Raw genomic sequence first — 72089 nt, 5'->3', positions numbered from 1 at the left:
TGTATTGTGATCTTTTTCATCTACAAAATCAAGTGAATGTTTTATTTTTATTATTTATTTATTCTTTTTTATGTAGACAAGGTACAATTATAAATCAATTCAAGTATAATTAAGCTTTATCTTGTTTTTTTATTACTGAGTATAAATATCAAGAAACATAACATTTAAAGCATTAGTGTTAAAATATCTATTTTACATTTAAAGAAGGTCTTAATTAAAACAGCTATTCAAACATTTATCAAATTTGCATTATATGTATTACATTTCTAAGGATTGTGTTAAATAGTTGAATTTATTCTTTAACATTGTTTCCAGAATTAATATATTTTAACATAGCAAAATTATATATATATATATTATATATATATATATATATATATATATATATACACACACATCATCATCAAATAAATAAAACAAATATTACTTAAAATATTAATTTATTTATGGGTTCAGCTCAAAGGTTATTGCCTAATTCACCTAAAGGTGCCGAGAAGACTGAAACAGAGGTGACAGAGCATTTGAGGTAGCTGGTCCCCATCTTTGGAATATCTTACCACAACAGATTAGATCCACACCCACTTTGACCATTTTTAAGCATGAAATTAAAGACTACTGATTCTCTCTTGCTTTCGAATAATATGTACATATGTGGTCTTTTTTGTTTTCGTTCTTTTTCTTAATTGTGTTTTATGGTTATATTGTTTTTTGTTTGCTGGTATTTAGTTTTATTTTTGAATTCTAAAGCACCTTGGACAATGAACATTGTAATTATATGGTGCTATATAAATAAATAAAACAAACAAAACAAAATGTCTTTTGTGAATGTATATATTTTTCTGTATTGTTATGGCTACTATTTGTGTGTAAATTATTTTGTTTTATTCTATTTGCATTTCCAATTTATAAAATTCAATACCCAAAAATAAAAAAAAACTTTAAAAAAAAAAAAAAAAAAAAAAAAACTAAATAAAAAGAGAAATTAGTATTAAAATCGAAAAAATGGAAATACACCTAGAAAACTGTAGCTTAAACTATTAAACGCATGAATATAGGTATATGTCCTGCTTCGTTAAATGTAGCACAGCAAGTTCAAATATTTATTAACGTTTCAAATATTGATCTCAACATTTCACGCGACATGTGCTAACAGCACTCAGATCAAAAGAAAAAGATCACTGTTTCTGGAATACTTGAATATTTCTAAAATCCATGTCAATCTTTCACCCAGAACTTGATGCTTTCTCACAGGTATTTACATGACTTTTTGATTCCACACAACTGCAGCGTCGTCCTTGCTGAATATTTGATTCCATCATCACAGATTAGACCAGAAAGTAGGTCAGATCTCTGAGTGATCCTTCTGCCGTTGATATGAAACGTCAGGGGGAACGGCGCTATTCATTACAGCACGGCCAGAAGACCACTTATTTTCAAATTTAATCATTTTTTATTATAAATTTTATTATAAACACAACAATATGAATGAGAACTTAAAGGGGAGAGAAAAAAAAACTAAATACTGAAGAATAATAAGTATATCTAATTCAAGTTCAATATTTAATTTAAAAAGTGTTTCACTTTGGTGGTTTTTTTAACTAGATTGAGTGCAGGATCTACCGTGGTAAACGCATGTAATCCAGCTCCGGAGCACTGAGCCGATTAAAGCACCTCTGCTAATTGGATTTAATGAATGATTTAACATGGCACAGCCTGATCAAATCTAACTGCCTCTGTCCCGGCCGTTTACTCACGGGTCAGCGCTTTGTAATGGGAAACATCTCGGGAACACGGCCAAAGCTCTTTAACAGCACTAAACTTCTGCTTACTTTGCCTCTCCAAGCTGATCAGATATATCCCGCTTTCATTTTTAGATGTCTTTTCATCTGTATGTTTTCATTGTTGTTCACGTCTTGCTACCAGTTAATTCATGGAGATAAATTCATGGAGTTTATATAACTTTGTTCGAAATTTATTAGTAATGAACAATTAAATTCTACAAACCGAAATTTTGTAGAATTACCACTTATTATTATTTAGCACAATAATAGTAATGCTACTGATGAACTATTTTAGTATCACTGATATATTTTGCATTAGTTTATAATTTTTATATTTTCTGTTTAGTATTTTAGTTTTTTTTATGATTTTTATTAAAGCTGTAGTTATTTAAGTACATCAAATTAAAAGATAAATGAGAAATGTTGCCTTGGCAAATAGCTGAAATGAAATATTAAAATATAAAATTATATAATTATATCCAATATAAAATAAGTTTTTATTATCATTTTTCAAGTTTATTTCAAGTGACAATATTTATGTTTTAATACCATAATATGTTAATAATAATATGGTAATTAACAGTTGTTCAATCTAAATTCAATTAAATAAGTAAATATTTTAATTAAATATATGAAAAAATTTAAGAGTTTTAAATACCTTTTGTGATTAATAATATATTTCTATGAATTTAATGATTAAATATTTTTATTATTATTAAAAAATACAATTAATAAAATTAATTTAAGGTATTATTATTCTTCTTATTAAAATTCATATATACACACACTACCACATTTTATAATTGTATAGTTTATATTCAAAATTATTGTGAAAAAAAATATATATATTTTTTCAGAGTCCAAGTCAAAAGATAAGATGTGATGTCTTTGGCACGAAGATGACGAAGTTTCCTTGAGACTGATTAGTCTGAGAGTCTCAATCATGCAGTCTGACTCTGAGTCTGCATGTGAGAAAAAAAGCAGCTCAATCACCGAGTCAAACGAGACACGTGTCTGACTGTTGATTGTGAGGACTGTTTTTTGGGGGATTGTGAGTAGTGTAGAGCCTCACGACTGCTCTTCACTCTTCACTCTTCAGACCTCAGGTCCTTACACTGGCTTCCAGTTATATTTAGGATTGATTTTAAAGTACTTTTACTCGTTTATAAATCACTCAATGATCTAGGACCAAAATATATTGCGGATATGTTCACTGAATATAAACCTAACAGAGCACTCAGATCATCAGGATCGAGTCAGTTAGAAATACCAAGGGTTCACACAAAACAAGGGGAGTCCGCCTTTAGTTACTATGCCACCCGCAGTTGGAATCAGCTTCCAGAAGAGGATATCAGATGTGCTAAAACATGTTTAGCTGTGCACTCTAGACTCAAAACTCATCTGTTTAGCTGTGCATTTGTTGAATGAGCGCTGTGTGATGTCCGAACTGACTGCACTGTATTTTACGTATTCACTGTGTTTTATGTAAAATCATTTTCTATTTTTATCTGTTTTAAATTCATTTTAAATAACTTAATTTTTAAATCATTTCCAAAGTTATAAAATTGCTTGTTTTATTTTTGTTATTATTTTTCTTCATGATTATTTTACTTTCTTTTATGTAAAGCACTTTGAATTACCATTGTGTACAAAATGTGCTATATAAATAAACTTGCCTTGCCTTCTTTGGATTAAAATTGAAGTATTTTCCTATTAGAAGATTACTATTAATATAAGGGTGATTCAAAGAAAAAAGAAACACACACACAAAAAAAAACACTTGTTTATGATGTTGAGGAGAAGGACAATTGCCAAAAGTGATCATACCTTGATTTTCATCTAGAAGGCAATAAAAACCTCATAGCAGCACACACACACACACAGTTTTACTTAGCTAAATGGGGACATTCCATAGGTGGTAATGGTCTTTATACTGTACAAACTGCATATTCGAAACCTACCCCTTACAGAAAACAATAAAAAAAAAAAAAAAAAAAAACTTTGTTTACTTTAGGTTTTTGGGAGATTTTGTCAGGTTTAGCTCACCTTTGGGTACAAAATTTGTCCCAAAAATATGGTTTTTAAGTAGGTACACACATACACACTCACACACACACAAACACACACACACATACACACACACACTCACACACAATCCAGACCATAGATGCAACCAATTTTTTTTATTAAAACCAGTTAATTAAATTAAAATAATGAAATAACATAATAATTACTAAATAAATTAAACAACATTGGATGTTTTTAAACCTAGCAACTTGAGATCAGTTCTTCCATCATTTAAACAGTTTGATATAGTGATTTTTCATTAATTTCCTCTAGAATTGATTTTCAGGAGAGTGGTTTTCTGGTTCTCAAATCTGATTGGTTGAGAACTGTGAGATATTGTACTGGTATCGCCACAGGAACAGCCTTTCACTGTTCGTATCACTCTGCTTCCAGTATTTCTCACAGTGAGTGTCATGGTGGATGCCCAAATCCACTAAAATTTTTAAATAATACTGTTTTTGTGTCACAGCATGTAGTTTTAAGAGTTTTTTAGGTGAGAATGTACTTGTTTAGACTGGTGCTTCGATATTTTCCGAGACGTAAGCTCCAAGGCGTCAGCGGGCGTTCAGCGCATGAACCCGCCGAGAGCTGCCTCACCTCGGCCAGGTCTTCCGGAATTTGCCGCTAGCTCTGATGTCTCTATAGTGGATAAACAAGAGATATAATTAGTTTTCAATAATTCTAACGGGCAGTCTTTGGTCTCATCAATTTATTATTTGTTCCAGAGCAAATAGTTTCAGCTGAAGGCAAAATCTCATCACGTTATATTTTATGTAATTTTAATGCTGTATATTAGAGCGCTGCCTTTGTACTTTTGACTGAATTGTCTAGCAACTTTTATGATGGCTGTTGCTGTTGTTTATTATTCAAAACATTCTATTTTATATACATAGTAGTATTTATTATTGGGATACAGTGTGTGTGTTCGTGATGGTGATTTTTGTCACATTGTTACACCATTAGATGACAACAAAATACTTTTACTACTCAGCATTTAAGACTTTTATATTGAAAGACACTGAAACGGATGTTATTACTTTTTATAACAGCTTGTAAGGCGCAACCAATAAATGCAGTGAGCAGCGCTGTCATCGGAATCACCCTTAACAGATGAAAGATAGCACAACAAAGATATCGCTTTGATGCGCACGCATCATTCAAACACACCTCACCAGAAACATGGCATGTTGCAATCTGTGACAAATGCAGGCGAGAGCCAATGAGCATTCGATTATCCTGCCGTAAAACCTGTCATTTGAAGCAACGCAACATTTGAATTTGTAAAGAGCGCGTCAGTCAGTGCAGGCTTTGCTGTTTACGGTCACTGGACGGTCTCAGGATAGAGATGAAGAATGCCAAATAAAGGCTTGGATTTGGGTCTGTTCCTTGCAGTCATATGGATTTGGAAGATTTGGATTACAGCGGATGAATATAAAATGTTTTTTCATTTCATAATTATGTTTTGCGTTTTTGGTGTATTTTATAGTTCTATTGTCAGTCACAGCATGTCAGGGAAAACGCCTTGTATGGCAAACAAACTAATCATTACATGACAAGTAAAGGTTAAATGATTGAAGAAATTGTATTTATTTTAAGGTTTAAAAGTGAAGTCTTGTTTAACATTATGTCGGCCTATTCTTGGAAACGAGTTGGCAGCAGAAATCACACAACAAATGACATGTTATCATTTCATAACTCGTCAGTTTTGTATAAACAATTTAATAATGCAATTGCAAACAAGGTAACTGATATGAAAACTAATAATAAAATTTCAATATTAGCGATTTCAATATTAATATAGGATTCCTTTTAGGTCTCGTCAGTTTTGTATGTTTAAATTCCGAAAATACGCAAGTATTTGTACGTTTAGATGCTGAAAATGTGTCAGTATTGTACGTTTTAGTGCCTGTAAAAACGTAAGTAAATGTAAGTTTTATAGAACCACATTTTACGTAAAATACATACGAATCTTCATGATATCATGAGATCACGTTGACTATTATACAGATGATACCCAAATGTATCTCCCCCTAGGATCTAATAACGTGGATTTGAATTCTCTGTTGGCTTGTCTAGCAGATGTTAAGGCCTGGATGTCCCTAAATTTTCTTCACCTCATTGAAGGCAAAACTGAGATTATAGTTTTCGAATCTTCAGAAGCTGCTATCTCCCCGTTTAAATGTTGGCCATTTGTCTTCATGTGTGAAACCACTACTAAAAAATGTAGGTGTGTATTTTGTTTGTATTTTGATAGTGGCTCCTCAAATTTGACAAACAGATTATACAGTAGTCAATACCAGTTTTTTTTTTTGTTTGTTTTTTGTTTTTTGCTAAAGTACAATCATTTCTTTCTTGTAAGGACTTTGAAAGGGTTATTCATGCTTTTATTTCAATGAGGCTTGATTATAGTATTTCCCTTTATATGGGTATTAACCAATCTCTTAACCGTCTCCAAATGCTGCTGCTAGGCTCCTTACTGGTGTGCATAAATGAGAGCACATTACCCCAGTACTAATATCTTTACATTGGCTCCCAATTCGTTACAGAATTGACTTTAAAGTCCTTTTGCTGGTTTTTAAAGCTGTGAATGGGTTAGCTCCTGTATATTTTTGAGATTTATTATCTGTGCAGATTCCTGGAAGGCCTATTACGGGCATCCAACCAGAGACTATTAAATGTTCCTCAACAGAAATCGAGAGGAGATCGAGTCTTTGCAGTTGCCGCACTGAAACTCTGGAATGGTTTACCTGTTGTTATTAGAACTGCCTCTACACTGCACGAGTTTAAAGTAAAACTCAAAACCCATCTTTTTTCTCTGGCTTAATTGTAGCTGATTTGTGCTGTGTCTGGTCTATTCTGTGCTGCAGTTCATGTTGTACATGGTTTTAAATGTTGATGATTTTTGATATTCTGTACAGCACAACTGTTGACCAAGTGGTGCTATATAAATAAAACTGAGTTGAGAATAATAATACTAATAATAATAGTTATAAATAGTCATAAACAAAATGTAATAACAAATAATTGCAAGTTACTGTAATTATTAACGGAATTAAATCTAAATAAATACAATAATAAACATTATCATTGACACTTTTTAAACCACTCCTGACCATCTTGTTTGCTGGTCTCTTGTGGCTCTCTCTCTTTGTTTCTCTCTCTCTCTTTCTCTCTCTCTCTCTCGGTTCAGTGGCAGAGCAGTAGGTCATGCCATGCTTTTGATTTTCACACTGTTTCTCCACTCAATGCCACATCATGTTAATCAGGGTTAACAATCCAGGGGACTCGGCGGCTCAGCGTGGCCTGCGCGGGTTACACAGATGGGGCGATAATCCCGACGCCTGCGGGGAGGATGAGGACCTCAGTGGCCATCAGGGCGGTGCATGGGTGAACAAACACTAAACTGAAGTGAATGCACCAGAGGCAGGAGAAGTTTATTCTTCAGACAAACTGGTTTTGGTTTGGGGTTTTTTATGGAGTGGATTAAATGAACGTGATTTAGCCATCCCAACACTTTTGTTCAGAGTATCTGCTGCTGGGAAAGTGTTTGCGGAGATTTCACTGGACACCTGTTTTTTTTTTTCATCATATCAACTTTTTCCAAAAAAAAAAGAAAAAAGAAGAGAAGAACAAATGACTTATTCTCAGGACATTTTCCATAATCAAGAGAACAAAGTTTTGCTCCATTTTGAAAGATTGTAACGTCTAATTAGACATCTGCTGCAATAATGCACAGTAATGTTGTTCCAAACCCATGTGATTTTCTCTCCTCTGTAAAACACAAAAAGAAAAAGAAAAAAAATGTAGAATTAATATTTACAACAAAACAATTCCCCATTAAAAATACCATTACAGTAATTGAATTAAAACAACATAGTTTTTTTACATACATCACTCAAAACAAACATTAATTACTTTCTTTTGTGAAACACTAATATGAAAATTGAGCGATCTGTTGGTCATTTTTCATTGCAATGACTATTGAGATTTTAACAGACAATAGTTATTTATTTATGTATTTGACATCTGCAGCAATAATGCAGAGCAATGTTGCTCTAAACCCATAATTTCTCCCTTCTGTAAATCACAAAGAAAAAAATATATATACATTTATAATTTTTTCATTGCAATTACTATTGTGATATTCGACTGGCAAAAGATTTTTTTATATACATCTGGAGCACCAAAGCAAAGAGTAATGTTGTTCCAAATCATTTTGGATTTTCTCCAGTGAAACAACAAAAGAAAAAAAATAATATATATATATGAATGATGTAAAAGTCAGTTTTTCCCTTAATGACTTTTGTGGTAGTTGAATTGCGACAGAATTAATTTAAAAAATATTTTTAGACTTCTATGGCACTAATGCAGCCAGTAATGTGTTAATATTAATGATGTATTAGTTGTTCTTGTATTCTTTTCATTGCAATGACTTTTGTGATATTTGAATTGCAACAATCTCAATTGCGCCACATAAAGGAAAAACTAATGTCGTTTCTAAGCTGTATGAAAAATAAAAAAAAAATTATGATTTAGTAGTCCTTTTTTCACTGCGATGACTATTCAAATTCAAAATTCGAACAATATTTTTTTAATTGGATCTTTTCAATGATTTGATTTTTCCAGTTCACAAAAATGGTCTGATGGATTCTTTCTTGAAATGGAATCCTATTCTCATGACAAGCTGCAATAATTTAGACAAAATTGCAAGATCATATGATTTTGTACAACTTAGATTTGACAAAAAAAGAATAAAAAATAAAATAAAAATAAGTTACCAAAAAAAAAAAAATCCTATAAAAATCATGGTTAGGTTTAGAAGTTGGTTTAGGTTTGAGTTGTACATTTTTATAGGACACAACTCATACAGAACAATACCTTTTGCAATTTCACCATCTTATGGTGAATTAACTAAAAACTAAGAAAAGAACATAACAAAATACTTAAAAATGACTCAAAATGATTACAAATTAAACTAATCTGTTATTTCACTTTAGAAGACTTATATACAACATATGAGTTATGATGCATTTGGACTACTTACAACACTTTAAATACTTTTTATGAGTGCTTTTGTTGCCAGTACATCATTCAAAAATATCTCCATTTGGCCTCTAAAGAATAAACATCGTTATAAATTTGGAAGAGTAAGTGATGACAAAAACTTTGTTTAGGTGAACTAATCCATTAAGATTACAAATTAAATTGCAAATTGCATTGCACTTGTTTGTCTTTATAGGAAAATCTGGTGCTTTAGTTTTTACTTTTTAAAATATTATGAAGAATGTGAATAATTCACAAAAAATAAAGCATACTAAATTAAACATAATTATGTCCGAACTCCTTCATGACACCCATGACTTCTTGACATTCTCGCGTCTTCCTGTTCCCTTAATACGTGATTTCAAGAAGCCCTCGGCTTGACTTCAACACATCTCACACCCATTATCGAGGAGGATATTCAGCCGCAGTCCTCGATCGCACATGCCGCTGCACTTCAGTAAATGTCACGCTGGATTATTTAAAGGCTTTTTTGAGGCAGTGACACTTCCTTGATATACAACTCTTAAAAGCATCTTCCAACACCAATGTATATTCTTAATATTTAATAAAGTGCCTATAAAACGAAAAAAAAAAAAAATGCATTTTAATGGTGTCGTATAGTGCAGTGCCCTCGGCAATATATTTTTAAAATCTTAGTTGACTTTAAAGTGGATAACAAAATGCAAAATGGCATGGCGAGGTCACTTATCGGGTCGCTTACGAATCCTAGCCGAATGTTGTCGCCTCGCGCGCACGAGGTCAAACTTCGGTCAGTTCTCGGATGATCTAACAAAAATCCGATACTGCTCCAGTGCTTCTTTTCAAATGTCCAATCTCAAACAAAGTACGAACTCTTGAATTAAGCAAAGGTCGTCTGAAGTTCACGCGTCTGGTATCATAGATTTACACTGGCGGGAATGAAGGCTGATTTTTTTATTTGGGGGCTCAACACTAGCCACAGACTGTCACATCAGCTGTGACGTGACATTTTGTGAGCCTCTGACCCCAGTCTCCGGGTCATCGTGCGGTCAAATCTCTCCTGCGGGCGACGAGTCAATTCACTAAAACATAACCGAAATGCATGGCCATTGCCAACATGCCACTCTTTCATTCCTTCATAAGCAGCCCCCTCCTCTGTCTCGACTCAGAGTTCAGCGACAGGCCACCGAATCGCCCCGCCCCTCAAACCAGCGTCACTTGGTTTACAGAGAATGTTAACGAGCGCAAGTGTCTTTGCTCCGCCCATCGTTAAGCAGCTCGCGCCGCGTGACCGTTTCTTCATACGGAAACACAGTGACCCCTGGTGTCTGGAGCTGGAAAAATTTAGCAGTGTTTTCAAAGCTGTCTGATTACTTTTGTGGATGAAAAAACAAATCTTTCATGTAAAATTATAACATTTAATGTATTATTTTATTTGACAAATTTTACATTTTCTCTGATATTTGCATGCATGTTAAGAGTTCTGTGTAATTTGCTAATAACAGACTAAAATTAATCAGTAAAGTCTACTTGAAAATGAATATAAATATATGTTACTAAAATATTCTCAAAATAATATTATTTGAATTGTGGATACTATATTAAAATATTTAAAAGAACAATTTTGCAATTTGCATGCCTAATAATAAGATAAGAAATATCAATGCTATACGATTATTTTAGCTCACATTCGCACTGAAACTTTAGATTTCATCTAGATATATAGAGCAAAAATCTGGGATTCAAACTCAATTTAAACTTGGAAAAAACTGAAAGTACTAACATGAACAAACACAATACATTTATTACAGTATTTAATCATCTTTGTTAATGTTAGTCAATGAAAATACAGTTGTTCAGTGTTAATTCACAGTGTATTAACTGATGTTAACAAGCACAGCTTTTGATTTTAATAATGCATTAGTAAATGTTGAAATTAACACATTAATAAATGCTGCAGAAGTATAGTTTATTCTTAGTTCATGTTAACTAAAGTAGTTAAACTTATGAACCTTATTGTAAAGTGTTACCGAAAAATTCAGGATTAAAAAAATAAATAAAAATAAAGAAACGTTTTGACATAAAACAAAGAAGAAATGATATTTTAAGAGTCTGCTACACAAGATGCTCTAGTTGGAGAGCATGATCATCAGGTTATTTTTTGATTTAAATGATTTTGCATATAATTTATAAAGAACGTTTTTAGCATGTTTATGTACTGATATATATATATATTTTCCAAGGAAAATCTGATATTATGCAATCATAAAATGTGTATTTTTGTAACGATAAACATCCTTAAGAGAGCAGATATTTATGTAGACTTGTAACAAAAGTGAATCATCCCGATGTAGTCGGCCTGGCAACATTTTTCAGTTTATTAAGAGACACGGTTTTTAAATAGGCTTTACGAGGAGAGCAACATAAAGGAAAACACTGCACAAAAAAAAAAAAAAAAAAACATGTAAAAGAAAGTCTTTGTCGAGAAGCACCTGGATGATTCCCATCAGAACACAGATCCCAGTATTTTCAGTATGAAACAGAAAATGTTTCAATATATTACTGAAGGTTTTTTTTTTTTTTTATAATAATTTTAGATGAATGCTCTCATTTGAAAAAGTAAATGTCAAATTTGTCTAACAAATCTAACAAGCTCTAGCCTGACCATTGTAAATTAATCAGAAGCTGAAAAGTTAAATTCAGAACATTTAAAACAAAGCATAATAATAATAATAATAATAATAATAATAATAATAATAATAATAATAATATTACATATAGTTTATAAACAATAATTTTAAAACAAAGAATAATACCATATATGTTTGCACTAAGAAAAAACTAAAGTAAAAATACATACAGTTTTTAAACAAATATTGTCTGGCCACACACTAAGTGCACTTGTAGATCCATGACACAAATTATGACATATTAAATATGTTAAAACAAAAATCACTTTGTTTGTTTGTTGTTTGAATATTAAGGACAAAATATTTCTGCTAAAAAAAAAGAACAAAATCATAGTAACACAGACCATAATCTCGTTCTTATACATATTAATTGAAGAGTAATATGTCGTTGCATAGTAGTGATCGCAGTGTGCAATTTTAACAAATACAGTCATTTTAGCAGTCAGCCAGTGCAGGAGAGAAACAAGGAGTGATGAGTTTACTGTAGATTTATAAATGCCTCAATCTTCGTCAGTCATTCTCAGAGGCTGCTGGATTGTTTTATGTGAGTTAATGACGCACTCTAGTGTACAGTTTATGTATAGCTGTATTCTACAGAGATTCAATCAACATACTAATAATCTCAATCACTGGACATTTACCTTTAGTCTTTATTGGAATGCAAAAGGAATTAATAACATTGTAATATTATATTATTAAAATATTATTATTTTAATGAGGTTGTAGAATATTATTATTATTTTATTATTTTTGTTTTTTTTAAGTAGCAGTAACCAAAGCAGTAAAAAGAAAAAAAAAGGAAATGAATACATTACTCAAATATAGTAAATGTGTATGTCTCTATCATTATATTTGAATGGGTTATATAAAAAGAAAAAAAAAATAAAGGAAGTATACATTTTGTGCTTTCACGTTTTATATATATATATATATATATATATATATATATATATATTATTTTATTTTATTTTATTTTTTTTAGATCACGCAGAACTTTCTGTTTAACCCTGTCATACTGAGACAATTCACCATTTAAAAATAATAGTTTGTTCTTTATTAAATGAAATCAAATTCTTTTGTTCTGTCAAGCTCTATAGTTTAACTGTTATAGAAAAAAAGTCATCCTTTTGTTTTTGTGATTCTGCTTGTTGTGTTGGTCTTACCCCTCTCCTGTGGTCTCCGTTCACTGCTGTTTATTTGTGTTGCAGTCAGTCCAGATGTTGTCCAGTGGTCACTGATGGTTTCTCAGCTGGAGCTGCATTAACATCTGTCAGTGGTCAAATTTGAAAATTTTCCGTTGTGAACATTACATAGGACAATATTAAAATAATAATAAAAAGAAAAAATATTTAGTGTAGAACACATATAGCAAGTCGACACTTTGTATTCATGTTAGTGTCATACAGTTGAAAAAAAAAACTATTATAATTTTTAAGAAGACTAAATGACATACTAAATAATTGTAAATTAATTCAAATATGTGTGCCTGTGTGTGTGTGTGTGTGTGTGTGTGTGCATTAACAAACTTTTTTTTACTTTTACAAATTATGTATTGATGTATATATTTATGTTTATGCTTACTGATTATACCAGATGGAGAAATGGTAAATAGCAATGAATCAGTTTTTTTTTTTTTCTCTCAAGAAAACAAAATATGATTTTGCCAAAATAATTAATCGGTGATTCTCTTCAATAATTTAATTCTTTCAATATCAAAATCAAGTTTAATGAATGAATTAAAAACATGCTTGATACCTGTGTCAGTCTTCAGACAGTTACAGGCTCCACCAGCCGCTCCACCATCATGATCTGTCAATCATTCATAAAGAGTTAGACATTAACCTCAGCGTGTTGTCATACTCTCATGTGTGCACTAGCTGCTCCAGACAGGCACACGGGTCCATCTGGACTCACGGTGAGTAGGGCGAGCAGACCCATCATCAGCCCCAGCATCACGTACAGGTCAAAGGTCAGACCACCCGCCCAGAGAGGCCTGAGAATGGTGGCCAGTCCTCCAACAGAGCGCTGAATCCCCTGACTGAACCCTGAACACAAACACAGCCTGAGCCTCAGCAAACATCACTTTATATGTTGCTTCACAAAGTTTCACCTAAAAGTTGTTTGCCTCGAGGTGTGGTCACTATGGAAGCTTGTTTCCACCACTAAATAAAAAAATATAAAAATGATAAGAAAAAAAAAAGTCAAAAATCTAAGAAAAAAAATCAGAATTGCGAGAAAAAAAATCAGAAATGCGAAATATAAACTCGCAATTGTGAAAAAAAGTCAGAGTTGTGGGAGATAAATCAGAATTGTAAGAAAAATATCAGAAATGCAAGATAAAAGTCAGATTTGTGAAAAAAGAAAGAAATCCAAGATATAAACTAACAATTTCGAGGAAAAAAGTCTGATTTGTGAAAAAAGTTTGATTTGTGAAAAAAGTCAGAAATCTGAGATATAAACTCCCAATTATTAAATAAAAAGTCAGAAATGTAAGAAAAAAGTCATTTTATATATTGTGAGATATCAAAAAATAAATAAATAAATACTTTTAAATTTTTTTTTTTAAATTACAAAAATTATGCAAGTTTATAAAAAAGTAATTTTATTTTTTATTCAGTTGTGGAAACAGGCTTCCATACATTATCAAAATGTTTTGGGCAAAAAAGGTTAATTGTTTATCGTCTATTGCCAAACCGAACAGCACATCAATGTCTGCATTTACACTTCAAGTCTTAATGCACAGCTCCGAACTTTCTGTTTACATTCACTATAGACATGACTGGTATGTGATATCTGTGTTTAAATTAATTCCTGCCCAAAAGGATTGTCTGCAGTTATGGCTTTATTATGCACATGGTAGACCCGCGGGTTTTGAATGGCCCTGCTATTAAAATTATTTATATAATTCACATTGAGTGGGCATTATTAATTGCCAGCATGGACAACGACTGAATGGATAAATAACGTAAATTTCATTCGTTAGGCTTATTTATCAACAGCTTGTTAGAGGTAGAATTATTTAGTGATATGAAGTAGCACCATGATTATATTTATTGCAATGAATTTGAATGAATTAATGAGATAGAGAGGGAGAGAGAGAGAGAAAACATCTGAGCGAGTGTGAAGCTTGTGAACAAGTGATGTCTCTTTATATTTTGAATCACTCTCGTGGTACTTTAATTGGTAAATGGTAAATGTGACCGTGCCTTACTTGTTTCTAGGCACTTGCTAAGCAGTTACTCTGTTCATAGGACTAACCTTGTGTCTTCTCTAAAGTAATTTTGGAGAAGAGAGACACTTGGGCGACTGCCACAAAAGGAAGGCCAGGACCTGAAGGAAAACACCAATGATGAACTCCGCCAGCTGCCAAGCAAATCCTCCTAAACCAAAGAATCATTTGTGAGCTGTGAGGGATTTTATAGCTGATAAGCACAACATCCAGAGTTCTGCATGTTCTTCTTACCCTGCGGATTGGCCAGGAAGATCAGGCACCAGACACAGGAGATATTGCAGAGGATGAGGCAGACGGCCAGCACTACTCGCTCCGCCACACGCTTGCTTAACCAGCGCACAAACAGGAAGCCAGCGATCAGCTCGACGCCACACAGGCAGTACATGATGCTGTTTTCCAACTCGCCGAAGTTAAAGAACTTCTGTGTCAGAGGAGTCACCATAGTCTAGAGGAACAACAAGACAAAACATTACACCTAAGAAATAATTATTTGCCATATAAAGTAGTGCAAGTGATTTCCTCCAGCTATACATGTAAATACCTTTTATTTTCCAAATCAGTTATTGAATTTGAAATTAATCAACAAATTGGATGCAGAATTGTAATTCAAATTTGAATTTAAGGAAGAAGAAACAAAAATGTATATAATCAATTTATATATATATATATATATATATATATATACATATATATATAAACATATAATATACATTGTGTGTGTGTGTGTGTGTGTGTGTGTGTAATAAACCAACCTTTATTCTATAGACAAACTGAAAACAAAGTGGTAGACTTTTTGTGGTGCTATAATTCAAGATTAAAATTTGTTTTGATGGCATAATTAATGAATGATGCCATTTTTGGGGTTTGCCGCAAACCTTTTGTTTAACTGTGTTGAATGTGAATTACAATAAATTTCATTTCAATTCAAAATCCTGTTGGGAGTGGCCTATTCAAATTCTTGTTAAAAATCATGTGAGCACGTTGCGATTGCAATTCAATTGAAATTCTAATTTAAATGAATTCAAATTCCAGTACAGCGTTTTGTGGAGCTTGTGGCAAATGCCATTTAAATTCAAATTCCAATTCAGCGTTTTATAGAATGTGTGGCAAATTTAAATTCAAATTCAAATCTAAATCAATTCAAATTCCAATTCAACATTCCGTGAATTGTATGGCAAATTCAATTCAAATTCCAAATCAAATCAAATCCAATTCCGATTCATTCAAATTACAATCTAACATTCTGTGAAGTGTATGGCAAATTCAAAGGTTGATTTTCTACTCAAGAAATAAAGAGAAATGTTTGATTTGCTTTTTTTTTGTCTTTATCATTTTAAGAAACAGAAAAACAAAAATTAAAAATAACATTATTTTGTGTATTTGGTGTAATGAAATGTATTTAAGTGGTTTAAGGTTCAAAAAACATATTATTTTCCACATACTGTACATTATTGTTTCTCCTCTATGCCCTGCCTTTCTGAAATGCGTCGATTTTTACAAAGCTCATCGGTCTGAAAAGTGAGGTGTGCTCTGATTGGCGAGCTATCCAGTGCATTGTGCATTGCAAAACCAATAAAACCCATTACAAACGAGGCATTTGTTGCATCCAGTGGGGACATAATTACTGATTATAATGACTTATACTGTCTTTTTACGCGTTGCATTGCATCGCGTTGCGTAAACATAAAACGCGCATAAGGCGGCGTTATGCAAATCTTCCCACACAGTGACGTAGACATGTGGGGACTTGTTTAAAAAAAAGGAAACAGCCTGTAACACTCCAAAGAGAAAGGAAAACTTGAAATTGCATCATATGACCCCTTTAAGCCAGATTTTTGATATTTTTGTTAAAATATCAAAAAAAAAAAAAAAATTTATTACATATTGTTAATTAAACTATATGTTCGGTAGAACACCTGCTGAATATAAACAGGTATTAAAATATTTTATTGCACATCCTAATTTCTATCTGTCTATCTGTCTGACTTTCTATCGGTCGGTCTGTCTGTCTATCTGTCTGTCTATCTGTCTATATGTCTGTCTGTCTGTCTGTCTTTCTTTCTTTATATCTGTCTGTCTATCTATCTGACTGTCTGTCTTTCTATCTCTCTATCTGTCTTTCTTTCTATCTATCTATCTATCTATCTATCTATCTATCTATCTATCTATCTATCTATCTATCTGTCATTCTATCTCTCTATCTGTCTTTCTTTCTATCTGTCTGTCTATCTATCTGACTGTCTGTCTTTCTATCTCTCTATCTGTCTGTCTGTCTTTCTTTCTATCTGTCTGTCTTTCTTTCTATCTGTCTGTCTATCTATCTGACTGTCTGTCTTTCTATCTCTCTATCTGTCTTTCTATCTGTCTGTCTATCTATCTGACTGTCTGTCTTTCTATCTCTCTATCTGTCTTTCTATCTGTCTGTCTATCTATCTGACTGTCTGTCTTTCTATCTCTCTATCTGTCTGTCTGTCTCTTTTTTCTATCGATCTGTCTGTCTTTTCTTTCTATCTGTCTTTCTTCTATCTGGCTATCTGACTGTCTGTCTTTCTATCTCTCTATCTGTCTTTCTATCTGTCTGTCTATCTATCTGACTGTCTGTCTGTCTTTCTATCTCTCTATCTGTCTGTCTTTCTTTCTATCTGTCTGTCTATCTATCTGACTGTCTGTCTTTCTATCTCTCTATCTGTCTGTCTGTCTTTCTTTCTATCTGTCTGTCTATCTATCTGACTGTCTGTCTGTCTTTCTATCTCTCTATCTGTCTGTCTGACTTTCTTTCTATCGGTCGGTCTGTCTGACAGTCTGTATATCTGTCTATCTATCTATCTAGCTGTCATTCTGTCTTTCTTTCTATCTGTCCGTCTGTCTTTGTATCTCTCTATCTATCTGTCCGTCTATCTGTCTATCTCTCTATCTGTCTGTCTGACTACCTTCCAACCTCTCGACATCCGTCTGTCTATCTTTCTATCTCTCTCTCTGACTGTCTGTATATCTGTCTATCTGTCTGTCTTCCTGTCTGTCTGTCTATCTGTCTATATGTATGTATGTCTGTCTGTCTTTCTTTCTATCTGTCTGTCTATCTATCTGACTGTCTGTCTGTCTTTCTATCTCTCTATCTGTCAGTCTGTCTTTCTTTCTATCTGTCTGTCTATCTATCTGACTGTCTGTCTTTCTATCTGACTGTCTGTCTGTCTCTCTATCTGTCTTTCTTTCTATCTGTCTGTCTATCTATCTGACTGTCTGTCTGTCTGTCTTTCTATCTCTCTATCTGTCTGTCTTTCTTTCTATCTGTCTGTCCTATTTATAGACTGTACGTTTTTTATCTGTCTATCTCTCTTTCTTCTTTTTTTCTTTCTGTCTTTTTCTATCTGGGAGCTGTCTGTCTATTCTGTCTTTCTATCTCTCTATCTGTCTGTCTGTCTTTGCATCTCTCTATCTATCTGTCCGTCTATCTGTCTATCTCTCTATCTGTCTGTCTGACTTTCTTTCTATCGGTTTGTCTGTCTGTCTATCTTTCTATCTCTCTCTCTGACTGTCTGTATATCTGTCTGTCTGTCTTTCTTTCTATCTGTCTGTCTATCTATCTGACTGTCTGTCCTTTCTACTCGCTATCTCGCCATCTGTCTTTTCTTTCTATCTGTCTGTCTATCTATCTGACTGTCTGTCTTCTATCTCTCTATCTGTCTGTCTGTCCTGGCTTTCCTTTCTATCTTGTCCGTCTATCGAGAACTGACTGTCTGTCTTTCTATCTCTCTATCTGTCTTCCGGTCTTTTCTTTTCTATCGAGCTGACTGTCTGTCTGTCCTTTCTATCTCTCTATTCTGTCCCTACCTTTCTTTCGGCGGGACGCGGTCAAACGGGGTTCTGACAGTCTGTATATCTGTCTATCTATCTATCTATCTGTCTGTCATTCTGTCTTCCTGTCTGTCCCTCTGTCCGTCTATCTATCTCTCTATCTGTCTGTCTGTCTTCCTGTCTATCTGTCTGTTTATATATATGTATGTATTTATATATGACTTACTTACTTCCTACACCGCCTAAAAGTTAATAAATACTTTATCATTCCTTCCTTCCATTTCTATCTCTCTATCTGTCTGTCTGTCTATCTATCTATCGATCTGTCCATCTGTCTTCCTGTCTGTCTGTCTGTTTATATATATGTATGTATGTCTGTCTGTCTGTCTGTCTTTCTTTCTATCTGTCTGTCTGTCTGTTTCCGCCGCTGAAAAGGTAATTATTACTTTTTCTCACAACTTTTTTTCTTCTTGCAATTGCACATTTACATACAAGTTATAAAGTCCAATTCTGAGGAAAAAGTCTGTCAAATGAAAGATAAAATTGAAGTCAGAATTGTGAGATAAAAAGTCACAATTGGACTTTCTGTTTTTTATTCAGTGGTGGAAACATGCTTCCATAAACATCTTTCACCAACCACGTACCAAAACAAGAGGAAAAATGAGTTTCAGGCCCTGGCTGTTTGTTTCTCATTCAAGGAAAGTGCCAATATTTTGAATTCTAATGTGAAATTTTCTCATATGTGACAGTCTAGAGATAATCGGGGGTTAAATATTACGTTCAGGCCCCTCATCTGACTGCAGACGTCTTGTAATTTCCATTCACACTGCAAACACTGTTGCACACTGCCACATCAATCTCATTTATTTCCATTGATGCTGGGACACAATCTTTGCTGTTTTTGCGGAGATCTGTTTTTTGTATTTGTTTAAATTCACAGGACGCAATTATAAAATGCAATCATAGGGACCTTTCCCCAAGCCTCCCTCATGAGAGAGCATGTGCCTCCAAAAGCTTGTGACTATAAAAACAATATCCCATTTACTGATAAATGGTTTAAAAGGCAATAAACATACAAAATAAAACCCGTATCTGATTTACCAGGGATTCAGTTAATACGTTTGGCCGATGCAATGAGAAAAAACATCACAAAAACAGAAGCCATACAAATTATAATAAAATATATAAAAACATATGTTTTTTTTTTTCTTTATTTCTTTATGTGATTTACCATGGGCCACAGTTTCCAGATATTATTAGCAATGCCAGTTTCAGCTCAACGGAAAGCCTCAAAGGTAAAAAAGAAGACAAGTGATAATGACAATAACAAAACTGCATCTGTTTTCTCAGTCCTCAGACGCGGGTGTCCCTTCAGGACAGGAGACACAGTCAGAAAGCCAGTTTCTTCAACAGGTGATAGACCCTGGAGACACATATGCAGATCTGTGCAGAGACACAAACGCACAAATCAGTGTAGAAAGTATTAGAATACACTGCTATAATATTATAAAATAAACCATTGTATTGTGCATTAAAAAAAATGCATTTACAAATGTTATACAAACTTAAATAAAAAAAAAAAATAAAGAAAAAAACTCAAAGAATTAAACCCTCATATGTTTGACCTCTCATCTACATGGGTTTCATCTGCTTCAATCCTATAAACCTTTCCATACATTACATAATCAAACTGACCAGCCCTGCAGAACACCAACGAAGAGCACACAATCTAAAACAGCTGTTCAAATGTAACGTGTTTCTGGATTTTCAGCATCATTCCTCCAGTCCTCAGAGTCACATGATCTCCAGATGATCTGCTGCTCAAGAAACATTTCTGATTATTATCAATGTTCGCTGCTTAATATTTTTGTGAGACTTTCTTCTACGAATAGAAAGTTCAAAAGAACTCTTTTGTCGTATTACTGTCGGTCTGAATGAACTGAATGCATTCTTGCTAAATAAGTGTTCATTTCTTTCTTTAATCTTTTGAATGGTGCTGTATTAGTTTAAAAATAAAATGTCAATATATCGCTTTTCAGTCAAATACAATGAATAAACTATTTTAAATGAGGTTAAATTTAATAAAATAATAATCTGATGAATTGTTCAGATAAAATAACTTATACAGCACTTTGTGTGTCCCGAGTTCGAGTCCTGTCTCACACTTGCTCTACACTGTCCTATCATAATAAATCTTTAAAATAAATAAATAGCATTTTGTTGGATGTGACATTTGCTTTCATACATGTATTTGCAAATGAATACGATTAATAGCTAGTCATTCTCACACAGGAGAGATTCATTCACTCCATCTGAATGATGATTTCTGGTGTGTTTTTGGTTGTGTGTGTTTTGCTGTGTTACCTGGACGGTCTGTCGTCCTGAGGGGTGTATTCCCCATCGTCCCGTCCTCAAACAGCGTGCTGGCGATCACCAGTCTGAACTTGTCACCTGAGCGAACCATCAAACATGTCGAAACCACAACTCCACCACGACTGTCACTTACCGAGGTCAACCGGATAAATCTGGATGTACACGTCCAGGATCAGGTCCATCTTAAAAGACTCACTTTCACAGTGAAAACGGGATACTAAGAATAACGAAACAAACACTTTTACAACTGCTGATGTTTTTCCTGAAATGATGTTAATAAAACGATTATTAAGGAAAGAATGACTGAAAGACTTTTCTTGGTCACACTACATCCTAGCAGCTATTTTAAGACATGTTTCTATCATGGTACGTCCCTCACAAAAGCTTTATGTGTGTGTTTCACCATTCAGGACGTTATTGTTTATTAGTAAAACTCGTAGTTACATTACAAAATATATAACTAAATAAAATTCATTCTCTATTTAAACTTAATTTTTTAGTAATGTTTTAATTGTATTCATGTGCCTTTAATGTTTTTAAAGTAAGTACTTCTGGATTATGTAAATTCTACTTCAGTGATGGATCATTTAAAGTAAATAAAAAGATGACAACAAAAATAATCATTTCCCCCCTCAATATTTTACATAATAAAAAATTAAAACGTAGAAAATAAAAGAAAAATATTATTTTTCAATATGTTATATGATGTAATATAGTGTTTACGCTACAACAGTAAATTAAATCAAAAAGTACATTAAAGGATCGTTCCAGTTAAAAATAGAAAATAACAACCGGAGGAAAAAACAACAACTCTCTTCTTTTTTTTTTTTTTTTTTTTTTTTTTTTTTTTTATTATTGAATTGCTAAGAGCATACAAAGTCAATGCCAGGGATAAATACAATTGTGAGCACAGCTACAGATTATATAGTCAGGAGAATATTATGCAAATGACATAGTGAGACAGTTTTAAGGGCTTTGGAATTGCTGGATGTACTGAGAGTGTCCAGGTAGGATTTAAGTTCCTTATAGAAAATAAAAAAGTAGGGCTTAGCATCCTGAAATTTACATTTATGTATAAAAAATTTCGCTAGAAAAATAAAAAGGTTTATCAAAAAATATTGGTCCTTTACATTTTTATCAAAGTTGTGCTGACCAAATAAAACATCTTTAATATAACAAAGAAAAACTCTGTGATGAAAATGTGTGAACAAAGATACAAAAATTCTTCCAGAACAGACTTGTATATGTGCATTCCCAGAAGAGATGAGAAATGGATTCGTGTTCAGCACCACAAAAAGAACATAAAGTGTCAATATCCGGAAACATCTTTTTTAAGTAAAGCTTCACAGGATAGAAAAGATGAAGTAATTTGTAAGACACATCCTTAACCTTATTGGTTATTAAATATTTAGATGACAAAGTCCACACTTTCTTCCATGGAATATCAACAAACTGGCCATTCCAGTACGACACAATGTATGGGAGAGAAACAATCTCATTTTGAAATAGCTGTCTAATTTTCCTGTTCCGACTAAAAGAATTAGATAAAAAACTAATATTTCCAATCGTTGTATCAAAAGGATGAGCAACTGATAAGGAAATCTGGGATCTAGCTGAATCTCTGAGAAGAGTTATTGCTCCATAAGGGATAGCATCCATTACAATAGCAAACTCTCGTGGAGTGACAGGTATATTGTACTTGTTCAAAAACTCTGAATATGAATACAGGTATCCATCAGTATTGATTAACTGAGAAACCAGAATAAAATTATTTTTAACCCAGTTTGGGAAAAACAACGACTTATTTTTATAGATAATATCACAATTATTCCAAATAAAGTACCGGTGAGGACTAAAATTGTGTTTATAAATTAGGTGCCAGGCCAAAAGCGTTTGTTTATGAAAATTAGACAATTTAAGGGGCAATTTGGTGATGTTGTAGTTACATAGCAATAGGAAAGGGAGACCACCCACCTTAGAGAAAACAAGACTAGGAAGAGTATTCCAGAATGAATCAGGATTAATTAAGTACTGCTTTAACCAATTTATCTTGAAAGTATTATTTAAAGAAGCAAAATCTAAAAAGTTTAGACCCCCACATTCATAATTATTAATAATCACAGACTTTTTAATATAATGCCTCTTATGCTTCCACAGAAAATCAAATAGCATTCTATCAATATCTGCACATGCAGCTTTATCCACATATAAGGAGAGAGCAGGGTAAGTCATTCTTGAGATACCCTCAGCTTTAGCAATAAGAGTTCGTCCTCTCAGAGATAAATCTCTCTGTAACCATGAATTGAACTTCCTTTTTAGCTTTCCCAACAACTGGGTCAAAGTTCAGTCTGCATCTGACTTTATCATCCTTACATATGGATATACCCAGATAGGTCACCTGTGACTTAACTGGAATACCGTAAAGAGAGAGAGAAGGACAGGTTTTAATGGCTAACAACTCACATTTATTAAGATTTAGGTTTAAACCAGAAGCTTTAGAGAAAACTTTAATGTGTTGGATTGCAATCGGAATCTGTAATTCGTCTTTTAAAAACAGGGTAGTGTCGTCAGGGAGCTGACTAATAAGTATATGTTTGTTGGCAATAGTAACACCTTGCAGATGGGTACTCAGAAGAAAGGAGGAAAGAAGTTGTGCAGCCACAAAAAATAAATAAGGGGATACAGGGCAGCCCTGACGAACTCCTCTTGACAACTGAAATCTAGGTGAGGTACCCGATTTAAGGTTGATGGAACAGTTGGCATTATTATAAAGATTTCTTATAAACTTGCAGAATGGATCACCGAACCCAAGCTTTTGGAGAGCTAGAAAAATAAACTCGTGTTCAAGAGAGTCAAAAGCTTTGTAAAAATCTACAAAAAGAATAAGACTGTCATCATCAACTAATTCGCTATAGTCTAATAAATCTAGAAAAAGTTGGATATTGTTTGCTATATGTCTTTTTGGCATAAATCCTGATTGAGTCTCATCAATAACTGAACTCAAAACACACTTAAGTCTTTTGGCCAAAGCCCAAGCTAATATTTTATAATCGTTATTTAGAAGATTATCTATCAATGTTGTATCTTTTTTAGGTTTAGGTATCAGAGTTAAAAAGTCCTTGAGTTAAGCTAGAAGGCAAAGTTTCTGACTGAATACTCTCCAAAAACATCTTTAGCAGGAATGGTGCTAATTCTTCAGCAAAGTTTTTATAGAACTCGGCCGTTAGGACCATCGGTGCCAGGAGATTTGTTATTTTTAAGGCCCTCAATCCCCTCAATTACTTCAGAGATAGTTATAGTTTTATCACAGGCAAGCTGCTCATCTTTAGATATTGATTTAACCCCCTTTAATGACTGAAAAAAAGGGAGGCTGAGTCCTTACAGTAATTAGATTTATATAGTTTTGAATAGAAGTTACTACAAAAAGAGGCAATATCCTTAGAATTATCTGTCAGAATGCCATTGATTTGTAGAGAACTAATAGAAAGATTCCTAGAGTTGTGTTTTTTTCATTCTAAAAAAAAAAATAAGCAGAGCTCTGTTCACACCTTGTTCTAGCCATTTCCTCCTTGAACGAACGTAAGAGCCTTCAGCTTTGTATTTATAAATATTGTCTAATTTAGATTGGAGCTCTGTAAGTTCTATTAGATCAGTTTCCAATAAGCTTTCCTGAATTTTGCTTTGAAGTGTTATGATCTTTGATATGACCTTCTCCTCTTCATCCCTTCTCTGTTTTGCCAAAATGCTGCTAAAATGTCTAATACACATTCCTACTTCATATTTTAACAAATCCCAATTTAAGCTAAAAATTTTTTCCGAAGAAGCTTTCACCCAGTAATATCGAATCAGAAAGGAAATTTCTTTTTTTCAATTCATCATGCTTAAGTAGAGGATGAATTCATTTTCCAATAAGAGGCTCTAGAATTTATATTTGAGTGTCCTGTGGACAGAGGAGTAGAAAAGAAGAATAGTGTGGTGATCCGTCAAGGGAGAGGGAAGAATACTAACCGAAACATTATAATCTTTGAAAGAGTATGGTAAAAGCCAATAATCTAAACGAGAAAGTCTTGAGCGACTCTTGTTACCCCATGTATAAGATTTAGTATTTGGAAACTTCTCCCTCCAAATATCAACTAAATCCAACTTCTCCATGAACATTTCAATTTTAAATTAGGAGAAGTAGACTGCCTAGGAGGAAATCTATCAAGATTATTATCAGGAGTGATACTTAAAATCTCCACCAATACAAATTACAGCATCAGGAAATTGATTAAACCATAATAAAATTTTGTCTCCTATCTCACAAGTAACAAGTCATTTTCTCTAGAGGTATGAATACCCCATAAATGTTTACCAATAAAACAATTATTATTACATACAAATTACCAAAATAAGAAAGTGTCCCATAGGATCTATATAACTGTGTAACACTGAACCTGCGAAATGGTTTTTCCACCTATCATAACACCAGCAGAATGTTCTGAACCATGAAGCCATCCAACCTCATTGCCCCATTGGTTTTTTATTCCAAAAAGAAATGTCATTGGAAACAGAGTGTGACTCCTGGAAAAAACAAAAGTCAGATTTAAAAGACTTAGCATACAAAAACAATGCTTTGCGCTTTACATTGTCACGCAACCCCCTGGCAGTGAGGGAACACAATTGAAACAGACATTCAAAAGAACAGAACAAGAGATAATAGAAACAAAAATACCAGTAAGTAGAACCCCTCGAGAAAAAAAAAAGTGCATCGATAGCTGACTAACAGTGCGGGTAAAACCAATCTTCGGCATGATTCAGTCAAACAGGTTTAGTGAGCTTTCTTAAAATGAAATATTACAACCACTAAAAAAAGAACTGATTCCCATGCTTAAGTGGAAAAATTTCAGATCCATCAACAAAGGCACGACCTCCAATGAAGTGAGCTTTCTTTCCCTCCTTTCGAGCCTTATCTACAGCCATGGTTGCCAGGGTAGCGGTTTTCCCGCACAATTGGGCTATTTTAGAAAAGGAGTTGCGGGAAAAAATACGGAGTTGCGGGTTGCGGTTTTTTGGGCTACATTTATAATGTACCGCGGCCGCAAAAAAATAAATAAATAAAATAAAATAATTGTGGACAAAGATAAAAGTGAACCTTTTATTAGTGGGTGTTGATCCCCGGGAATGAATACTTGGCAACAAACGCTGCTTCTCGCAAGATGCGAGTAGGCGCGCGCACCACATGTGCTTTGACATCACAAAAAAGAAAAAAGAGAAGACAAGCAACAACAAAAACAAAGGGAAAAGTGTTCAAGTTCACCCAGTAAGCATATTTGTAATAATATTGATAAAAGCCAGTGTATGTTAATTTAGTTTAACAGTGTGTTAATTTTAATATTGATGCTTGTGTGTAAACAGAACAGACGCAGAGCTGGAGAGAAAAGCATCAGAAAGAAGTGCTGAGAAGAGAAAAAGTAAGTACAAGTTAGTACTTCTGACTAGGGTCAGAAAATATCAGAGAGGATATGTTCTTATTTGACCTTTATTGTATGAGATTGTGTATTAAAAAAAAATACAGTGTGTGATATTAAGAATTTGGGTAAGACAAAAGGCTAATACTTTAAACTTAAACTTATATAAATTTATTTTAAGGCCCTTTGTGGGAATCCAGCCGTTGTCTAATCTGATTGGACACTGAAAATTTGGGCTAGTTTTCATTCCATTTGGGCGGGTTTTGAGTTGTCATTGGGCTGGAAATATTTCTGGGACCTGGCAACCCTGTCTACAGCAGGCCAAAGCAGCTGTCTTCTTTCTCGATCAGTTGCGATGAGATCCTCAGTGAAGCGAAGATGATTGGCACGAAGAAACTCCGACGTCCTCGCTGCCTTCCACACAACCGTCTCTCGTAAACTCGCGAAGAAAACTGAATGATTGATCGATCGTGGGACGTGAACTATTTTCTGGAGCCTCCTTCCAATGCGGTGAACTGTATCGATTTTGTCTGCTAGACTGCTTCTTTCCCTCAGGGAAAGTGGCTTCACAGATACGGTGATGGATTCCGCTCTTACATCCTCTCTTTCCTTCTCAGTAACACCGTGTAAACGTAGATTCCAGCGTCGGGAAATATCTTTCCAAGTCAATGAGACGTTGTTCACAGAATCCCATCTTCTTCTCTTCAGTGTTCAATCTTTTCTCAACGTGACTGACTTGGCCTTTGATGTCGTTTAGTTCAGCACATACGAAGTCCACAGTTTTTTTTAAACCCTTCAATTTTAAGAGCATTTTCACTCACCATTTTCTCTAAGACGTCAGGGAGCGAGTATTGATCAAGTTGGAAAAGCGTCGAAACAACAGAAGAGATATCATCATCTGCTTTGCCCTTCTTGGAGGGAGGTTTAGCTGGGCTATCAGAAAGTGGTTGTTCTGGCCCCAGGCAGCGTTTCTTCCACAGACACATAGTTTGTGAAAGTCCCTCTTGTCAGATTGCCGCGAAACACGGGACATATCTTTCCTTTTGTCAGCGGTCGACTTCATATTTCAAACATCAGAGGAAAGCAGAAATATAGATATGGGTTATTTTGCATAAAAGTAACTTTAAGGAGTGATATTTATGCCGTTTTTAAAATTTGTCAGCAGAGCTCGGCGAAAGTTAAGTTAGCAGGATGCCATCTTGGACTCCTCACTCTTTTCGAAATCACAACTCTCTTCTCATTCTGCACAAATATGAAACATGCCGCTAAACAATGTGCGTCACCTCCGGCCACGTGATTTACTACTACATCCGGTTCATGGCTCGCGTTTACGACGCTATAACATCTCGGTTAAAAAAAAAAAAAAAAAGGTAAAAATGACTTCGAAATAAAACGATTAAAAATACATTCAAATAAATATAAATAAATAAATGTATGCTTAGGTTTTGTTTACATTATATAATTTGACCTGCATATATTTACGCAAAGTTTTATATTACGCTTAAATGTTTAATAATGGATAAATAACGGACGGGTACATAAACAAAAGATTACAAACGATCATATTTATAATAATACAGAAATACAATACATAAATTTAAAAAAGCAATAAAACTGATTAATAAACGTATGTTGTGTTGTGTTCTTAACGTTCTTCGTTTTAGAAGGCTTGAAAGACACAAAATAATGAAAAAAAAAAAAAAAAACGTTGATGCCGTTGATGATTATGATAATTTCACACTCAAAGAAACAAACAATTTAAAACTCTACTGTCAAAAGGACTACACTGAAGCTTACATAAAACTACATTATTTTTACGACACGTATATCCGGCGGTTCCGTCGCGGTTGCTAGGAGAAAGCGTCTTCCTCATGGTTACCGTCGCAGTTAGCCAAACAGCTGCTGTTTATCCTGCTGAGATCGTCTTTTATAGCGTGTATATCTCTACAGGTCTGACAGAAAACACATCAGATATGTTCAGCGACGGCTGTGCGTCAAATATCGTTAGTGAGGTGAGTTCTGTTATTAGATTTCGCCTGCAAAATGGCTATCGAGTACGCGCACGCCAGCTGACGTAACTGTATTCATCGAGGTTATAACGTTAATGTTTATTAAGCGCATTATTATTTACGAACGAATTCGTGCAGTGTTTTAGCAGCACATATGAGACACTTTAGCTTGTTTCTGCACCACCCGTTTGTTTAGCCTTCGAGCTGAAGATGGAAAGAAAGGCTCTCGAGTCACTTATTTGTAAAGAAAATGATGGGTTATGTTGGGTTTGTGTCGATTTCTAGCTTTTAACATGTAATATCAGCATTTAATATGCTTTTAACATGTAATATCAGCATTTAAACAGCATTTAATATGCTTTTAACATGTAATATCAGCATCTGATATGATTTTAGCATGTAATATCAGCATCTGATATGATTTTAGCATGTAATATCAGCATCTGATATGATTTTAGCATGTAATATCAGCATCTGGTATGCTTTTAGCATGTAATATCAGCATCTGGTATGATTTTAGCATGTAATAGCATCTGGTATGATTTTAACATGTAATATCAGCATTTAAACAGCATTTAATATGCTTTTAACATGTAATATCAGCATCTGATATGATTTTAACATGTAATATCAGCATCTGATATGATTTTAGCATGTAATATCAGCATCTGATATGATTTTAGCATGTAATATCAGCATCTGATATGATTTTAACATGTAATATCAGCATCTGATATGATTTTAACATGTAATATCAGCATCTGATATGATTTTAACATGTAATATCAGCATCTGATATGATTTTAGCATGTAATATCAGCATCTGATATGATTTTAGCATGTAATATCAGCATCTGATATGATTTTAGCATGTAATATCAGCATCTGATATGATTTTTAACATGTAATATCAGCATCTGATATGCTTTTAGCATGTAATATCAGCATCTGATATGATTTTTAGCATGTAATATCAGCATCTGATATGATTTTAGCATGTAATATCAGCATCTGATATGATTTTAACATGTAATATCAGCATCTGATATGCTTTTAGCATGTAATATCAGCATCTGATATGATTTTAGCATGTAATATCAGCATCTGATATGATTTTAGCATGTAATATCAGCATCTGATATGATTTTAACATGTAATATCAGCATCTGATATGATTTTAGCATGTAATATCAGCATCTGATATGATTTTAGCATGTAATATCAGCATTTGATATGCTTTTAGCATGTAATATCAGCATCTGATATGATTTTAGCATGTAATATCAGCATCTGATATGATTTTAGCATGTAATATCAGCATCTGATATGATTTTAGCATGTAATATCAGCATCTGGTATGATTTTAATAACATGTAAGATCAGCATCTGATATGATTTTAACATGTAATATCAGCATCTGATATGATTTTAACATGTAATATCAGCATCTGATATGATTTTAGCATGTAATATCCAGCATCTGATATGATTTTAGCATGTAATATCAGCATCTGATATGATTTTAACATGTAATATCAGCATCTGATATGATTTTAGCATGTAATATCAGCATCATGATATGATTTTAGCATGTAATATCAGCATCTGATATGATTTTTTAGCATGTAAGATCAACGCATCTGATATGATTTTTAAACATGTAATATCAGCATCTGATATGATTTTAACATGTAATATCAGCATCTGATATGATTTTAACATGTAATATAAGTATTTGGCAGATCTTGAGATCTGATGTTTTCTGTCACAGTATCCCAGTATTAAAATGAATGTTTTTGTTGTTGTTGTTGTTGTTTTTCTTAGATTGTGTATCAATGAGCTCCAGAAAGTCTCTAAAGATGGGTGAGGATCTGGCAAGTGAAAGTGATCTGCTGTCAATGATCAACGAGGTCAGCTTCCAACACTTTCATCGTTCTATTTAAATAACCTTTCACTAATATAACAGACAATGACAAATAATGTAACAATTTACAGTATCTGAGGTTTGCTGAGTTTGGAAGAGACTGCGAGAGTGGTTGAGAAGGCGGAGCTCAAGCGCAAAGGCAAACCTGCCCTCAGAAGTGCAGGACACTCCCGGCGAGACTCCAGTGCCATCGTCATTCACGTGAGGCTGACCTCGTTCATTCAACAATAGCATGAAATGACAACTTGCAGTGTGTTTTTATTAAATTAACTTGCTTTGATATAATTCTAAAAAAAAAAATATAGAACAAAAAAGTTGAACTTTTAATTTGTCTCTTTAATTACCTTTTCCCTGTTTGTTAGTGTTATTAGCCAGAATTGCCCTGTTTAAAAATCATAAAATGTGATATTTATATGTACATTTTTACATCACAGAATCAGTGTGTTGTAGTGTTTTTTTTTTTTTTTTACAGATTAGCTTGCTTTATTATAATCTTGTTATAAACATATAATCGAAAGTTCATTTAACCTTTTAATTGTATCTTTTATTATTATTATTTTTTTTTTTATTTTTTTGCTTTTTGCTGGAATTCCAAAACTTTTGCACTTTTTCATAAGAAATCATAATTTTTTATCGTGTACATTTTATTATTAAAAAATCAGTGTACCCAACACTGCTTATTACCGTCATCTCAAGCATTTTAGTGTAGTTTAAATGTCACATATAATGTATTTAGATTGTATATATAAAAAAAAATGACATGATGATCAGAGAAAATCTCTGTCACTACCAAACTGCTTAGTATTTGTGAATTTAAATTTAATTAATTAAGACTGAAAAGTGAAAAGCAACTGAAATGATCAGTTTTTATACATTACTTGATACTTATATGATTTACGTTTACAATATATATATATATATATATATATATATATATATATATATATATATATATATTATATATATATATATATATATATATAAATTTAAAAATGTTTACATGTAGATGAGAGAAAATCTTTCTTTATTTATTTGTTTATTTTGACTTATAAATGAAAAGCAACCTAAAAGTTAACTGACCTCTTGATAACTTGTTTTTTCTCTATAGGACGATTTCCTCAGCTCTTTTAATGATGGCGACTATAAGGTATTCTCTGAGCTGTGGGCTAAAAATATTCCTCCGGAGATTCGGGATTTTGATCCAGTAGCTCAGAAACTTGAGTTCTACTTACAAATTCATTTTACAATATACCCACTGAAATTCCCTGTAGGAAGTCACGTAAGTGTGTTTTAATGTTGGGAATACTAATAAAATGATCTTCTTTTTTAAATGAACCGAACAGACAGATCTATGATGCATGTATTCTGCTTGACCAACAGATGTCCTCATAAACTAAAACATTCAGGCAAACTCTGGTTCAGTCAAATGCATGACTTGAATCAGTATTTGAATGACATGGTATAGCTTTCAGTCAAGATGCAGTCTCTTTTTTATGTAAAAATGTATTTGTTTAATACAGGATAAAGGAGAGTTGGAGAGCAGGATCACACATTTCAAGCACTATCTGGAGACCAGAGGGGCGGCACTGAGCCAGACCACTGAATTCCTGCCGTTCTACGCCCTGCCGTTCGTCCCTAATCCCACGGTACACCCGTCCTTCCAGGAGCTTTTCCAGGTACAACATACCAATCACCAAAATTGCAAAAAAATCTCTCTCTAAACTGAGGTTAGTTCTTAGAACAGGATCTACTGGGGTACACTTTCTTATCTTCAGGTGTGTCATATTGTTGCATACTGAAAAAAATCATATTATTTCCATATGATAAACCTCATGTACACTGAGCACTTGCTTGATGCAGAAGAGGGTTCAATGTGTTGTCATTGGTTTTTAACCGGATCATAGGATTCCTGGATGCCAGAGTTGAGAGAAAAGCTGGAGAAGTTTCTCTCAGTGATTTTGAAAGCTTCAAACACACCGAGGCTTCTGACTTTATTATGTATCCTTTTGTGTATATTGTTGAGGCACGTTTATTTCTTTTATCATTATATAATTATGATTTAGGAGGCCTGTAGTGTAAAACCCTTAGAAATAAAAAGTATATAAAAATATATAGTAAATAAAATAATTAAATAGGAGTGAAATATAAAATAAAACTACTTCAATTGGTGATTACACAACAACAACAAAAAAGAGAAAAGAAAAACGTACTTCATTCAGAATGAAGTGCCGCACACAGTCTGGAGACAGATCTCTGCTTGTTCACAATGCAAGGGTAAATAAAGAACTGATGTTTGAATAAACAGTGTTTTATTTACTCAAGAAACACTGTCTATTATGGCTAATGTGTGTGTGTGTGTGTGTGTGTGTGTGTGTGTGTGTGTGTGTGTGTGTGTGTGTGTGTGGTGTGTGTGTGTGTTTGAAGAGTGGAGAAGAACTGCTGTTTGTGTATCCTGAAAATGTAAAAACATTTTTTTTTTTAATAATTAAACACAGCATAGTCAGACTTGGTACAGTGGCTTTTAATATAATATCCATTTTTAATATGCCTTTTGAAGCAATGCATATTTGTGCAATTTTGCTATATTTCAGTGTGCCGCAACATTTTTTACTGATCAAAACTGTTCCTTGGTAAAAAAAAAAAAAAAAAAAGGTTGGGAAGCACTGCTATAGAGGAAGCAGCTTTAATCCTGAATCTCCAGTCACATTGATTATTAATTTCTGTGGGTAATAATTAAATGTGTCCCATCTTAAAGAGGTTTCCTCATTGAAAATGATTAACCTTTATTGAATCATTAAACCTTATTGAAATGTTGGCGGTTCTGATCTCATTGCAGATGCTTCTTATGTGGCTTTTCTTTAGTAGACATCCATGCGGATTGAAAAAGGGAAGTAAAAGCTATCAAGACAGAAATGTAAAACTATAAACTAAATATTGTGAACAATTTGAAGATGCATTTCAAAGTGTTTACAGGTCGACATAACAGTAGCCTTTAATGCATAAAAGTGTCAGAGCATGGAAGTAACATATTACATAAGGATTCAAAAGTTTCATAAAACACAAATGCTAAATTATATTATTATAATATTCAGTATTTTTGTATAGTGTATGTTTACACTAGCGTTTAAAAGTTTGGGGGTGAGTAATTTGGAACAGGAACAGTGCACAATTTAATATATAAAACAAACAAAACCAAACAAAAAAAAAATGAAAATAAAAAAAAATAAAATAAAAAACTCTGAGGATTGTGCTTGTGTAATAATTACATATCGCACGGGCCAAAACGCATTGTTCATTGTCATAAAATGTAAGTTTTAATGTTACGTCAGAACAATGGGCTGTGAATGTTGTTTTTGTAAGCAAACTGGGATGTTTTTGCTTGATGTAGTTTGAGGGCAGGGACACTCGTTGACATTAAACCATCAAGATGAACAATGATTTTTGGTATGACTCCTGAACACCACGAAACCAGAACGAAGGTGCAAAGGGCAACAAAGGTGAACTATTCTGATGCAGTTCCTAGATTTTTAACGTAGCATTGTAGGCATGATACAAAATGTACTAAATTATAATATTAGATAATAATTAACTGAATATTTAATTAAGACGTGTATATTTTGTCCCCTAATAACTGGATTATTTCGCTGTTTTATTGCATATGAAACAACACCCAGTCACAGAAAACATTACAGTTTTGCTCTAAATACTTGATATATAATAATTTTTGAAAATAATCATGAAGATATAATTATCAATAATTACAAATGACTGTAAAAGTCATAAAAAGTCATTGGGTGTGGCATTTAGAGGAAGTAGCTTTAATCCTGAATCTCCAGTCACATTGTAAATCATGATTACACTTTGCTTTGAGTAATAATGACATTTGTTTTACTTTCATATACTATAATGCAATAATTTAATTAATTATTTAAATAAACTATTTAAATATACAGTATATACTGGTGGCATAATGTGATATAAATTAAATAATGATTTTTGAAAATAATAAGTCATAAAAAATTGTATTGGTCACATGGGAAGTAAAGTTTAATCCCTAATACCTTGTACATTGTAATTCACAATTACACATTACATGGGTAACAATTGCACTTTTATCTTCATATAATAATTTTAAATATGCAATAAATATGTATAATTTTCTCCAATATTGGTGTTATTTAGTAATTTTCCTTGAGTATTATGTGTCTGTCAAACACAAAAACATTTTGTTTTGTTCTAAATGTTTTTTAACATGATATGAATTAAATAATGATTTAAAAAATGGGTAATAATAAAATATAATTCAAGTTATTTGAATAAATTATTAAAATATTTATAATCTCTTCCCTAATAATAGTATTATTTAGCTGTTTTATTAACATATTTCGTCTCTGTGAAAATGCCGTGTTCCACAAATGTTGTGATTTTGTTCTAAATGTTTTTATCTTGAAAGCATAATGTGACATAAATTATATAATGTATTTTTTGTAACATAAAATAAAAGTATAAAAATATCATTGTTTACAAAATATGGGAAGTAACTTTAATCCTGAATCTCCAGTCACATTGTAAATCATAATTACATGTTACTGTGGATAATAATTAAATTTGTTTTATCTTAATATAATAACTGATAATATTGTGTAATTTCATATTTTAAATAAAGTATGTCTAATTTTGTCCCTAATAAGCTTAACATAAGATTAACTGTTTTTCCTTGCAAATGACCATCAAACAAAAATATACTTTTTTGTTCTAAATATTGTCATGTTTATAACATAACCTGAGGAAAATCAGATTTTTGTGTTCCTTTTGGATGCTGATTGTAGGGGAAATGTGGCTCTTTTGCATCATGCGTGTTCACCAGCCCCTTATTTGACAGTGTGTGTGTGTTTGGTCTCCCAGAAGCAATTCAGCAAATGCAGCTCATCTGACCGATGGGCCAAGGAAGTCGGCCATCACAGATGAGGAGAGATTCGCTAAAGCTGCAGGCCGACCCATCACAGCCTCATCGGATGTCACGGCCGAGCTGGTGGATTCACTGGAGGCCACAGTCCCGTGGAAAGATGGCAAGCATACCTCACACTCACACATTATCTGCACAATTCCAGCAAATGCAGAGGGAAAATTCTCTACATTGCTTAGGGCTATATGGGGGATGTTTTTGCAGATCTCCCCAAGAGTACCTGGGGAGGCAGCGGTGTGCATGCGGCTCTTCAGCGGTACACATGAGACAGAGTGCTGCTCTCAGAGCGTGGACTTCACAGACCTGCACGTGAGTCACTGCCTTTCACAGATCGCAGACAATATATTCATATGCATTTGGCTTTTTAAAACTCCACACTTCCATCATTTCTTTAGTATTTTTGCAAATACAGAATACAAGTAAAAAAGGTCATTTCAACGTTTTGATCTCACATTTCACTCACTGTGAGTTTATATATCACAATTCAGAACTTTTCTTCTCAGAAGGGCGTTTGTATCTCGCAGTTCTCACTTTTTCTTCTTCTTAGAATTACAAAAAAAAAAAAAAAGCAAGGATTGTGAAATTACCTCACAATGACCTTTTTTTAATTTATTTGTTCTGTGATGAAAATTTTCTTCCATAGAAATATGACCCAGCTGCTGTCTTAGTTGAGACTCGAATGTAGCTGTCCGTTTTGAGAGCGCACATGAACGTCCGTCGTGATAAATCTTCTTTATTACTCAGTTTAAATTCACTCTTTCATTACTTGGCACAATTGCATATGAATTGGCACCCATGCAACACTCTAAAATCTGAAGTTTGACCTGTCACGCTGGGACCCATTTCTAAATCAGATTTGAATTCATTTTACAAAGCACTGGCAAATGTGCTTTTCATTGTTTTGTATTATTCCGAAAACAGGAAAAGAGAAAAAAAAGAAAAAAACGCCTTCCTGTCTGAAAAAAAGGCCTTCATAGGATGTTTACCACAGAACAAGTTTTTGCATTCCAAACGCTTTTAGTTTTTTTGTATTTTTTGTAATTATGTTGAAGAAACGAACAGTTGACCACTGTCCACGTTGTTTGTGGCATTACAAAAAAAAAACAAATCCATGGCAATTATTCCCTCAATGGTGATTCATTACTGTACAATATAATGTTGTGTGTGTGTGCGTGTGTGTGTGTGTGTGTGTGTGTGTATTAAGATAAAATCATCAAAATTTTAAAGTGACAAACACTACCATAATCTGTCATTTTCCATTATTTTATTACATTACGCTAATGACAATTTTTATATATTGAGTGACAATGCATTGTTTTTAACAATGAGATTATTATAGATTATGATCTTGAAAAAATAAATTGCAGGGAAGGAAATCGTCTTACAGTAAATGTCATAAATGTACATTTCACGATGACAAAAAATCTAAAATAAGCTTTTTAAGTACAGTATGATTTATCTTATATTTCTTGACATTACGTGTTTTTGTGTGTGTCTCGACATTTTTTTAAACAAAACTTTTGAATGGCTTTCACATTGTAACCAGTTATTCACTGAATTTTTGTAGCTGGATTTATATTTTTTATTTTTAATCTATGCTTTTTATGATAGTATTTTATGTTTTGTTTTTCAGTTTCTATTCATGATTTAGTAAAGCTTTAAGCAACCCAAAATGTTTTGGGTTGCAAACATTTTCCCTACAAAACCCAACATTTTCACATTGGACCTCTATAAAGGTCACCATAGCGGGGATAATCTGCCATGCCTTAAATGTTTAGATATTTGAAAATGCTTTTTGCAAGCTAGCGTGGTCCTCCATCATATATTCTGTGTGTTTGTGTGATGTCTGATCGTCTGTTCATGAAGGGATATTGGCTCTGTGGAGTCCATTATGATGATGGATATGTAAGTTGCTGAATGTTTGTGTCATCTTTCCTTCCTGCAATCCTGGTCTGGCCTGTATGACCTGAGCCCTGCCTGTCCTCTTCCTCAATTGTATTTTGTCCTCAAAGCCCTCTACTTCATCTAGTTCCAATAATCGCCCGGTAGTGTCATGGGACGAACGCCCTTGTTCACTCTAAGAATCCTATGCTTTGTCTGACAGTCATGTACATGTAGGTGAATCCCAAAGGAAGCACATAACACTGATTACTTTGAATACCGTGTTTCACTTGTCTACAGTTCCCCAGAGTGAGCAGTATACATACAAAACTGTCACATGCAAGGACATACACTCAGGTATGGTCATAGGATTGAATGGGTCACTATCTTGAATTTTTTTTTCTATTTATCTGTTTTTATTCTTTGGGTAATAAAAAAAATAATCTGCGACTTCATACAGGTCGCAACTGTTCAGAACTTGAGCCACATTTGGATAAAAAAAAAAAAACACAGGACCGCCTACATTTACATATCAGCGTGCCTCTTCAAAACAAGTCTTTTTTTTTCAATAAAGGTTTTTACATTCAATTTGTTGTAAAGATATTTTAGCAAGATGATAATAATAATAATATATAAATGAATTATTACATCCTTAAAACCTTTTTTTTTTTTTGATAATAAGACTTGTTTTTCATTAAAGGTGAAATGAATTTGAACTGGGACTACCTCAGCAGCAAATTACCTTATTTTTGTTTTTTGTGTAATATTTATTTCTTTTGTGCAAGTTCTTGCCTTCTTCCTGTTTGTTGGGGGGGAAAAAAAAGTTGGCATGCTACTGTGTGAACTGGAGGTGTGTGTGTGTGTGTGTGTGTGTGTGTGTGTAAAACTGCTAATGTATGTGAGTTGGATATAAATGATGCCAGTAAGTCGCAGAGTTATTTACAAGACGGGAGACAAAAACAAACAAAAAATGATAATAGGACTATCATACACTTATTGTATCCCTGCTGAATAAAATTATGCATTTATTATATAAAAAAAACCCAACAACAATAACAAAAAACTTTTAAATGGCAGTGTCATGTTTTCAAAAAAAGATTAACCAAAAAAAAATTGTTTTCAACATTGAAAAAAAAAAATCAGAAATGTTTCTTGAGCATCATAGAGAATGATTTCTGAAGATAGTGTGGCACTGAAGACATGGAGTAATGATGCTGAAAATACAACAGAATAAATTACATTTTAACACATACTCAAATATAAAGTAAGTTATTTTAAATTATACGTCGGGGCCGTTAATGCTTGAATCTGATTGGCTGACGAAGGCAATATGGTTGTGTGATGGCTGGTTTGCAATTACATCCCCCATCAAATTTGGGGTTGTGCAATTATTTTCTGGGGAAACGCACGGGGTGAACGTAGTTTCCAGGCAGCTCTCATGTGGACCGCCATTACAGTTTCCATATCACTTCAACATAGTGAAAACTATAATAACGGTCAGGCAGTTTGCACACCAAAGGTGTTGTCAGTGCTGCCCTGATGATTTTAATCAAGTAGTCTATACAGTGTAGCAACTTAAATTCTACAACAGATGACATTTCTCACTAGCGATGTTAGATTACCGCGCTGTTGTAGAGACGCATGCAGCAGAAGAGTGTTAAGAGACACACAGAGGTACATAGCCTAAGTCACCCTCTTCTCTCTTCGTCTCTCTCTGTGTCTCTGTCGCTCTCGCTCTGCTTATGGGGTATAATAACCTGCTTATTAATACGCATTATAATGCTATCAACGTCTCAGAGCCTCCGTTACCAGTTTAAAACCACGTATTTTGGTACTCGCAAAGAGCATTGGATTAGATTGCGGAAGAAGATAGTCCTACTCATGATTAGCTATTTAAGTATAAAAAAAAAAAAAAACACAAAAAACCGGACGAATCCCTTTAAATAAATTCATCGGATTGATGTGTCTGAGGTGTGGTAATCGTAGTATAAGCGGAAAATTGACTCGGGCCCGTTGAATTTTAGAGAAAAAATAATGCACACGGTCCGCTTTTCCATCATGGGCATCTAATAAGTCCACGACCCGGCAGTCACTTATCCTTACTTATTTTTACAAGATTGCTATTTTTCGTGTATTTTTGATCAAATAAATGCAGGCCTTTGTGAGCGGCAGGGACTGGCACTCAACAACATTTCACAAGTTCTGATTCCAAATTCTGATGGGTAGTGGATAATTGCTTTCTTGATATAAAAAAAAAAAAAAAAAAAAGACAGTGAATCAACAGTTTACTAGTCAATAGTGTGACGTACATGTAACACCTGGAATCCTTCTCTGGCACAGGATACAGTAAGTAACATTCAAACCCTTGTCAGTTTGCAATCCACTAGCATCCAAACTGGTACACTATTTTAGAGCAAATACTTAAGATTGTCCAAACTTGAGCATGTTCGTGTACATAACTCTGGCTATCCGGAACATATCCCTCAAACCAGTTTGAAGTTAAACTAGCGTGACTTCACACAGCCCTTTAAGAAGGATGTTTATATTTGCCCGGAAATGTAGCCTCACGTATCTTACCCGCATACTTTCAAATCAGGCCCCGATATCACCAGTTCTCACACTCCCAAGGGAGTGGGTAACCACTTGCCTGAGTTTGTGCTCACATGATACAGCTTCTAGCTTGTTTCGGTGTAAAGACTCCAACAAGGAACGGCTTCTAATTACATCTTTGATGATGCCTGAATTTACAGCACTCTTGGAGGCTCAGTTGGAAATTAGGACCCTGCAGGTGGAGCGCAGATAATAGAGCGTGATTGCATTCCTCTTCAAGAACACCCTCCTCCAAACCTCCCTGCTGTGTCAACAGGGTATTCATTTTGTTTCAGGTCAGTTCAGAGCAGGCAATCTATGTACACATAGCTTACCGCACTGCATAGTGCTCGCAACTGTTCGTATTGTAGAACGCATGCTAGTTTATTACTGCAAAGAATGTGAATACTCACATTCTGTAGAATAACCAACTATTACTCACAATAAAAGTTCACAAACACACAGGCATTTTATTTTCATATGCAAGCCAATGTTTCATACTTATCCCATTGACATTTTGTGTTTCTTTTTTTTTTTTTTCTTTGTTTAGGCTTCCTCAATGCTGAGTCGCATCAGTTGCCCATAGGTAAGCGTGTTGTTTTTTTTTGGAGTGATTAAAAGATTTGTAGAAAATACTCCATATTGCCTAACAGGTATGTCTTGATGAACATTTGGTAATTGATATGGGATCAGGATTTCACAGTTTTATTTTCTTTATCCATTTGTGTTTTTTTATTTATTTCTATTTTGTCGTATATCTATTAGATATATTATATATATATATATATAAATATTATATTATATATATATATAATATATATATATAGTTAGGTAGTTATTTTATTCTATATTTTATATTTATATGTAGGATATATATATATATATATATATATAGATGAAAAGGCAAGGTTTAATTTTAATAATTGTTAGTATCCTAAAGAAAATTGTTTTTATAGAAAATATTATATTGTTAAAAATAAATATTCTCTGGATTTTTTTTTTCTGGTTAATTACTATAAGTACGATAAGTTTACGGTGTCTTGTTTTTATACCCATTAATATTTTTAGAATATATTTAAATCTGGAAAACATCTGAAGAAACCAGACACAAAAAAAAAGGGTCGCTTTGTATCACATTACTGTAGTAATAAATCTAGTAATTATAGAAACAAGTCAGTTTTCGTATAGTTTGCCTAAACCAAACCTAAACCCTATAGTATAAGCAGTACCTGCTGTTAATTATTTAGTTTTTGATTCACACTATCAGATATCAAGAATTTCTTTCTTTCTCTGTAAATCTGTTGCCGTGAATAGAATTCACACTGCATTTTGGATAGTCTTAGAAACCAGGGTAAAGTGTAATTATCAATTTGTACTTTTTTGAACATTTTTAAACTTTTTAATTAATGTCTTACATAGCTTTAAGTCACCTTTAGCATCGTATACTTGTCAGAGCATTCAAAAGTAAATCTATAAATGAAAACATACCCAGACTATGGAAACAAAATGTGATCCCAGATAAAGATTCCCATCAGTAACCTGATGAGCAAGATCTCGGCTGATTCATCATCCTTGTATTTCCTGCTGTCAGGAGGCCCAAAGAGGTGCCATTGTTGCCTTCCTTGACTACGAAGCTGAAGAAAGACCTAGTGAATGGATCAGATCAACTGAAGGCTTTGCTGCTTCAAGCTTTGCTTGGGTAACTCAGAATTACTGTTAGTGAGCTAAACACGCCACTGATGTATCCCATCAGATTCGACACAATACCATAATTGCTACAGTCTGTTGATATTGTTAATATTGGTCAAACACGCTATAGACTACTGCAGCATGTACCTGGTCAAAATTCAGTTGTGAGTCCCTTAAACTGAAGAGTTTGTAGGAGATATTTTGTTGTTTTATCTCCAACTTTGAGGTATTTCATGTCCTTTAGGATGCACATTGAGACACTGTTGTTATTTTCCAGAGAACCAGATCTCTGGTTGTAAAATAATATTCTATATATGAAAAAGGCAAGACTTAATTTTAATAATTGTTAGTATCCTAAAGAAAAAAATGTTATAGAAAATATTATATTGTTAAAAATAATATTCTCTGGATTTTTTTTTTCTGTTAATTACTATAATTACGATAAGTTTACGGTGTCTTGTTTTTATACCCATTAATATTTTTAGAATATATTTAAATCTGAAAAATATCTGAAGAAACCAGAACAAAAAAAAAGTGTCCTTGTATCACTACTGTAGTAATAATAGAATTATAGAAAAGTCAGTTGCATAGTGTGCCTAAAACCAACCGAAACCTATTAGTAAGTCATGTGTTAATTATTTTATTTTTATTCAACAAATCAATATCCAGATTCTTTCTTCTGTTAAAATCTGTTGCAGTGAATAGAATTAAATAATTGCATTTTTGACAGTCTTTCGAAACCCAGGGTAAAGTGTAAATTACAATTTGTAAAACTTTTATACCCTTTTTTTGGAACATTTTTAAACGTTTTTAATTAATGTCGTACATAGCTTGTTACCTTTAGAATCTTATACTGTCAGAGCAATTCAAAAAGTACTCTATAAATGCAAACATACACACAGAACTATGGAAACAAAAAATGTGAATCCCAGAATAGAAACGAGCGCCATCAGTAACCTGAATGAAGCAAGATCTCGGGGCGGTGATTCCATCATCCTTGTATTTCCTGATGTCAGGAGGCCCAAAGAAGGTGCCATTGTTGCCTTCCCTTATTTTACGAGGAGAAGTGAAAAGAAAGACCTAGTGAATGGATCCAGATCGGGACTGAAAGGCTTTGTGCGGCTTCAAGCGTTGCGGTGGGTAACTCAGAATTACTGTTAGTGAGCCAAACACGTCACTGAAGTGTATCCCATCGTATCTGACACAAGACCATAGTTGCTGCAGTCTGTTGATAGTGGTCATATGGGCAAAAACACGCTATAGACTACTGCGCAGTACATGGTCAAATTAGTTGGTGAGTCCCTTAAACTGAAGAGTTTGTGGAGAGATTTTGTTGTTTTATCTCCAACTGAGGTATTTTTCATGTCATTTAGGATGCACATTGAGACACATAAATTGTCTGCAATTGCATGCCACTTTGTTGTTACTTTCAGAGGTTAACCAGATCTCTGCATGGTGAGCAAAGAGCCACGGTTTTTGCCAAGCCTTCATTAGCAATGATCTTTGGAGCGCTACAGTTCAAAAAAAGGGGTAAATTACAAAACCCTTGTCGGGAAGTTTTTTTTATATATATATATCTATATATATATATTTAATATATATATATATATATATATATATATATATATATATATACTCACTCAGAATAATAATTTACAGTTTTGAAAATGCTAGTTACATACTAATTAGGATATTTTTAGCTATTGTAGTCAAATATAAGGGCTAAAATGCTTTGAAAGAATAGCCCTTTTATGAATTATAATATATTTAAATTGCATTTCTATCCAGAATTTGACATTACATTTTTTGTTTTGCGGTTCAGAATGAATACACTTACATCAAAGCGATTAGAGCATTTAAAACAATTTGAGTCTGTCTGTGACGTATTCCTTTTCTAAAAACGTGTTTACCGTCAGTCGTTTTCAGGTATTTTTAGAATGAACCTGAATGTGGATGATCAGGTTTTTTAGCAGATAACATGACATCTTTGGACTCACAATTTCCAGTCATTGTCAGCAAGTTCCTTAAGGCAGTGGTCCCACATGCTTTTTAGCTCACCTTTCAGTTTTTGTTATTTGCAGGCTGAAAGACAATAGATCATGTTACTTCAAAATCAAGAATAAACTTAGAAGGAAGACAAAATAGTCCTTTTCACATTAAGGAAGAACTAATTGTGCCAAAAGCCATATGAAAAAGCAAGAAAATAAAAAATAATAAAAGCTGGTTTTGTTTACTTTACAGAAAACTGTTCTTCATCTGATGAAATCCAAAAATGAGATTGTCAGACAGTATATGTCACGACTCATCAATGCCTTGCCTCTCTTTGTGTGGTGGTAAGTGAAAATGATTCCTCACAAAAATGTCTTTGCTTCAAGCAGAGAATTCTGGTTTTTTGTTTGTTCCAGTCTTCTTTTTTCTTCCTTAAACCAGTTTGTGTGTCAGAGGCTGTAAACAAACTTGTTAGGATGGTCCCAAATCCCACCCATTAGTCATAAATACACACCCCTCCGGCAGCTCTAGGTGAAGCTTATAGTCCTCCAGATTTTTTTGTAACAGGCTAGAATACAAATTCTGACGCTGAATCAGTTGTGCATGTGGATTTTTATTTCCCCTTCAAACTTTTTGGGGCATTTAACATTTATGAAAAACCTACTTTTTTCAACTTAAGCTGCGATTATTCAGTGAATTATCACAGAATAAATCTATCTCAACAGGAATAAACAATAATAATAATAAATTGCTAATGTGACCTTTATGTGTATCAGAGAATAAACCAGCTTGGCGCGGGATGCTATAAGATCCCACTCACTAATCATAAAAAACACACCAACCTCCAATCCTCTAGGTGGTGCTATAATATGCACAGTTTTTTGCGTAACTTCCGAACTGTGTGGGGTAGAATCAAAATTCTGACCCTAAATCAAACTCTGTTTTTTTGGTTGTTTGGTCAAATCATGTAAATTTCATTCAGAAAAGGGCAAAATAATTCCCCACAAGATCATATTGGCCACATGGATTTGTCGTGTTGAACGCTAAACTACATTCGTTTTCGTTATCTTGATGTCACTATTGACATCAGACCTTTTGTGTTGTTACATTTTAATAGAAATTTTGCTTATGTGACCCCACCTTTTTTCTGTTTGGCAGATATAAGCCAATATGGTTTTAACTGACATTTGATATTGTTTTGAGCAAAATGTTATTTCACTTATTCTCAATTCTCAAGAATCTTGGAGCAGAATTTTCACAAAATTACCACTGTATAAATTGTGTATAAATCTCTGTCTTTATTTCCGAAATGTGTTTATCGTGGTCTCATGCACTATATCACGCCCAGGACGCATGTACCTGTCTCAGATTCCCTCTTTACTGAGGTTTCTGCTCGACTGTCTGAAGACTGAAGAGAAAGAGTCTGTAACTCGAGAAAATGTCCTTGGAGCACTGCAGAAACTCAGCCTCAGGTGCTACCATTTGTTAATAAATGTTTATAAACCTACAAACTGTAATAATGTGTTTTCAGTTGTTCCTCTCTTTAGAAAGTGTGTAAAACTCTGCTGCACCATCAGAGTTTTAAATATAATAAAAAAATAAAAATGCAAAAAAGTAATAAAAAACAGTAAAAATGATATAAGCGCAAAAATAAAAAAATAATACTAATAATAATACATACCAATAAATAAAAACAATAATAATAATAATGACTCAAATTTGTGTTTAATCATATATTTTTTAGAAACGATAAGCTACCAAATATGTTTTTGGTTGAGGGTAAAACTAAAAAGCATAATATATATGTGTGTGTGTGTGTGTGTTGGCAATATGTATGTATATATATATATATATATATATATATATATATATATATATATATATATACCTTTATTATTTTTCCTGGAAATTATCATTTTATCGCATTGTACTACAACCTTTTTTTCACATTCTACATCACTTACACTTTTTTATTCTTCAAAAGACGACTCAGCATACATACAAAAGTAGCTTATAAATATCTTGTCATGCTATATTATCTATTGGTATATGACGTTTTATTATTATTTTTTATCAAATTATTTGATTTCAAGTATTTTTTTTGGAACTGACTGATCCTAGGCCTCATTGATTTGATGTACCTCAGTTTTTGACTTTGTATCACCATAATTATCCAAATAAGGCATTTTTCACTCAAAAAGTATAAGCACATAAATTTAAACCTATACTTATGCTTTGCATAAGGCAATAGAAATCAATCAGTTCCAAGAATAAATACGAAACCTGTGCTAAATTAAAAGAATTTAAATTAAAATGAATTGCTAATTAAAAACTTGACAAGAAGTTTGAATCCAAGATTTGGTGATAATATACCACAATGAGAAATTTATAAGCAACTTTTGACTGGGAACACCCAAATTAGGTAAAGGATTTCCAACACAGCATGTGTTTTAAACGCCTCAAAATTGGCTAGTGTTTCTGAATATTCTGCTGGGTGTAGGTGGCGAGGCACAACAGTCCGCTATGATCAGAGACGGTCTGATTGGCTGGTTGGTCAAAAGGCTCCATGACTCCGACTGTCTGTCAGACTACACGCTTGAATATGCCATCTCTCTCCTCATGAACCTCTGTCTGGCACTCAAGGTAACAGATACACTGCCACAATGATCTATTAATCAATACTTAGCAACAAAATATGTGTAAACAATTGCATTGTTGCTGATCATCCTCGGTTTAGTTTGTTAGCACTTTTTTATTAGATTTTCTAAAGTAAACAGATAGGCTAAATAAACTATAAGGAGTGCACTGTTTATTGTAGTGTCTTACGTTTTAGGAAAAAGAAATGCGCAGAGGAGGCCAAGCATGTCCTGAAAGTCCTGACAGAGCTCCTGGGACATGAGAACCATGAGGTAAATCAGTAATTGCTCAACCACTATATGCACAAACAAGGTGTGCTATTTGGCAGTTTGTTCACCGCCTTCCTAAATACAGTGACATACAGTGAATACTGAAGGACGCCAATTAGCTTAGTCCTTTTTACGTCAGACGTTCTCAAAAAAGAGCGGCTTTTGGTCAGCTTTGGATTTAAAAAGTTTGTCTTGCAAGTGAACCATATAGATTTCACTCCCTTTGTGAAACGTTTGAAATGTAGAATCAAGCCTACACTATTATATTCCTGACTGAATTTGCTCAGCTTTTATAAAAGCTAATTTTTGAAGTGAAAAAAATTATCTCTCTCTAAAAATTAGAATAATTGATTTTTTTTCTTGATTTTTTTTTTAATCATTAATTTTTTAAATTAATTTAAAAACTAAAACTTAATAGTGCAATCAACTATTAATAATATTAAACTATTAAACAATGTTGAACTTAATTGATTTAACTTGAACTTAATTGATCCTGTTCACTCTAATCAGATCTCAAAGATATGCTAAAGAGATATGTCTTCAAACTAGACAGAAAGAGAAGATTTAATATGCATTGGAAGAGAGTTCCATAAGCAAGAAGCAATCACAGAAAAGGACCTTAAAAACCCAGCACTGTACAAGTTCATCAAAGGATTGGAAGCCTTTTGGATCAATTGGAATAAATTAATGAATATCATTTGTGTATAGATTATACAAAATATTGTATATATATGAAACCTGAGCCTTATGGGCACATATACAATGAAAATAAAATAGGCCCAAGTAAAGAACCCTGTGGCACACCACTATGTAATTTAGCTGATTTAGAGCACAAATTCCCAATTCAAAATGAAAAATACCTGTCCTTTAAATATGACTAAAACCAATCTAAGGCTGTACCCTTAATACCAACAACATTTTCCAATCACAATCACAAATTTCGCAATAAAATGCCATGATCAGTGGTATCAAAAGCAGCTGTGAGATCATATAGAATAAGTATTACCACCTTTCTAGAATACTGCCAGTAAAATATTGTTAAAAACCTTAAAGGGATACTCCATCCCAAAATGAAAATTGTGTCCGAATCACTTACCCATGGTGTTCCAAACTGATCTGATTCTGATTTAATTCAGTTCAATCAACTGCACAGGTAACAAATATGAAACTGTCGTAATTGTGTGTAATTGTGTACAAGCTTTTATAACCATACGTTTAGTTCAAAATGATTGTAAGATGGTTGTGGAAAAGTTTTTCAGAGCACTCAGATGAGGAATGCACAAAGAGTCAGAGAGATGTTTCTTTGGGCTAGTTTATCTAACTGCGCCAGGAATCTCCTTGTGTGTCACCACAGCAGAGAGTTAGTTCAGCATCATTTCACCACCATTATATTCCATCCTCTATTGGCATACCCACCCCTCTGCAGTACAATTCGTGTCCAGAAATAATCTCTTTTGCAGAATCGTGTGGCCATTTTATGTTTAAATGTTCCCTAATTCGTAGAATCAGTGATTGACTCTATTGGTCTTTGAGTAGAGTGTTTCAAATGTTCATTGCATGTTTGTGTTCATGTTTGCAAATATAGATTAAAAACCAATTCAATGATCCATGCCATAAATTCTACAAAAATACAAACAGAACTAACTAAAAATAAAAATCCCATTCAGTGCTGTCCAATGCCATACTGCCAGAATGATTCGCGAACAGTGAGGATTAACATTCAAACCTTTCTAAGTTAAACAGCGATATATGACGCAACAAAGCCAAACAGATGGTACGATTAATAAAAATCCCATTCAGTGCATTTTTGCGTTAACATTCAAACCTTTCTAAGTTAAACAGCGATATATGACGCAACAAATGAGAAGGTTACTGTTGAGAAAAATGTGTTTGTCCTAGAGGAAACACTACTCTACACATAATCCTTAAGTTAAATAAAAAAAGTCACTGTCAAACAAAACTACACTCCCTACACTTATTATATAATCAGTAAAAAATGTTTTAAAGAAATTAATACTTTTATACATCAAGGATGCATTAAATTGATCAAAAATGACAGTAAATGCATTTATAATATAACATAAAAAATATATTTCAAATAAATGTTGTTCTTTTGAACTTATAAACGGATCCTAAAAAAAATGTGTATTAACATTTCCACAAAAATCTTAAATAGCACAACTGTTTTCAACATTGAAAATAATCAGAAAAGTTTCCTGAACAGCAAATCATTTTCTGAAGGGTCATGTGGCCCTGAAGACTCTTTTTACTGCATTTTTGATCAAATAAATCCATCCTTGGTGAGCAGAAGAGATTAAAAAAAAAAAAAAAAAAACTTGCCGAACACAATCTTTTGACCAGGAGTGTATATATATAAATATTTACCATTAAATATATTGTTTTCATATTTATAACCAATGACTTGTAATTGTCACCTGTAATACTTCACGACAAGTAAAATAATTTTGGCCAACTCTTACTTGATTTTTATTTACTTCAGATCTTCAAATCAAAGTTCAAGTGTTGTGATTCTGCTCCAAGCTAGTTTCTTGCAAGATTATTATTATTATTATTTTTTTTTTAATCCTATGGAGAAAACGAATGAGAAAAATCCTGCAGGAAACAAAGACTCCTGAAAAGTAATTGTCCTGTGTTGTGCTGCATGGCTACGATCACAGAATACAGATAATGTGAGGATTTTGTTGTTGTGATTAGAGTATGGAGGAGATCTTACGCTGTTACAGTAAAGAAGAAAATCCTGAACTCAACAGACAAATCGAATTCATCATCAAACAGCTTAACTCTGGTAAGATAAAAAAGCAGTAAGAAATTGTTCACCTGAAAATAAATGAATAAATCTGTCATCACCCTGTTTAGCTTGTTTCTTCCATGGAACAAACAATATACTGGACACCTTTTACAGTAAAATGAAAGTGAGTGAGAACCAGGTTATCAGATTCAAAAGGAACGGAAAAGCACCATAAAAATATCATAAACTTGTCCGTATGACGTGAAATAGAGTGTGAGTCATTTGGACTTTTTTTTTTAATAATGCATTTATAATGGTTGTCTATTTTGGTCACCATTCAAGTTCACTGAATTGCAAAGAGTTGCTAGGATATTCTTCAAAAAATCATCTGTTGCTTTGTTTCTCATATTTATGTCATTATTTCACTGAATCTTTTGTATTCATTTATGATTCTGCCATAAACAGCGGACATCCCTGAACATGAACCTGAGTCAGATGATGAAGAGGACGACGACGACGACGATGAGGTAATTCACTTTGATCGCGTCTTCTGAGAATGATTATTGCTCAACATGATTTCACGTAATCTGTGTGAAAGCCTATCACTGTGACGTGCATTTTATCAGCAGGTCTCAAAAGATTTACCACTCTGTCCTTTGATCTAATTCTTTCATCTTGTTAACAGGAAGATGTGATGGAGGCAGACCTAGATAAAGAGGAAGTCCTGCAGCCTCAGCCGAAAGAGCTCAGCGGAGAATCTTTGCTGACAACAGAGTATCTCGGGGTAAACCATCACGCTACACTCCATCACAGTACACAAGTCTGGCCCAAAACGTCAAACACTGGGGTATTGTAGGTAAAGACCCGTAAACAATTAATATAAGAAGACTTACCAAAGTCAAATTAAAGGGATAGTTCACCCAAAAATGTAAATTACCCAATGATTTACACAACCTCAGGCCATCCAAAACGTAGTTGCCTATTTTTCTTCAATATACAGTAAAGAAGATTTTAAGCTGAAACTGTGGTCTTTGGTGATTCATAAAATGCAAGTCAACAGCTACCGTCACTTTAAGAGTTAAAAAAGCATATACAGGCAACACAAAATGAATCCTTGTGGTTCGTGATCTTATGAAGCGAAATGATCAGTCTCTGCAAGAAACTGAACATTATAAACACCATGATCACCTGTAAAACAGAGCCTCAGGTAGAAGGGTAAGTCAGATCCTTTTCAGCAAACTTCTTTTGGACGTTTTTTTTTTTTTTTTTTTTTTTTTTTTAATAAACTGGTTTAAATAACCGATTCACCAGTTCACTTATGTAATCACGCAATGACATTACAATTACGCAATTCTATTATTAAAGCACCCAATAACAATGATAAGTGTCTCTCTGGTGCTTTGTAGATAATGACCAACATGGTGAAGATGAAGAGGAGATCATATCCTCCATCAACACGCAGCATAGACGAGCCACTCCAGAGGCCCGTTACGCCCAGTTCCCACAAAAACACCATGTAAGAACCCCTTTCTGAATGCCTGTTACATCAAGATGAATATTTGGTGTTATTTTAGTAACAGTTTGTGACTTAAATGTCGAAAAAATAGTTTATCGTTACTTAAAATTGGTTAACATAGTGGGATGGTTTTATAGATACACACCAAGGAATCTATTAAGTCAACCTATCTTCTTATTCATGTGACTTTTACAATGGAGTTTAAAAACATTCACGCATATTAACATTAGAATCATTCAGAAATCTTCCTCTTTTTATCAGAATTCTTATGAAATTAACAAATGTTGAAATTCCAGATGTGGTTCATGTGCATGTCGTGCTACTTTAAGTGCAGGTGACTAATTTGATTCCTTGTTGCTATAGTAACCACTAGTTTTTTAATCTTTTGTACTAACTGAAGTGTTGTCATTAGAGGAATCTTTATTTGTGATGATTATACAAGATACTGCAATCACAAAGAATCTCGCCCGCAGCAGAAGTGCAAATGTGTCTGTATTCATTTTTGTCCTTGTCGTCAACGCTGGGAAGAAAGTCAATAGTTCTGCCCTCAAGTCAAATAATGATGAAGTGCAAGCAGGATATGTAAGACTCCATCCTCAGTCGGATATATCCTCATTGTTTTTGCTGAAGCCTATGGATCAGTGATGGGAACGAGTGCGGACAATTGGTTGCGTGACTCTCACTGTTTTGACCTTGGTGCTTTAAAATGCTATGAATGAAAGAACACAATATTGTGATCAGGCCCTTGATTGGGTGAGAACTTATTTGAGCATTTAGATGTATAATTTATCCAAGCTTTTGGATGATATAATAATTTGATAATTAATAATTGGCTAAGATAATATATATACTACAATCTCCAAAGGTAATTTGGAGTAGACAGAGTTAGAATGAATGGCATTTCAGGCTGGAGGGAAAGCAGGTAAGATATGTAATATTAGATGTATTTGTTTTACCTTTTTTATCAGTCAGCGGAATCATCAAACACACACACACACTCACACACACCACACACACACATATATGTATACACTAAATTATCGCAAGGAAAAATATTTGAGCACCAATATATGCAAGCAAAACGATATGTTTGAACATCAATAATTACCTACAATTTTAAAATAAAAGTTTGGATCACATAAAAAATCCATACTGAGTCTTTTGTGATGAGGATATTGTTAGACTGAACAGTTAAAAAAAATAAAATAAAAATGTTTTGTGGAACTTTGTATTTTCAGTGTTGAATTAAAACACATCTGGTCATGATAATGTACATTTGTACATGTGTGCATGTGTATTTGCCTACGCAGAGCTGGTGGTGATGGAGTCTACGCTGTTACCCGACAGAGAAGTGAAGATAGCCCCGCCCACTCCCGCTTTAGTTCCCGCCCACCTACTCGCACTGGCAGCCGCCCCAGCACTGCTGAATCCATCCACCAAACCCTGGGTACGTGTGCCGTCTACTGACAAATATTACATATTATTAATACTAAATATTAAAATAAAATTGTTAATTTTTTTTTTTTTTTTCTAGTTGTATTCACATTGATAGACTTCATTTTCACCTCCTCCTTTGTATTGTCTGATGTCATTGTTTTCTATCCCTTCATAAAGATGAGATTACAGTTCTATCTTTAATAAATATTCAATTTTTCTCTGAAAGGATTCAATTTCCGCGGTCTTTAGCCTGGACTGTGCTTTCATGGTCCTCTCACTACTGTTCCAAATGCACAGCCTGATGGAATCACTTTGATGTGGTTTTCAGTGCCTGCAGGCGAGGGTTCGTCTGAGTATGCTTCCATCCAAGCACGATATCAGAAAAAGCCAGATATGAACTGCTTTAGGTCGGGATTTCTTTCCCGAGGCTAGCATATATTTTCAGTTGTTTTCAATGGGAGCGCCACGTTTTTAAAAACACCAGCAGTATAACAAGCGCTGAGCGTCTTTTTCACGCTGAGTGTTCTGGCGATTTTATTTTTTCTTGGCGTCGGGAGTTGAAGAATGTTTAACTTTGGGTAAAAAGCAGTGCTCATCACTGTCACTTTTTTAGTCAGCTGTCCAATCACAGTGGAGGAGGGGGCGGGACTAACTCAACTCCGACCACTAAGACTAAACAGTAATGGAGGAGACGTTAATATTTCTTGACCCCGAGTTTTCATGTCTGTACCAGATGAGATTCTGGACTACTACAAATATTGATGTGAAAAAAATGCTTGCAACAATTAATTCACGAAGCGTCTGCCACATTACTTCTGCGGGTATTCCGTATCATAGCATGTCAACTAAAAAAAATCACTGCGCCAAAGAAGCACTCTTCAGCGCTCACAGCTAGGTATTTCCAGCAGGCTAAAAATGCTTTTGAGGACACATGGCCTTGATCGCTCGTGTTGTCACGTGTCACGCATTTATATATGAAAAGTTTTTGAACATTGTTATAAAAATAAGCTTCACAGGATATCAGTATAAAACCCTCAATCTATAAATTGACACTTTTTTTAGCAATTGTACCAGCTATGTTGAATCAGCAAAATTATAGCGCAACTGTTTCATGTATCTCTCACTGACTTTCTCTGTTATCTGCTATTCCTGACTTTCCATACGAACAGAAACCATATAGCACATGTCTGCTGGACCGCTTTGCATTTCCTTGTGAAAGTGAACAACTCTCAGTTCGTCACAGTGTGTTAATGATGTCACCCACATGTGAGGTGAGTGTGTGTGTGTGTGACATCTTTTGCTCTTTCTCCAATCAGCCACCGATTCAGAATGCTGGCGTTCCTCTGTGGAATCGGGACTCACGGGGTCCCCGGAAAGACAAGGCCAGAACAGCACCAATGGCCACTTGTACAGGTGGGTATGCTGTCCATTCCGTGCATTTTTAGCCCAACGTTACCCATCTCGCGATCTTCCACACCAGTGCTATTTTAACAAGAGGTTTAAGGATCCGGGTGCGACATTCCATAAAAATACTCTTGATAAGAATTTTTGTTTTACAGTAAAACTCCTTCAACTAGAGATATTTTGATTGAAAACAACTGAAGTAAAAAGTCTGCTTGTCACTGAGCAGCACTGGATGAAGGCAAATTTTAAATGCAAAGTTAGTAGTATCTTTTTCGTTCTCTCCTTTTTTTCTAGTGGCCAGAACGTAGGCTTTGCAAACCGGCCAAAGATTCCTCGCACCCCTGACAGTGACGCAGGCCGGACTGGCAGGCCTCGTCTTCCCCCGCTGGCCCCCCAGTTCTCCAACAGCGAGCCCCAGCAGAGCAGCAGCAGGCCCGGTTCATCAGCGGGCTCCGGCGGGCGGCCCAGCCAGCAGAGTGAGTATCTCACTCCACTTCCCCATCGAAAGTGACACTCTCAAACAAAACATGTATCTATAGAACACACACCAATCCCACCCATGTTTGAAGACTATCTTTGCGAAATTTAAATGTGATGGATGATAAAAATTTTATCATATGTTGTGTGTCATCATGGTGGGCTCTCATGTATAACGGTCATGGTGGGCTCTGAAATACACCACGACAGGCCATCTGTTAGTACTTGGGGGAGATTACTCTGTAAAAACAGTAAGTAATTCTTTTTTTTTTTTTTTTTATAAAAACAAAACCTCCACGGTCTGATGTATGCATTTGATTCTCCAAAAAGAACCAGATTATAAGATTCATTCGTTTCAGGAATCATACTACACTGGTTGTTGTGTTCACTTTTGATTCACTGAGGTGGTATACTGTATATATTTATATACACACGCAATATACGTGCATTGAAGTTCATTGCTGGCAGTGTTGGTGTATTTTTCCGTGCCCCTACAGAGGCTATTTGTCTGACAGTCAAAACCTCTCTTTTTTCTTCTTAGGTATTTTTTGCGTCTCATGTTCTTCATAAAACAAGTTTCTCCATGTACTAGCATTTGATTTCCATATAAATCAACTTTGAACAATGAAAGGAACCGGTTTAATGCTGTAGGCCAGCCGCTGTTCCCAGAGTATCGCATTCCACAAGGAAGAGCTTGGGTTACAGAAGTTGTTAACAGTTTAAGCTCAGATTGTTTTTTTTTTTTTTTTTACATTAAGTGATAATTCAACAAAAATTATGAACAGTAAATAATAGAGCGAAGTAGATTGTTATAAAGCACGATGTAATCTCAATGGCTTTAGGACAGTCAATGGAGATAAAAATTTAATTTAAAAAAAAGAAGAAATTACTATAAATCTATATATGAAGAAATTTGACTGGAGAGAAGGGAACACTTTAATGTGTCTTTATTTGTTGACTCTCTCATTCAGTGGTTTGTTCTTGTTTTTTATTGGAACAGATGTCAAACAGTAGGAAGAACAGCTGCGGGACAGCTGAGTGTTTCGTGACGTCAAACCATAGTGTCTGGAGATTGACCAAGACATCTTTACATGTGCATTAACATTTCATGTCAGTTAGCTGATGTGAGGGGTACGTGGTTTCACAAATTACACTTCTACTGTTATTACACATGTAAGCAAGCCATCATTTCTTCCTAATCAGATTTCAGTTCCATTCTGCGTAAACCAGTTATCATAATTTGGACATGCATACATTTTGCAGACACTTTTATCCAAAGCGACTTGCAAATGAGGAACATAAATGTGTTTTCCTCTGGATGTAAATTAGATCTCATTTGTACCAGTTCTCTTTGGCCGTTTGGGTGGTTGCTAGGGCGTTCTGAGTTGTTCCTATGTGGTTGCTAGGTTCTGGGCTGTTGCTAGGTAGTGGTTAACAGTGTTTTGGGTTGTTGCTAAGGTGTTCTGGGTTGTTTCTTGGGGTGTTCAGATTGTTTGATAGGGTTTTCAGGGTGGTTTCTAAGGTGTTCTGGCTCGTTGTTTACTAGGTTACTCAGAGTGGTTGCTAGGGTGTTGCAAGTGGTTGTTAAGGTATTCAGAGTTGTTTCCTGTACAGGGTTTTGTGGACTGATTTTATATATATATATAGCAGTGGTTCTGTGCATTTGATGGATGAAGTAACATAATAAAACAATCATTATGTCTCTAATAATACATTTTTTATCAGTCCGTTCCACTGTGAGGTTTGTCTGTCTCGGAAATCAGGTGGAATAGTCTTGCCTGTATTGTATTTTGTGTCGACACTTCCCGCCCTCTGCTGAGCTTTACAAGTTCATTACTGGAAAATCAGTTTTCCTCTCTAATGCACACATGCCGAAGGCGCCATATCATCTTTACTTCCTGTTATGCGCTCCATCATCTTTTCTATCTCACTGATCATAATGTTACAAACAGGTGCATCCAATGTGTCTGTTCAGACCACAATCTGATTAGTCACAAGCACTGTAAATATGGCCATTATCCAACATGAGATCATTGGTAGACAGGTGAATCTCATCAATATGATCATTTTTAGCATTTTTTTTTTTTCCAAATTTGACATTGACAAAATATAAAATACCAAAAAAGAAGCCTATTTTAGGCATTGTTGCTTTATTTTCATGTCAATCACAGTAATTTCCCCCATTGAGAATTTTGGTGAAATAGTTCCAAAATAATATTCTTAATGATCTTAAAACTACCATTTTTCTTTATGGAAAATTAAAATTCTTTGTCATTTTTGATTGTGGATTTTTCTTATGCGTGTTGTATTTCACCATATGATCCAAATGTTGTGCTTTTGTGCCTGTGCTGTAATTTAAATGGCGCGTATTATGTATCTGGAATCTGAATAGCTTTCTGAAATATGATGATGAATGATCTCTTCAAAGTGCTGTCTCGCGGTTTATCTGGAAATGTAATAGTCTTTTACAGTGTCTGACTAATTATGTTCTTATTCTTATTGGAACAAAGGTGGATTAACCATTAATTGGAGTGACTAAACCAGTTCTAAACATCCCGAGCTTGTTTATGATATTCCATACCTTCTTTTCACCCTCTAGGCAGCCAATCGAATAGAAAGTGAAAAAAAGAGAAGCTTTCAGCAGGAGAAGCCTATCGCCAGAGGAGCATCCAACTTCCTGTAACATCATCCAAGTTTCTTATCGCGGTCAGGCCAACAGAGATGGTCCAGGGCCTGTGGAACAAAGCTGAGGATTGTGGCCTTTAGCCCCTGCCACAGAGTGCCTCTGTAACACAACACACTCGAGCAATAATCACAACAAGTACTTTCATTGTCCCACAACCTTCCTAACGCCTGGCGCTCCGCTCCTGCTTTGTTACTCTTGAACCTCGACCACCCTCGCTCAGCGGAAGCAGATAGATTTAAAATCATACAAGAATGAAGGTGTTTTCAGTCTTGCGCGTGTGATTTGATGCCGTTTTATTGTTTTCGCCATTTTTTGTGTACCTTTTAGTCATAAAACGTCATATTGACCTGTAGTTGACCTGTAGTGCTGTGTGTAATAGACCTGATGGAAGAAACTAATGCTGGTAACCTTGAAGATTCAGATTGATGTTTACACCTGTAGCTTGCAATTTTAGGCTTGGTTTGTGCATTGAAGTGTTTTAAAGTCATGAATTGTGTGAGTGAATATTTTTTCATAAAATATAATACATTTTATACAAAAATATCCTGTTGTGTCATTACAAAATATAACCAACAAAAAGCTATGGGAAATACTTCTGGTGATCAATTAAAACTATTTTATTTTATAGGCTAAAAAAAATTGATTTTTTTTTTTATTGAAGACAAAATGTTCATTGATTTTTATTTTTTTTATGCATTTTGTTTAAATATATATATATATTATTTTATTTTAATCGAAAACTGGCAGAAGTCCTACTGTGTGTCATGTCTTTCCCCGGTCGGTCTGAAGATCTGCGCAAATGAAGCACAACAGTGTTGAAATCTCAAGTGAACTCATGTTGATACACATCTTTAATGCTTCTATTTCGGGTTCCTTAATCCTTTTTCTTTTGTTTGTTCTCTCATTGCACATATTTACCTGTTTGTCTCAAATATCCCTTGTTTGTGAGGCGTGAGTTCCAGAAGTACTTGGAAAAGCATTTGAATAGATGGTAAATTAATGTAAAGTACCTTCTCTAGAAAGGTCGATAATGACAGCGTATCATTTTCTGAATAAAATATGTGCTTGTGTAAAAGTCATGGTTCATGTGTTGGGTTACAATACATGCAAAAATCCCACTGACCATGAACCATGAAATGGGTCAATAAGTAACCACCCAGAACATGCGCTGTAAACCCCTCACAGAAGATTAGAATACACCCAATACAAACACCTAGCAATGCCAAAGCAGCCACAGGTCAAAATGGCCTATTCTACCAAAAAAACGTCCAAAGCAATGTGTTAAAAAAACTGACCAGAACACCATTACAGTGCCCTAGAAAAAAAAGAAAAAAAAAATGACTAACAACCAATCAGACCACGCTAGCAAATTCAAAGTGATGTGGTGAAAATTATCAGAATAATATTATAAAAACTATTAGAAGACATTATCAACCACCTAGAAATAGACTGAACATAAAAAACACACCTGTCAACGCCATGGCAACTGCATGGCAAAATGTTAAAAACCGACCAGAACACCCCAACAATCATATAGCAATGTGCTGAAAACTGACCAAAACACTCAAGTAATTGTCTACCAGACCTAGCAACTGGAAATTACTGCAAAAAAATACACATCATAACCACCTAGCAATACCCAACCATTCAGAACATTCTAGCAATCATAGAACAACATGTTAAAAGTCATTCAGAACTCCCTCCCTACAAACTGACTAGCAATGTGATGAAAGATTGACCAGAACACGCTAGCATCTGCATAGCAATGCGCTGTAAACCCCTCATCATTAGCAATCACCTAGTAACCAGATTGCATGCTGTGCAAACACAGATTAGCACACCCTAATAACCAACTGCCCTAAGAATACCTAGCAGTAGCCCTAGCAACCGCATAGCAACATGTTAAAATCTATTCAGAACAACTTATCAACCACCTTGCAATGTCCTATTAACGGGATAACAAAACACCGTATCAGCCACCTCCCAATGTCCAACAACCATCCAGAACACCTTAGCAACAACCCAACAATGTCCAACAACCATCCAGAACACCTTAGCAACAGTCTTAGCAATTCTATAGCAACTTTCAGAACACCCTGTCAACCACCTTGCAATATCTAAAGCAAACAGACACAGCATCCTAGCAAATGGATAAGAATGTGCTTAAAACATTCAAAACACCCTGTCAACCACCTGGAATTGTCTTAGCAACCATCTAGAACACCCTAGCAATGTCCTAACAATTATCCAGAGCACGCAATGCTTTAACAATCACCCAGAACACCCTAGCAACCAGACTGCACCTAACAACCATCCAGAACGCCCTAGCAATGGTCCTAGCAACCATTAAAGCAAAATTTTAAAAACCCATTCAGAACTTGCCATCAACCACTTGCAAGCAATCATCTAGAACACCTAGCAAAAAACATAACAACTAGCAGTGTGTTGAAAACCACCCAGCAACACTTTAGCAATCAACCACAACACCCTAGCAACCAGAATGCACCTAACAACTACCTAGATATGTCCTAACAAGCATTCAGAACACCCTGGCAATAGGCCTAACAACCGTATAGCAACATATTAAAAACCATTCAGCAAACAGACACAGCATTCTAGCAAATGGATAAGAATGTGCTTTAAAGACATTCAAAACGCCCTGTCAACCACCTTGAAATGTCTTAGAAACCATGTATCCACCAAGCAATGTCCTAACAATTATCCCTGAAAACCATCCAGCAATGCATTAGCAATCACCCAAAACACCCTAGCAACTAGACTGAATTGTGCAAACACTGTGACATCCACCAAGCAATGTCCTAACAATTATCCAGAGCACCCTAGCAACTCCCCTAGCAACCACCTAGATTTGTTCTAGCAACCAGACACTGGAAAACAATGTGCTTAAAATCATTCAGAACACCGTATCAACCAATTTGGAATGTCTTAGCAACCATTCAGAACACCCTAGCAACCACATCGTAGCATGTTAAAAAAACACCTAGCAGCGCAGTAGCGATCACTCAGAACACCCTAGCAACTACAATGCAATGCCCTGGGCTGGCAAACACCAGCGACACCCATCATGGCTGTAAGTTTCAAAGCAAACCCCACTCAACGGTTTCTTCAGTAAACGTAGTTTAACTCAAGTGACTAATGTGTTTTATTTGGCAGGTGTTGTGCTATCTACCAGTCAACAGTTCTGACGACAGCACCAGCTTCCCTGGATGGTGCGCTGCAACAACAGGACACAAAAACAGCCCTGCAAAACAGGAATTATTTAATCTAACTTCAGCTGCATCCCACAAACCCCACAATCCTCTCTTCCTTTCGTTCTCTCTCCATATCCTGCTTTATTCCAGCTGTCGTGGTCTGTCCATGTGCATCCTGTGCTTCAGGGGGATTTTTCCTGTTTCCCCCACCTTTGGCCTGAAAGTGTAGCATATTTGGACCATAAGTCCCTCTGTCGCCTAAAACAACACCTCCTTTGCAGCCAGCTCTTGGTAGACATGAGTGTGCCCTGCAGATTATGTCCTCCTGTCGGCCCCTTGGGAATGAGGAAGTCCAGAGGAAACCATCAAAGAGCAAGTTATTTGTTGTTAATGATGGACGTAGCTGGGCTTGTCTTAGTAGAGCCCAAAGCATGGTTGCAGAGTAACTAGATCATGTTGAGTTAGTTAAAGCATGGCAGTGTTCTTCTGGCAGAAACTGTCCTGCTTACGGAACGCTGTGCTCTTTGAAACCGAAGTCCTGGTGAGGTTAGACGTGTCCACAGGGTACGAGCTCTCGGGACATGTTTTCATGACTCAAGCTGAGCTGTTTTGAGCTCGGTGTGATGGGAGTCCTCAAACATCTGAATCCTCAGCTGTGTTGTACCTTGCGTTTGCAGATTTCCTGCAGGCCTTGGCATTGTGACAACCCTGCATTGTGACAAATGCTCAAAAAAACAAAAAAAACAAAGCAGATGAATCAATGTTCAGCATATACTAAAAATTGAATATCACCTTGCATCGTTTACCCATCGAGCTTATTACTAACTTTTATTACTTGTTGTTAAAAAAAAATATATATATATATATATATATATATATATATATATATATATATATGGAATCACCTATACTAAGAGTGGAATCGCACCTTGCATCGTTTACCCATCGAGCTTATTACTAACTTTTATTACTTGTTGTTTTATACACTATTTGTATATTTTAGTACATATGTCACGGTAATGCCACAGTATCTTTTGAAGTACCTTGATGTATAATGTAGCTTCCTTAATAGGAAGCCAAAGTAAAGTTCCAGTGTCATGTTCTGCCTTAGACTGTGTAATGCAAATTCAGGCATGACCACACAGGGAGCCTGTCCAAATACCCACACTTGTGGTTTTGGGCATGTGAGAGCGTGCACACAACAGGAAGTGCATGAACAAAACTGTCCTAGTTCTTAAAAATGCCAAAATGGCACATCTCAGTGCCCTTAATGCCCATCCACGGTATTCAAGGCTAAGTGTATCCCATCATGCATCATGTTCAGGAACTCATGTGCTCTGAAATTGCATGTTATAAAGGAAATATTGCACTGTACATTAAGTTAATTATATATTACATAAAATTTGGTAGTAAAGCATAAATTGCTGTACATTTTACTGGTGCAAAGATGAGTATGTGTACTTTGGACATCATTTATAACTGATTTTTATAACTTAATTAGAAGTCATCCGTTATAGAGACTACTTAATAGACATTTAGAAGTTTATTGGAAAGTGCAAAGTATGAAATGTAGAAAATGTCTAACTAAAGTTCTTTGAAAACATAACTTATGTAAGTTATGTTTTTTACAACACTATCACTGTGTTCTATTTGGAAGGGATCATCTCTATTGCCTTCAAAGGGTTTACCCTCCAGAGTGAGAACTTCAAACTCTATTTTTTATTTTATTTTTTTGGAATGCAAGTCTGAGTCACCTTGACGAGTTGATCAAGGAGGCGCCTTAGTTGCACATTTAGACATAAGTTGACCCTCCAAAAAAAAATCACGCTCGGAACGATGGGTATATTGTGCAAGCTGCGCATTTTGTTTAACATTATTATTATTATTTCTTTATTTTTTATTTTTTTGGTTTATCACACCAAGGCCAATGGTATTACTTCATAAGCAATTGGTTCTAAATTGATACATTTTGCCTAAGCATAATTCATGCCATGTAGTTCAAAATTATGCCATAAAACTTAAATGCCAAATACACATAAAAATGCCGAGCAATCACCCTGTGTAAAGGATCATGGGGCCCCGAAGTGTTCATTAGGTTGTCAATGCTTCATGCACAGTCCGCATACAGCCTAATAACAACACATCCGCAAGTAATTTGAGTGTTTGAAACCAAAGGTCAACTAGTTAGTGCACTTGCGCACTGTTGTCACCATAGTAACTATGACTGCTAACTTCTATTAAAGCGTTATGGGGTGATAGAAATACATAGAAATGACTCAAGCAAGTATTTGATAACTGAATATTTTACACAATAAATATAGAAATTATTTGTTGATGTCACTCTTCTATTTTCATAAAATCTATAGTAAATCAAGGAGTTTTAATGAATATCATATAACAGAAAGAAAATCATCTGAAGGACACAAAAGCACCCAAAGAAGATAAACCAGACACACCGCTTCCAGAAAGTGAATCTGTGTTGGGACAGGAGCAGAGGGGGAAGTGCTGGCTCTACATGGCGGCGTCTGTTATCAGTAAAGCACACCGCCGTCTCCAGATAAACACCGCTGATGGAGTGACCGCGAGCCCAGTGACATTGAGGGCCCTTCACTGAGACATGATCTCAAACTTGCCTCTGTACTTCAAAAGATACACCTCAGTGAACATACACTTCAGTGACTTTTGATAGATCAGATGAATAAAAAACAGACTGTTGTGCTCTGCTGCTGACTCTCACTGCTTTTGTTTGTTTTCATGACACTTGTTTCTAGTCCTTGATTCTTTCTGCTGCCATGCCAGGCAACTCCAGACCACCTGCACAGTGACTCATTTTGTCATGTGCAGCTGGTTTCCTCATATTGTTCATTGACTTCATTACGGCTGAATCAGTAAGCAGCACAGCCAAACACACTTAATGCACTAGGGAGGTCAAACTTTCTTGCTTAAACCGAGCCATTAGATGAACCGTAGCATTTAAAATGTGTTATAATGTTTGCAAGTTTTACTATTTGGGTAGCAACCTTAAGGAAAATGTGATTTTTCTGGTATGAAAATATATGATAAAAATATATATACATACACACACACACACATACATATACAGTCAAACCCAAAATTATTCAGATATAATTTTTGATATTTTTTTTACTAGTGAGTGCAGGACACTATAGTATATATTTATGTGTGGATAACAAAATAAAGTAAACTGTGACATATTATACCCAAAAATTCTTCATACAGTGGACTACCAGTAAAATTGATAAACAATTTGGGACCAAAAACTATTCAGACAATTTGACCAGACCATGTTTTGCTTAAGTCTTATCTGACATTATCAAGATGAATTTGCTCTGACACAGTTCAACATTGAGTTCTTGTCATATTTCATTACCATTTTCTAAACTATAATGAATAAACTGTGATAATGCGTGAAATGTTGAAGGTGTCTGAATAAATTTTGGTTTGACTGTATGTAAATATATATATATATATAATATTATATATATATATCATTAAGTTTAATTTATTAGATTAATCGCACGAGTGAACTCATGACAATTATGCGATTAATCGCAATTAAATATTTTAATCTACTGACAGCCCTAATATATAATATTAGTTAATATTGCTTGAGCAATATATATATATATATATATATATATATATATATATATATATATATATATATATAGTAAAAATGATAAATTATATAAACAATAATAATAATAAAACTATAATTTTTAGTTAATAATAAAACTATATATTTTTATTCACTAATACAAAATAAATACAATAATAAAATAAGTAGTAAAATATTTAACAATTTTATTTATTTAATTAATTTATTACATAACCTTATAAATCCTGTTTTATTTAAGGTAAACCTAAAACTTCTTTAAACGAGCCACGAAATGACGCAGGTTTTTGCGTCAGAGTAAGTCTATCCCAGTTCTTTCTGTTGATTCAGACATGGTGACATTAACACACACAATCCACTGCAGGAGGAGTGTTTGAGGCACAAACTTTTGGCATTGACACTCCTCATATCATAAATCCTGACATAAGCACATGGATATTAGAGAAACATTTATAGATGAGTAAATTTCCACGATTTGGATTAAAATAAACTCATTTCAGATGTGTGAACATTTTGCAGTTGATTGAGTATTATTATATTAGCTTACTAAATTACCTTGAAATACACACAAACATGTAAAAATAGATAAATAGATCGATAGATGACCAACGGTTATTATTGTACAAAATGAACTTCTATAGTTCCATTGTAAGCAAGTCGATTCCTGGCTGCTGTGAAAGCAACAATACTTTCATTGTTAAATGTAACACCTTGTGTAACGCAAAGGCTCTGTTCACGTTGGCCGAGTGCGCGCGCGGTGGGCGGGGCCATCCATCCGCTCATTTGCATATGAGACACGCACGCTTTATAAGAAGCTGGCGGACGTTTCAGGGATGTCTTACTTTCACATCTTCAAGAGAAAACCCGAGCTTCGCAGTTCTTATCGTCTTTCAGTTAGGCGTAGGATTATCTAAAGAGACGCCTTCATTCATCTGAAGAGCAGCAGACCGCTTTCACATTACTTATATACAATAAAACTGACAAGGCACTCTCTCAAAATGTGAGTATAAGTTTTGCGCGTGTTTCTTTCGTTATATTCTATCTTTCAGAGCAATATTTTTTTTTTTTAATAAACGATTTTATTAGTATTTATATTAACTCCTTACATACTACTGAAAGATTGGGGACTGTTCATAACATTAAAACATGTATATGTTATAACAACAATATTAATATTATAAAAACCTATAATAGGTTATGGGTTAGCAACGGCATGTGGTTTGCAATATTTAAATCCTCACCTCATTCAGCTGAATCATTCAATATTGTAAAACAATTTGACATAAATAGATACTTCATTATGATGCTGTCATAATGTTACATTTACATAATCCTACTAATAAAAATAATATTCAAATAACTGCTTTGTATATACTGTAAACAAGATATAATGTCACATCTTCGACTATATAAATACATATATAAGTTTACAATAAAACTCATAGTTGGATTCAGGTTTATTTTTCATATTTGCCTTGTTTTTATTAATTTTTTTATAATGGCATAATAATCAAATAATCACATTTGACTGCAAACTTTATGTATTGTTATGCTACTTTTCATTCTGCAGTCATATCACAGTATCTGTAGTAAGACTGCAACTCTCTAAATTGTATTTGTAGTGTTTTATATATATATATATATATAAATATATATATATATATATATATATATATATATATATATATATATATATATATAAAAATGTAAATGTATTCCATGTAAAAGAAATTAATCTCCTGCTATAACGCAGCCCACACGATTATGCAAATATGAGATACAAAACTTCACATTTTTGGAAGTAAAACCACATTTGAATTTAATTCATTGCAATTTGTTTTAAGGTTTAGTCACAATTTGGTTAATTCTCACTATTACCTGCGACTTTTGCCTCAGTAAACTCCTACGTTGCTGCATGTTAATAGTTAGTAAGGTAGTTGTTAAGTAGGATTAAAGGATCTAAAATATGATCATATAGAATAAGGCATTAATATGTGCTTTATAAGTGCTAATAAACAGCCAGTATGCTAGTAATATGCATGCCACTAAGCAGCTAGTTAATAGGTTTTTAATATTGCTGAAGTGGTTTGTTCACGATGCAGGAGTTGACATTTCTCTCTCCTCTTGTTTTTTGCCTATAGGATGACCGCCAGAGAGCGATGGCGAATTTACAAGCGCATCAGCTTCATGTTCTTCCTGGCCGTAGTCGCACTTACTGTGGTTCAGAGAGGAAACATCACCTCCATGCAAGCTGGACTCGAGAGACAGGAACGGATGGAGCTCATGGCGGAGGGCGGGAAAAAGGACCTGATTAGTGTCAGCTTCTGGAAGAGCATTCAAAGATCAACCACAGAAGGTCCAAGGACAACCCAAAAGCAAGGCCCCACGAGTTGGGACATCACCAGCTCCAACTGCAGCGTCAACCTCAACTTCTCTTCCTTGGAGTGGTTCACGGGTCTGGAAGACAACTTCAAGCAATTCCTGCTCTACAGGCACTGCAGGTACTTCCCCATCCTCATGAATCACCCAGAGAAGTGCGCCGGAGATGTAGACTTGCTGATGGTCATCAAGTCGGTAATAACACAGTACGATCGAAGGGAGGTCATACGGCAAACCTGGGGCAAAGAACAAGTGATCAACGGGAAAAGAATCAAGATGCTTTTCCTTCTGGGAACGTCTTCCAACGAGGAAGAACGGGCGAACCATCAGAAGCTTCTGGAATACGAGGATTACATCTACGGAGACATCCTGCAATGGGACTTCATGGACAGCTTCTTCAACCTGACCCTCAAGGAGATCCACTTCCTCAAATGGTTCTCCACCTACTGCGGAAACACCAGCTACGTCTTCAAAGGCGACGACGACGTGTTCGTCAGCGTTCCCAACATCTTGGAGTATCTGGAAGTCAGCAAAGACTTGAAGGACCTCTTCGTCGGCGACGTTCTCTTCAAAGCCAAGCCCATTCGCAAAAAGCAGAACAAGTATTACATCCCAGAAGCCTTGTATAATAAGACGCTCTACCCACCGTACGCCGGCGGAGGCGGTTTCCTGATGGATGGACCCCTGGCTCGGAAACTCTACGGAGCTTGCGAAACTCTGGAACTCTATCCCATCGACGACGTGTTTCTTGGAATGTGTCTGGAGGTGCTTCAGGTGACCCCAATAAGGCACAACGCTTTCAAAACCTTTGGGCTGGTGAAGAATAAAACCAGTCCACTCAACAGGGAGCCGTGCTTCTTTAAGAGCCTGATAGTGGTACATAAACTGCTCCCGCCAGATTTGATAGACATGTGGAAACTAGTCAACAGTGACTTGATCTGTTCGCAGAAGATTGACTTCTTGTAGTCCGAGACTATGATAGCGTTTCTGAATCCAAAACATGTCAGAATTCATTCATAAATGAAGGAAATGAAATGAAGGATCTGCGGAGAGAACTTTGAGGTTACTCAAAGACAACAAGTTCTCCTTTTTTGAGGAGATTTCTGAACAATATTTTAACTTAATTTATGTACCAAATGACATGGTAATAATGTGAATAATGTGTGAAGGGTTAATGTTACGCTGGTTTTTGGGAACATTAAGGCTACAATACTAAAAATATCACCCCAAATGAAATTAATCTACTCGTCATCATGTTATTCTACGATTTTCTTTCTTCGTTGGAAGTATTTTGTAAAATGCAATGAAAGTCAAAGCGGTCTTGTTGTTTTGGACCCTGCTGACTTCAACTGTATAGACAAAAGGCGTACGGTGTTTCAGGTGTAAGGTGTAAATCATGGCAGAATTTTCATCTTTGAGTGAACTATGACTTAATGTCACAAGACAAAATGAGATTGTCCCAAACAGAAGGAAACAAGTCTCTACCTCACCATTTTTTGTTTTACTCTGCCCCTCTGTGGACGAATGTTACCTTAAAAGGTTTTTAAAGTGCATTCATCAAACAAGATAATGTTATTTCTGCTGCAATGACATACATTCCTGAAATTACTAATATATATATATATATATATATATATATATATATATATATAATATATATGAATGATCAAGAGGTTTCATCTCTAGGAGCTTTTTTTTATTATTTTATTCGCCCATAGACTTGAGATGCATTTGGTAGAGGGTTTACTTTAAAACTGTGAAAAATCACACTGTCTGGTACATGTAAATGTTGACTTAATTTATGAAATACCTCCTTGGATCGGAGGAGGCGGAGTCTGGTGTAGGATATTAAATTGTACTTGAAGGTTACTCAAAACAAGGACATTTGTAATCCAAACTACACGGTCTGAATATGTAAAAAAATGACTGCAATGAACAAACTAAATTGAAAATGGATTAGTATTTGTAAATAAAAATTTCTTCAAAACGACCAAAGTGTTTGATTATTCCTTTTTATCCTTGTAACAATAATTCAAGTAAAAGAACAAAAATTAGTATCTTATATTAAAAAAAAAAAACAATCTGTATTACTTTTTATGTGTATGCATTTTTTTTGAATTTCTACTGTAAGTTAGGGTTTATGTTGTGATGCGAATTATAAAATTTGTCTCAGGTTTGATTTTGAGAATTTCAAAGTTTCTCGTAATGTATTTCAAATATTCACATATATTTGAAAAATATTAATATAAGACATAGGTTCATATATGTCAAAAAAAATACAAAATATTTAACATGCAGAAAAACACTTGAACCTTTGAAACAAATACCACAATAAGTCTTCCATGTTACTTATTTGCTTTTTTTTTAAATATTTCAATAAGGCTTCATGGATGTACTAAAGAAGCAACTAAATACAGTGTTAAAGTAGCTACGAATCAAATACTATGTTGTTTTGAATACTAGATCACTGATAAAGTTGACTATAAATGGTGTATGATTTCTTGTTCGTTGTTCTTTTAGTCTTTGTTTAAAATCAAATGCTGCTGAAATACACACTTGCAAAAAGGAAAAACTGAAAAACAGGGAAAAAAGAACAAAAACTTATTTTTTTCCAAAAACTGCTAAGAATAGACATCTTGACATTTGACACCAGGCTTCAGCAATCCTTTATTTGACGACAGTAGACTTGTACCTATGAAAGATAATTCCGTAAACTGAGATCAAGTTATGCACAAGAGCACAAAGCCACATGACTGTGCATTCACAAGCTCAATGAATCAAGCAGTGCAGGTTTAACAGTTCACCTAAATCTCAAGAGATAAAATAAGATGTGCTGCTCTACTGTAAATTATCAGCTTTGACAATGCCTTTTGAACATTCATTCTGGAATGAAAAGGCAATGACATTCTTGAGGAATGTGCTTTTAAATTTCTGTCAAAATTGTGAAGAGTGCCCAAAGTGATGATCATACAATGTCTGGTTTAAAACAAACAAACAAACAAACAAAACACTGCATGCAGAAACATCCTCACGTGACATTTTGACAGCGAGTCTGAGGTGGAAAAAAAAATTAAAGTCAGTAAGTAACTGATGTCCAAAAAATAAATGACTGGCCAAAAAAATAAATAAATAAATAAATAAACTAAAAAAAAACGTTTACCATCCAACCTGATAGAACTGGAGAGGATCTGCAGGAGGAATGGCAGAGGATCCCCAAATCCAGGTGTGAAAAACTTGTTGCATCTTTCCCAAAAAGACTCATGGCTGTATTAGATCAAAAGGTGCTTCTACTACTAAATACTGAGCAAAGGGTCTGAATACTTATGACCATGGGATATTTCAGTTTTTGCTCTTTTTTAATAAATCTGCAAAAATGTCAACAATTCTGTTTTTTTCTGTCAATATGTGGTGCTGTGTGTGTACATTAATGAGGAAAAAAAATGAACTTAAATGATTTTAGCAAATGGCTGCAATATTACAAAGAGTGAAAAATTTAAGGGGGTGTGAATACTTTCCGTACCCACTGTATATATAATACAATAACTGTTTTCTATTTGAATATATTTTAAAATGTATAATTCCTCCAGTCTTCAGTGTCACATGATCTGCAGAAATTATTCTAATATGCTGATTTGCTGCTCAAGAAATATTTCTAATTATTATCAATGTTGAAAATATTTGTGCTGCTTCTTATTTTTGTGGAAACCATGATACAATTAAGGATTTTTTCCATGACTCTTTAATGAATAGAGAACAGCATTTATCTGAAACGGAAATCTTTTGTAACGTTTAATGTCTTTACTGTCACTTTTGATCAATTAAATGCTTTATTGCTGATTAAAAGTATTATTATTATTATTATTATTATTATTTCATCTTACGGATCCTAAACCTCTGAACAGTAGTTTATATCTTTTATCTGTCATGTATGTCAAATTCAGAATCATTAATTGTACTGACAGTGTGACCCACACAGGCTTTCGAAGCTCAAACACTGAGTAAGTAAAGGTCCTTGAGGGCTCTGCTGTCCAGCTGTGATCACTGAGAGTAGATGAGGGGCTGCTGGGGTAGAAACCTGGTATTCACACAGAGCCTCTACAAACCTGTGTTCCGATGCTGGGACAATCTGACCCGTTCGGCCCACAGAAATGCTGGAAATCCTGTTCTCGACAGTCAAACTGTATAAAACAGTCACACTCGACGTGCAGGTGGCGAAAGCGTCGGGTGTCGTCGGCGCAGAGTGTGTCAGACGAGGATTTATTAAACATTCTTTGCATTTTGCGTGTGTTTATCTAATACCGAACAGAGCTTCAAAGTTAACACTATAGAGCCAAGATATATAACTGCATTTACACAATACGCTACATTTTGCATTATGACGCCAAAACTTAACGTCACTCGAGAATGTTTGAACCTTGAATAAGATATATATATATAGATATATATATATATATATATATATATATATATATATATATATATATATATATAGGTGGCCTATTTTAAAGAAATATGGCACACTTTCCTCTCACCAGAAATTTTCACCAGAAAGCTCGAGGCTGCCGCGTGCTTTGACAAACCGACATGAGGTTAATAAACTTAGGATTTCCCTTCCTCACCACAAGCCCTCTGTCTTTATGTGTTTCTGTGCTCTTTCTTGAGGAGTCTGCCATCATCTGGCAACCTCTGACATTACACGATTATTACTCTCTCTGGCCGTTTATTTATTATTATTTATTAATTATTTTGTACTATTTTTATTTTTTATTGCTGGGTGTCATTTAATCTTCATCTTATTACTCAGAGCAAAAACACTGCTAGTATTCGTGCTTCGATCAACAGAAACATAAAATACTTACAAATTGTAGTCTGTTTCTGATTACACGACACAAATTGTAGTTACACATTTCAGACTACTTTTAGATTACTTTTGACCTAACTCGTTTATCACATTGATTTAAATATAATTTATTGTAGCATAATGATATAAAAATGCAACGAGAAAGAAAATATATTCGATTTGTTGTAATTAATAACATAAATTGCATTAATTGTTACATTAATCAAGGTTTCCGCCTCGTAAAGGAACTAAATTAAATCGTGATAATGTAAAATTAAAATATAGTTTGGGAATCCCTGCTTTATATATATATATATATATATATATATATATATATATATAACTAAGTATCTTAAAGGGGTCATATGATGTGATTTCAAGTTTGTCTTTCTCTTTGTAGTGTTACAAGCTGTTCGTGAATAGATAAGATCCCTAAAGTTGCAAAGACTAAAGTTTCCAACCCAAGGAGATATTCTTAATAAAAGTTAAGACTTGTCCACGCCCTCCTAAAACACCTCATTTAAACACGCCCCCACATTTGCATTTATTTTTGGCTATATGACAGAGATCTGATATCCTATTTGTTGTATTTCTGTTTTGCATAAAACTGAAGAGTATTCAGTATATCCTATACTGTATTCTAAAATGATCTAAAATTAACTTCTGCATTAGTGTTGCCAACTTCAGAAAATGAAAATAAGGGACGACTTTGATTCTTTATAGGAAACTAGGGGACAGTTCTGAACCACAGTGTGTGTCATTTCCGTGTCTACAGTTAAGTGTGTGTATAAAAGGTTCTCAGAAATAATCACATTTGTTTTGCTTAACCTTTGAACAGTTATTCTAAAGAAAGTTTAACGTCATAGAAAAGAATGTCCCGTTATACACAAAGCATCGGCCTGAATAACTTTTACCTCTACAGAATTGGGACTGCACGAGTGGTGTAATTTAGGTGAATATACTGTGAAATTAGATAGGCTACAGTATGGCAAAAACAAAATTGAAAGCATTGAACGTCTATGACACTTCAATAAAAAAAAAGCATTAAAAAAAATAACATTTAAAATTTTGAACTAAAATGTTATTGCAATGTTATTAATATTTTTCAGATAAAGAGAACTTGAGTGTGTGGGCTGCTTCTGGTGCTTGAATTTGTTCGTCATTATTAATGAGGTCCAGGTTTAGGAACATGCTAGAAGTTACAGTTTTAATGTGTAATTTTGTTTCTCTATTTAACAACTTACAATACTGAAAGACATCTTTCCTCAGGTAGATTGCATTTATCTTGCCTAGCTGGATGTATTATCAATAATTACATTCTTTGCATTCACTCAAACGGATTTGGCAAAACCAAACTGCGGATGGTGAAGTGAATTCGCTGTGAAGTGG

The 72089-nt window shown here is 34.4% G+C and overlaps 2 protein-coding genes across 2 annotated transcripts; both read left to right on the top strand.

The window, feature by feature from the left end:
• The first annotated feature begins 28223 nt into the window (after nucleotides 1–28223).
• LOC109057756 (lisH domain-containing protein ARMC9) lies at nucleotides 28224–57278 on the top strand. Its single transcript, XM_042712485.1, is given in 22 exon segments — nucleotides 28224–28422; nucleotides 30244–30329; nucleotides 30415–30435; nucleotides 30437–30544; nucleotides 31452–31622; nucleotides 31864–32019; nucleotides 32248–32366; nucleotides 35249–35618; nucleotides 41371–41478; nucleotides 44649–44931; nucleotides 45958–46101; nucleotides 46290–46374; nucleotides 47734–47769; nucleotides 48107–48137; nucleotides 49079–49169; nucleotides 49578–49639; nucleotides 49798–49896; nucleotides 50519–50628; nucleotides 51939–52075; nucleotides 53382–53478; nucleotides 53764–53945; nucleotides 56546–57278. Coding segments are annotated over 21 exon segments (2508 nt in total). The 5' UTR covers nucleotides 28224–28422; nucleotides 30244–30254; the 3' UTR covers nucleotides 56569–57278.
• Nucleotides 57279–64312: 7034 nt separating this feature from the next.
• Nucleotides 64313–67850, top strand: LOC109057820 (UDP-GlcNAc:betaGal beta-1,3-N-acetylglucosaminyltransferase 7-like). The gene is made up of 2 exons (XM_042712223.1): nucleotides 64313–64481; nucleotides 65623–67850. Coding segments are annotated over exons 1-2 (1206 nt in total). The 5' UTR covers nucleotides 64313–64479; the 3' UTR covers nucleotides 66827–67850.
• Nucleotides 67851–72089: the final 4239 nt, after the last annotated feature.

Source organism: Cyprinus carpio, chromosome A22, assembly GCF_018340385.1.
Source record: "Cyprinus carpio isolate SPL01 chromosome A22, ASM1834038v1, whole genome shotgun sequence".
Lineage (NCBI taxonomy): Eukaryota > Metazoa > Chordata > Actinopteri > Cypriniformes > Cyprinidae > Cyprinus > Cyprinus carpio.
The sequence above is the reverse complement of the archived record's forward strand: the minus strand, read 5'-3'. Positions and strand labels throughout refer to the sequence as shown.